This window comes from Macrosteles quadrilineatus, unplaced genomic scaffold (assembly GCF_028750875.1).
Source record: "Macrosteles quadrilineatus isolate MER2022 unplaced genomic scaffold, UCM_ALF_1.0 Scaffold_2__2_contigs__length_208266976, whole genome shotgun sequence".
NCBI lineage: Eukaryota > Metazoa > Arthropoda > Insecta > Hemiptera > Cicadellidae > Macrosteles > Macrosteles quadrilineatus.
Genome location: NW_026542595.1, coordinates 194,051,405 through 194,123,493, shown reverse-complemented (window position 1 = coordinate 194,123,493; position 72,089 = coordinate 194,051,405). Strand labels below are relative to the sequence as shown.

The 72,089-nt window shown below is 32.5% G+C and overlaps 1 protein-coding gene across 2 annotated transcripts; it reads left to right on the top strand.

Annotated features, from left to right (window-relative positions):
• The first annotated feature begins 19,899 nt into the window (after positions 1 to 19,899).
• LOC128986489 (protein O-mannosyl-transferase TMTC2-like) lies at positions 19,900 to 66,679 on the top strand. Of its 2 annotated transcripts, none has more exons than XM_054406892.1 (11): positions 19,900 to 19,961; positions 45,189 to 45,296; positions 54,093 to 54,768; positions 56,209 to 57,001; positions 57,742 to 57,856; positions 59,062 to 59,147; positions 60,000 to 60,208; positions 60,493 to 60,615; positions 62,068 to 62,152; positions 64,015 to 64,193; positions 65,183 to 66,679. In XM_054406892.1, exons 2-11 carry the CDS (start codon positions 45,193 to 45,195, stop codon positions 65,345 to 65,347), a joined length of 2,535 nt encoding a protein of 844 aa, XP_054262867.1. In that variant the 5' UTR covers positions 19,900 to 19,961; positions 45,189 to 45,192; the 3' UTR covers positions 65,348 to 66,679. The 2 variants fall into 2 exon arrangements, with proteins under 2 accessions (XP_054262867.1, XP_054262866.1); XM_054406891.1 differs by lacking the exon at positions 19,900 to 19,961 and adding an exon at positions 43,337 to 43,448.
• Positions 66,680 to 72,089: the final 5,410 nt, after the last annotated feature.

The window sequence follows — 72,089 nt, the reverse complement described above, 5'->3', positions numbered from 1 at the left end:
TATTAATGTAGACCTCAATTGGAGATTTTTTGCTTAAACTAAACCACAGAGGATACACCAAACAGGAAAAAATTAACAAACACAACAAGACTTTAAATGCAATTTCTAAAGCTCAACAAGAATACAAAATATTTAAAAAAATAATTACACCGTTTCTGAAATTATCAACAAATTAATACACATACACATAACATACAATCTGTATCTTGTTTAGATTGTTAGGGGACATGTTGTTGCTTGTGTAACAATAGCAACTATCGTTTGAGGCTATGTTGTCTACATACTATCAGTACGTAGGGGATGCACAGGGTTGGCATTGTATTCGTAGTACACACTCCTGCCGCTAGCTACATCAGTGTACATAACCGCTTTGTTTTCAATAGCTTCAAGCCTGTAGGAAAAACAACATTTTACAACAGTTTTAATGTTTAAGTACCTAAAAGTTGGTCTTAAGTATTTTACTCAAATTATTACACGCAAACTCATAATGCTGAATAGTTTGATTATGAACTTTATTCTAGTAAAACAAAATAATGAAAAGGTTTGATTTCAATGTTTACACAGAAGTACAAGTATAGTTTGAAGGAGAAGAATAGCTTTAAACCAATCAAATCTGCATACAAATTGATGCAGCCATAAATACTCTTGGTTTAACAATAAACATTCCATGTTTTGGGTATAGACATTACCACTAAAACAAAATTTTATTTCAGGTATTCTCACATAACTTACTGAAGTTATAGCGGATAATTTAACGGAGAGGTACCTAGTTTATGAATGTCTTGTAGATTCGTTTCTACACTATAAACTACGATGGCTGGATTTCTTTTTTTAGCAAAGATGAATGATGGAAGGGATTATAGCCTTATCACTAAGTAAGAACTAAGAACGACAGATTCTCTCGAAGGTTATTAAAACCAAGACTATAACTTGGTCTAGGTTTAAGCTATCAACAGTTTAGCGCTCTCTTTGAGCTCTTTCCAAGATGAATCCAGCAACCTCATGTAAATTTAGTGAGGTAATTAAGCATGAAATCAAAATCATTTAAATTCAAAAGTAACTCTATAGGGTGATCAACTCAAGGATCACCATTGGGATATCACAAACGGTAAGAATTTGAGAAAAGTTTAAATGGGGAACACTCTTTAGTTTTTTGTGGTAGTTTAAAATGTAAATTTAGTTTGTTTTACTCAGCCACAATTTTCCAATATACCCTCTTTGTTTAACATCCTATATTTAATAATATTTTAGAACATAGGATTTAAAAAAGTGTTTTAATCTTGATATTTGTTCTCTAAAGCTACTCGGTTAGGAGTTAAAGTCTTAGAAAAAATTACTTCCGGTGTACCTTTTGCATCATGTAGCTCCTAAATGAGTAAGTTTAGAGAGAAAATGCAAGGAGTAAGTAAGTCTTAAAATTGCATCTACATTCCAAAAAGATTATTATTAAAAAAATGACCACCATTTTTCCAAAATGGCAGCCAACTTGAAAAGTGAAAGACCAAAAGGCGAAATATTACTTGTTTGGGTATTCCATAAGAAATTTCAAAGTTTGCCGCCATATTGGAAAATGATGGATGGATTTAGAAAAACTAAATTATTCTAAACTGTCAAAAACAATTAAGGAATTTTCCCCATTTAAACTTATCTTTAATTCTTACTGTTGTACTGTTACTGTCACTGTTACTGTTACTGTTGTTACGGTTGTGGGGGGGATATTCTGCAGCTTTTAAATTTCAAATGTACAGTATTGCTACTGTATACAGGGTGATCAACTCAAGAAGGTCGCCATTGGGATATCGGAATATCCCAATGGCGACCTTCTTGAGTTGATCACCCTGTATACAGTAGTAATACATTTGAAATCTAAAAGCTACATCATATCAACGCAAAATGGTTAATTTCATGTAGAGCACAATAACGAAATAAGCATAACACAACTTACTGGTAAGTGGTGAGTAGCTGTCTCTCACTCGTTGGAATTTGATCTGTCGTCTCCACATCTTTATGGCCAGGCTTCTTTTTCCGCTTGGGAGGTTTTCCAGTGTGTGCCTCTGGTTTTGCAGTAGTTTCTGCGACATGTGGTCTGTGTGGTACGGGGCGAACACCCTCCTGGGACCCAAAGGTCTGGGGGAGGTTGTAGATAGACTGTGGAGGTCGTGGAGGAGGAGGTGGAGGTGGAAGTGGTCGTGGAGGTGGGGGAAATGGTGTGGAGGTGGCTTCAAACTCTGACAGATCAGTTGTGGTGGATGGCTTCTCAGTGTGGTCTACGGGAGGAGGGGGAGGTTTCAGCATATCTAGAAGTATTAGACACGCAGTCACCTCAGCCTGAAACGATATGAAGAATCGGAATGTTATCACTTAAAAGATTTTATAAGAAGTTAAAAGTTTAGTACCTATTTGTATTAGTAAAAAAATTATTCAAAATATTAGACTTAAGGTATTGGTTGAGCAGGTATTGTATGATAGAAGTATGCAACATGTGTATGAAAAATTGTTTAAGAGTTTTTTTTTCAGGATATATGCGTTTAATATAGCGAACAAGGGTGGGGAAACAGATTAAAATGCATGATGGTGTAGCTGGTAAATAATAACGAAAAACAACAAACCAAGTGTACCAAGTTCTATAAACTTATGTAGGTTCTACTACCGAATAAATAAATCCAATATTACGGATTATTAACCAAGGTAATGTGTATTTCAGTACATCGCCTACTAAAGACATATGCTTAGAAATAATATATACCTCTTATTAACCACCTTAATAAACTATTTTAAACAATTTGTAAAAATGATGTAGCTTTAACTTGTGATGTCAATGACCATTAAATATTGTCATAACATTTCAACAAATTGATGATATTATGACTTCTTTTCAACGAGCCTTTTTTAGAGGTTGGTAGTCACATTTTACATAGAGTTCGTCCGCCTACATGGATCCCACGTTAGTGCAATACAAAAGTAGAAAAAACAAGTGAGTCGGTACATTACATTTATCAATTTTACTTCTAAATGAAGCAGCACCGGGGTGATCCCACAATATCACCCACAGTTTTCACTGATTGTCATGCTTCTGACTGAGCCACTGACTTATAAACTTGATATCATTAGTTTTTACACACAAAATACTAAAGAATAAAATATGAATATAACAAGTTAAGCTTTACCTTGGTAGGTTTCCTGCTTCCTTGAGCCTGGGGTGTGATCACATGGAAGGCCATGTTGGACGGGAGGGCGTGCTCTAGGTCAACCAACGCCTGGGAGATTGCATCCTGACCATTGGCTCCTGGAGCGGTGACCACGGGAACCTTGAGGCTCTCTCCTACCCGGAACACTGGGATGTACCCTGCCAGGGTGGCACTGGCCTGGGAGCGACACACAGGGAGAAGAATGCACAAGAGCAGCCACTAGAAGATTAGCATCGCTAAAGTTTTGTTTTATTTGTGTTTGAGTCTTTAGAATTCGTACTTACCACTACAACCCGTGTATTGTTACTACCCAACGTCGACTGTTTGTTGGCTGGCATGATTAAAGAGAAAAATTACAAATGGCATATCTATCTACAATTAATTTCGTTCGGGATTGGTCCAACCACCGTAAGGCAATGCTACCTCCTAGATGTTGGAGAGTATTAGCTTAATACTCTCTAAATCAAACATTACTCCACTAGAAGCTCGAATAAACGAAGGAGTTGAATCTCGGTGTTTAATGTCCCTGCACCACTCAAAATTAGAGTCTGTAGTTTGATCAAACAAACAGTGTTGTTGAACTGGTTGGAAGTCTGGCCACTTATTTCAAAAAATTTGGGAGATACTGATGTTTAAAAATATAATTTTACGTTGTAGCAATGGAAAAAGAAGATAGATACCACGACGTCTACATGGTTTAGCCATGTGGTAAATTTGTGATGTGCCTTAAGATTATTGACCATAGGACAAAGGCCTCTAGGAAAGATTACGTCATAGATCGAGCTGTGGATATATTTACCAGGTAAGACGAAACGAGGGTACATATTTTTGAGGGCAAAATACTAGGGATTTGTTTAACAGCTAAAGAGGTAGGGTTACACATTTTTTAAGTTACAAAAGTATGTTGTTTAATACGTGATGCCCAATCTATATAACCACTCAAATCTTTTGCTATAAATACAGCAAAGTTTAAATAAATAATATCTATAAGTATGTTGTTTGTTACAGACAACAATAGCACTGTGTAAACATATAGGCCTATGAATTAACACTGTTTGAAAATGACGGTCTCCATTGACAATAGATAAAATGATAATATTGACAAAGAAATAATAAACATAATCTCATAATGCAAATCTATTAATAACTTAAGTCTAGAAAAAAATTTACTTATACACCTAAGTTATAGCTATATTGGTTGAATGCATGTTTTAATTATTCAGGCAAAAAAATATTTGCACCTCATTTGAAGTTAAACCCCATACATTTTTCCCGAATCAATTAAAATGCACTAACTATCACTTACCGTCTTCATCGTAGAAGTCTTGATATCAAAACATAAACAACTCTTATATGAAGCATTCCCTTCTCATTCTGTTGCAACGGTTCTAAGGATCAACTAAGAATAATGTTTGTTTTCCGGAAAACTTTGATATCTTAACGATACATCCGATACCTAATGAATCCGTAACTCAAACCTTGTAAGGAAAATCTAAACATATCATTTAATGATTTGAGAACATCTCAATGTTGCTGGTTTAAAAACAGTAAAACTACATAATGTTGGTAACCAAATAATTTTTGTAGTAGTGTTTACAAATAATCTATATACATAAAATCCAATGTATGTTTGTTTGTTTGTCCTTTATGGCCTCCGAAACCGATCGACAGATTGTAACGAAACTTTCAGGCATTTTAAGCATTATTCAAGGATGGTTTGTGTGAAGTTTGGTGCAGATCCGTCAAAAGGGCTCCGCCCTAGTGGCTCTGGAGTTTCCCATGTTAACCTTATGAGTACTCATATTTAAATGAAATTAAAGAATCTTAACAGCTGGTTTAACTAAACAATTTGATTCTGTGATGGTCAATAGCATTAAAAAGTTAATAGGTTTATCAACCCAGATATGTAATTATTTCAATCATGTAAATAACTTTACTGGGTCTATATGTGAAAAGGTAAATGTGAAAATTTTAATGACATTTAGTTAAAAAATGTAGAAATAGCAATTATATAGTTAATTTTTGTAGTAGTATTTACAAAAAAATTTATACAACTGAAACGTAGTACAGATTATTTGTATCGTAGCAATATTAGTTTGTTATTTTACATCATATTAATTAATAGTTTTTATGCAGAGTTATCGTTGCGGCTTTTAGTGAAATATATGGTTTAGTTAACAAAAAAAGTTGACATTTGCAACTGCATTTGAATTAGAGTAGACGCCATACCAATAGTATACCATAGAGTAGTGTAGTAGTAGTGCCATAGAGTATACGTCATTCAAGTAGAGACTCATAATTATAGTTCAACAGATATATTAGCCTACATTTTAGAATTTGCTTGTGAAATTCCGTATAAGGTTGATATATTTTTGTTAAAAACAATCGAGGTATTCGAAATGATAAAACAATGATCCAGTACGTCAATTATTGAAGTATATTTTGAATAAATCACGTACACAAAGACCCCCTCTATAATATGCAATGTGAATTGTTTTTTTTTCGATTACATAAAGCTTAAATCACGAACAAAAATATTAAAGCTCATGCGTTATCGGTACACTGGTTGTTTTAAAGTGTGGCTAAACAGTGCTATTGGTAGCATGTATAATGTGTAATCCTACAATAATACCACAGGTTTTCAGTCCCACGAGCGAATGAGTGGAATTAGAGGCAATGTGGACGGTTTGGTGTTTTGTAGAATACTGGGATTAAATGGACATCAGTTAAATCGACGTTGCAAGTATAATAGTATTTATCGAAGTATTGATTAATTTAGAGCGATATTTAATTCAATACATTTATCTGTCTTACAATGTGGAGCAATGCGGAATAAATAATATGAACATGATAATAGAAATAGGCAAGAAAAATGCATCCAATGGAATAATTTTAGTCTGTTTTTAAAATTATTCAATAATGGTTTGTTAAGTATAATGAATCCAATTCAACCAGTACTAAACAAGCAAACAGAACAAGTTGAAAATCAACTTAGCCTTATTCCCAATAAGAATAACATGGAAATTTCAATCTTATAATTTCAGAATTTTTTCCGTAACCATTCACAATAGGAAAATACTTCAGGATACTATTGATTGAGGTATTAGCTCCAAAAAATGGTTTGGAAAGAACTTCGGAAATTATATGTTTTGAGAACAAATAATGAGGGAATTAATTGTTACTCCACAAAACTTACAAAAAACCTCCGTTCCCTTAGTCTTGTCATGCTGGTTCACAAACTCGTTTGAATAAACGTAGGTTTAAAAGTTTCTTACGTAATCGGAAAATTTTTTACTTGAGTTATGCTAACGAGTCGTACTAACGGACATATCACATATATTAATTTGAATTGATGGTATTTTGGTCTCTAAAGACATCAAAATGAAAATTTAAGTTGGTTTTGTGGCCAGGTCTTTCCATGAGACCTACGGTAATAGCTTATTCCGTATATGCGAATTTCGGTAAAAGAAAAATGAAAAATAATTTTTGACGAAATCTTTAACAAAAATAAATAAAATTCCGTGAACATTTAGTTTTGGTGAACTATTCGTTTCATTTAAGTAGCCAAATAAACATCAAAGTAGTTAGCATCCCTGTACAAGGGATGGTACCCGTGACTACACTAAAGATTACCCCAGTGGCAGGTTGTTTCATTAGTGTCGGTGTTTGGGGCAACCCTGTCGTTGTACTGGGGCATGTAAACTAGTACACGTAGAAATGTGGTTAGGGGTGAACACCCATAAATCATTAGTTTTGAAATCAAACTGTCAAAAGTAAATTTAACTGGGTGGTCTTCACAGAGGCGTCCACAAAATTTAGCATAGTTATCAGAGGGTATTTTAATTTTATCATTGACCCTTATCAAGCTTTATTATTTTTTACCTACGATTTTAAATTGAGACAATATATGAGTTTATACCGTAGAACCATTATTAGAGTGATGAAAATATTAACTATTTTTTGCGGTTACAGTTTTTTACTTCCCTTTACTAAGAGCAATATGTAATTATTTAAATCAATCTTATAAGAACACAATGTCATTTTATATTTATTTTCAGAGTCCTGCATTTGCATTTATGGCTTAGAACATCCTGAGTGATATATAAACTTTTGCTATAACAAAGCGATACAGTTCTAAGATTACATAGAATTCGATAAAAACTGTTTTGGCTTCTACCATTTTGATTACTGACAACTGCATGTTAAACTCTGTGCGATGGTGTTTAAAATTAAACACGAATGATATAGCGTTCCCCTATGCTGTATAAGACAGCTTCAGAACTACAAAAAAAGTAATTTACAAATTTTTATTTTTATTTTTTTGCTTGTGTGTTTCTACGCCAGTGGCATTTTTTACGCTTTAAAAGGGAACGGTCCAAACCCTGGTCTTGTTACTAGAACCTAACGTCGACCATAATTAATTAATTCATTGAATATATAGTTAGATGATTGTATTCACCAAACCAATTGACGTGTACTACAATATCAAGTTTATTGATTGGACAGTTATCTACGATCAATTCAACCATATTATTAGTTAAATAATTTGCTGTGATAACCCCTACAAAAAGTTATGAATAACTATTAGTTTACCGAATACAAGACGTAAGTTAGCTTTGGAGCACCAAATAATCGGAGGCAACTAAAGCAATTATCGACATGTAATGTTCGAATGACCCAATAATTTGGCAAATTCCATTGTGGCTGGCGGCCCCGAAACCACAAATTCACCAAACCCCGGTCAAACACGTTGTCCCACCAGCACTCGTAATTGCCAAGTGTCAGTGAATTTGGTGTTGCACTCGCAACATAGCGGTGCTGGCATTGCTGTTCAGTATTGTAACAATCGAAATTAGAATTTGAATGACGTTGGCATATTTATTAAACGGGATACAATTTTTATGCACCTAGATTTTAAAGTCATTGAACATTTATGTTTGATTAATATGTATGTATAGTACAGGGTGATTCAAAATGAACGACCCAGTTTTAACGCTTTATAACTTTTATACTATTAAACTTACCGCTATAAAATGCACATCAAACGAAAAAGCAACTCAAAGAGTTTACGCCTTCCAAAGACACATCGTTTTACAAAATCGATCCAGCAGAACTGTAGATTTAATTGTACAAGGTTAAAAAGTAATCTCCAACTTTTCTTACCACTAGAAATTTGGAGGTTACTTGACATTTTTGCAAATAACTTTTAAATGGCGAGGAAATCGACTAAAGTGGAAGGTAATATTCCGAAAGAGAATAAAATTTCCTACAATCCACTATTATGCATTTTTTGAAAATACTCAATAAATGTAGCCTAAATTTGGCTTAAAATAAAAAAGTGTGAAATTTAATGTTTGCTATGTTTATTGTCTACATTGATGACGGGGATTTTCAATTTCTTTTTGTTTTTTTCATTTTGAGGCAATTTTTGGTACCTTTCTTGAGTAATTTCAAAAAAATGCATAATAGCAGATTGTAGGAAATTTTATTCTCTTTCGGAATATTACCTTCCACTTTAGTCGATTTCCCCACCATTTAAAAGTTATTTGCCAAAACGTCCAGTAACCTCCAAATTTTTAGTGATAAAAAAATTGGAGATTACTTTTTAACTTTGTACAATTAAATCTAAAGTTCTGCTGGATCGATTTTGTAAAATGATGTGTCTTTGGAAGGCATAAACTCTTTGAGTTGCTTTTTCGTTTGATGTGTATTTTATAGCGGTAAGTTTAATAGTATAAAAGCTATAAAGCGTTAAAACTGGGTCATTCATTTTGAATCACCCTGTATATTATGATGATAGGCTATTGAAACCCTTTCATTCCTAAGCATAGAAATAGCTATTTTATTTTTCTGGGGGTTTTCTGTCTATTAACATTGTAAATATGCAAAATCAAGTTTGGACCGTTTTTTAAATAAAATATATAGAATCATGAGTACACATGGAGACATTGGAATCTACAACTTGGAGGAACACTGAAACAACCGTATTGATAAGATACTAAAAGTTGTTTAAATTTACAATAAACGCAATAAAATATCAATATACAAAATGAATATTACATAATGGGATTATATTTATTATTTGTAGTATATATAGTTGGTAAAAGCCAAATTTCTAGGTAAAATTCGATAGAAATTTACATGTAAAACTCAGAATAAATTGCCAAATAAATTAAAGTTTTATGTGTATTTCTTTGAGAATATAGTTAAACACAAATAAATAATTTGTTTACTTGCATGAAATTTAAGTGCTTTGTGATGGTTTAAACCAATGAAAATCCTGCTTCAACTTTGGCCGTAGATTCCCAATGATTCCATAAACTCATGATTTATTTTGATCCTAGAGAGGTTATGTTTTGAAATATTCGCCTGAAACAATTTATACAGCATTCTAAAACTATAATCAACACACTAATATTTTATTTTATACTATGTTTATACTATTCCATGGGAACAATAATTAAGTTACCCACATAAAAATTTTCGGTTCGGATTTTTCAAAAGCTTTTACCTTCTACTAGCAAATATACGATTATATAGAACATCCAATAGAATTGTAAAACTAAACTGAATGTTTCGCAAAAAAATTTATTTTTTGGGGTAAAATCTTATCTTTCTATTGAATTCTATTGATTGTGTAAAAAACTTCAATTTTGTTGTCGTAGCAACTGCTTTGAAACAGAGAGCCAATTTGTACGAGTATTACTAAGAGGCAGATTTTGTATGTATGTTAATGCATTCACCTTGTCGGAAATCACTCTTAAGAGTCCTTGGAGGCTTGGGGCCATTTTAGATTAATTGCTAACAGCTGCTGTAGAGTTACTTATCATTGCAAAATATTTGTTCAGTTACCGAAGTCATTGGAATTTAAATAACAAGGAAACTATGAGAACAGAAATTTGTAATGTGGTTTTATAATATTGTTTTTCAAGGAAGCCATTGGAAGCTGATGTCCATCTTGGATTTGCCAGCCATTAGAAACCATGTTGATTTTTGAAGTCACTGAAGAGTTATTTACCATCTCAATTTTTTTTTTATACAAAGTGAATTTTAATTGAAACGTCTAGGGGTGGTTTAGAAATTTTTTCTTGTGATTTTGTCATTATTTTATGAGTTGGCAGGGCTAAGCTCCAAGGACTCTTTGTTACTGGTTGACAATGTAAAACAATTATTTAAGAAACTTATATTGGCAAAGTGATTCTATGTTTAGCGGCTATCCAACTATCCTTTTTCGAAAGATCATTTAAAAATTGTACATATTTTAATAGAGCACGCTATTAGTAATATCAAATACATCAATATATTTTTAAGTAACAAACTTTTTTGACCATCAAATTACATACATTTAAAATATTTCTCAATTGGCTATCGATGTTTGTTGTGTAACACCGATGTTTATCGGATATTGGAACAGAGTAAATTCCAATGCGGTTGTTGACCGCGTCGCCTAAATTTACCAACATTCACCCTGAGGAGAAAACCAGACCAGCTGTGCAGCTTAGTGGCAATGAATGTACACTGACATTTATATACAGGGTACCTATTTACCTTATTTGCAACTTAAGTTATTTAGGGAAAAATACCGAATATTGAATGAGAGATTACATAGTTTACATTATTTCTCAAACTAATTAATGCAATGAACAGAAATGAAAATATTCTAAGATTCCATCTTGACCAAAACAAATATGTATTCTACTTAAAACAAAACTTAAAAAATACAACAATTTAATTTATTATGAAAGTAATAAATGTTTAAGCTCACCATTGTTTAGGCTTGCAGAGGTCTCCACTTTTTCTACTCAAGGGCCACATTGAAAATTCTTTTAGGAAAGGCTGACCAGTCTATCAAGATTTCTGTGTAGAAAGGTAGCCCTCTCCAAATAACCCACAAAGAGGTAGTTTTCTAAATAGGAGCCCAGCGATGATGTTTGAACATTTCAGACAGATCTTTCGTTACTATATTATCTTTTGACTAAAATTCTAAACTAAAATTCTGGACTTTTTATGTGAATGATACTATGGTATGATGGTAATGACACTATGGATGGTAGTTTATTTATAAGTTGCTTTTATTTTTAAAGCAAAATAGATAAAGCTTGTATTTTTTGTTTAATTCATTATCTGAAATATCAGTCTTTTTAAAAATTGTACGAAAGAATAGGAAATGCATACTATACTACATAGAGTAGGAAATCACATACATAACGAACATTTAAAGGTCCGGAGAGAGGAAATGGAGTTTTTGGAATCCCAAAAGGACTGCAGTGGCGGAGCAGTCTTTCTGTCAAGAGTTGTAAAATTTAATTAATGCCTGAAGGGTGCTACACTTCCCTTTCTAGCTGTCCCTAACGTGTCATGTTGGCACGTTTTTACACAATATTTGTTTTTTCTTTAGACAAAAATACATTTATTTCAGCTTTACATGTGATAGCTTATCGTATACCAATTCCAAAATATACATAGTTTCTGTAATAATATTTCCTTCATCGGAATGCCATTTTCAAAATTAATAAGTTCAAAAATAAATAAAATTAGTTTTGTGGAAAATTGTTTGTCATTAATAAGTTTAAGCTTAAATGTATTAATATCATTGCCAAAACACAATATTGCTAAAAGTGTATTTCATTTTAAATGGATATTTCATTTTACACTTCTCATTTGCTCCCAGTTTATTGTGTAAATATTAAAAATAAATAAACTGCAATCGCATGGAAAATGGAAGTTTGCCACATTGCGCACATCTTCTTATATCGTTTTATATCCATGAAAACCAAATAATGACATTCAGGCGTTATTTTTAAATACTATCTAACTTTGAAATATTAGAATTATGCGAATTTATGCTTTTTGAGTAAATAGTATAGTGAGTGTAGTACAATTAATAGTTGGTTGTATAGAAATACCTACTATTTCGTGTTAAAATTTACAGATAAACGTGGCTGTGTTCTAAAAAAAGTATATATATTTGACATAAAAATGGTATTGTTGCAACAATTTTTTACAATTATGTAAGGTTGCTTTAACTTTGATTTTTCTTACGGAACAACCTGTATTTTATGATATATTCCGGTAGAAAATGTAATTTTAAGACAATTTATTTCTTGTGATTTTTTTCATTAACCTAACCGTTTCAAAGATAATAATGGTAAAAGTTTTGAAATTTCGGCATGAGAAAGAGTTTCGACAAAGGCCTAAGCAAGCATGCCAGCTGTTTTATTGGAAAACCATTCGAAATTTCACAACTTTAACCATTATTAACTTTGAAACAGTTAGGTTTATGAAAAAAAATCACAAGAATAAAATTGTCTTTAAATTGCATTTTCTACCGGAATACATCATAAAATACAGGGCGTTCTGTAAGAAAAATCAAAGTTGGCGGCCATATTGGAAAAATGGTAGCTAAAATATTTTTTCGACTTTGACTACAATTTTTGAAATAAAAAATCCAAGGCAGTTGCCATTTAACTTTTTTTATATCTCTTAAAACGGCTGGCACACTTATATCAATCACCCTGTATATCTGTTCTAAGCCAGTGCACATATTCATCTATCTACTAACTATGGATTTATGAATCACCCCTCACCTAAGGGTCTATTACTAGGAAAAGAGTTGTATTGTAAGAGTTGTAACTAAAAAGACCATGAATACTTTGAGATACCTTACCCCTCTTAAGACGCTCAAAATTACAAACAGAAAAAAATTAACAATAAATATAAAACACAAGCTTAATATGGGGAATTTCCAGTAAATGCCTTTGCAAGAAACTCTTTCCAATCGTCTCAGTTACATTATTGATCCTGTTGGTGCACTCTCTAAAGAAGACAATTGTTTTGGTAAACCGAAGTGTCAGGTGCTCCTCTCTGGGGAAATTACGTTTCACTTGTCCGCTGGCTTCCTTTTCTCTTGAAAACGACATTAGTGGTTGGGATAGTTCCTTGTAAAACACTTCTCAAAATTGTTGAATCTAAACATCTGTTAAATTTAGTATGAGTCTGCAACCAAAACTATTTACAAGAAAAGTAGTTGAACATTTTTGTATGTGAATGAAAAATTGGTGCGAGGAAAACAATACGTAAAATTTATTTTAATATATAATAGACATGCATTTAAAGTTTAACTAACGATTAAATTTATCTTACTTATATTTATCTCATAACAACACTAAAACTTGTGCAGTCACATGGATAACGAGTCACTGTTGACGCATAGCCTTAGAGGTAAAATAGTTTGTAGGCATATTTGAAGATATTGAAGTGTAGGTGTTTGAAAAAAATGTTTACTACACTTTGTGTTAAAAATCTTTAATGATTAAATGTGATATTTCCAAGTAAACGAATCTTCATAAAAAGGATTTCAAAATGTTTGCAAAAATAGTGAGAATTATTGTAGTTGATCTAAAATATAGGTTTAAATGTGACGGGATAAAATCAGCCTAGTCAGTATGATGAGTACAATTGACCTAAATTTCAGAATTTTAACAATGTGTGTTCATAAGACCTTACTATTTTTCATATTTTAAGAAATACAGATTAAAACATAAAAAAGTATTTTTCAATCACTGGCAATATTATATTTTTATAAAAATAAACGGATTTATATAAAAAAAGTGTTAAGGGTGGTGAATTCAATTTTATTCTGTATTTTCCCTAATCCTATCAATCATACTATTGATTAACGAATACATAAAATCCATTTAACTACATTACTCGATTACTTACATTATCACTTAAACAGCTTAACAAGTCTAATCATCCACTGCCTCCTTGCATCGACTCCCCGTCATTGTTTAATCTTGTACACGGGCGTGACACATTATCAGGGTGATGTCTGAGGGGGTTGTGACCCCAGGCTTATCACATCTGTCCTGCTTCATCGCCCCAACCCCTACTCTGCACGGGGGTTGATATGGTGTTCATGTTAGAGAGAGCGTACTGAAACATACGCTGTAACAACATAACCGTTCGCACACGGAAAGAATCCGCCTTATAGCCACAAAACGTTCTTTGCCATCTACGAGCTTGCAAATAAATAAACAATGATGGGATGGTGAAAATATTCCAAATTGGTTTGAGTCCTTATAATATTCTTGTAAGATTTTGACCATTTTGCACATAAAACAGTTTTACTGATATTTATTTATTTATAAACGGTTGCACCATTTTTTACAAGAATAATACAATGGTCTTACAGAAAGAAGAAGCAGAGGGAAAACATAGTGTCTTTACGATTATCACAGGCCAGCACAAAAGTTGTGAAAAACTGGAAAACAAGACTTCAATAACAAGACATAAAAGATAAATAACAACTATAAATAACAAACTATCTGAACAGTTAAACAAAACAAGGGATTCGAAAAACAAAACCAGTATAACAACAACAATAATGATAGCAGTCCATTAAGACCGAGTAAAACTTTAGTAAAAGAGGCAGAACAATCTTGATGAAAAAAAGATATGATGGCTTATTGTTTTTTTTTTCCTCCAACATGTTAATGTGTACCGATTATACTAATTTTTAAAAATGTACTATTTCGCTAGAAGGTGCAATCACGTAAAAACTTGTTTTTTGTATTTTTTTACCACGGAAAATGATCACCAAGTTAAAAAATACTGAATCTCCTGCCACGTCAATATTATCTTGAGCAAAATAATCATCACACCATTTCACTGACTATTAAAATTCAGGTTCTTATTATACTCTTTTGGTCAAATATTGAACTTTAATAGTAGATGTATTGATGTATTAGTGTATGCAGGAAACAAACTACATATGGAGTACTTACAGTCAGTACAGTTGTTTCAAATTTTCCAAATTAATCATTTTAATGGCCTACAAAAAATAAGAAATAAGCTGTACAAAAGTACTGCATTATTTATTAATGTAATTTCATGTTTTTACTTTAATTCCAAATTATAATTTTAAATTTATAATTGTTTTAGTATTTGAACAATACAAATACATTCTTAAATGCTAGTATGGATATTTAATAACTATTACGTGGGCATATTTCAAAATATATCTTCTACCCACGCAAAACGATTAAGGAAAGCAATCGATACATAAAGCGAGCCTTGAAATTTAATTTTATGAAATAAGGTAAGTAAAATAAGAGGAATGTTATTCTGTGTAGTTTGTGGGACGTGTATTATGAGAGCAAGCTTTGCCGGTGGCCGGACTTGGCCACAAATTAATTGAAGGATCGCCTGTCAAACTTGATGGAAGTAATTGAAATGGACGACGCGCTTCAGTGGTCATTTCACTAGAATATGAATGGGAAAATCTATACGCTATAGCAGACTAAACGTAAAATTGGTCACCCTAATTTGATAAAATAAAATCACCATAGCAAACTAAGTGAATTGTGGACTTATGCAGCTTCAGTTAAAACCCACTGGAAATAATATAACGTAAGATAATTCAATTTTTGTGTATTTATCTCCTTCATAGTTTTATCTTTCTTTGTTATTTTTACAGTACTACGCAGATACAGCATATTTTGGTACCCGATATCAAATAGATAAACGTTAGGTCCAGGTCGTGTGGGTTAATGTTTCTTAAATTTATATTGCAAGAAAATCACCCTTATGTAGTGTGTATTGTCACTTAAATATGATACTTTAAAGTTTAAATTATAGTTCTGAGGACTGATATGAATATTAACTTGGAACTGTTTAAATATCTATTATTTATTTATTTTAAATTAATTTTGGTTGTGGTTAGGTTTACTACACATAAAATTATTACAGACATTTACATTTTCAATATCAATGCATTTTCTCACAGTTTTTACCAATCATGGTGGCAAATGTCTGCAATAATTCTTTAAGAAATTTCATGTACTCTTAGCGCACGTGACTAATAAATGTGTTATTAAGTTCTACTGCAGCTTACATAATATAATATTATTATAGGCCTAATTTGTACTTATAATGTACATTTTAACTTCATCTGGGTAATTAATTGAATAAAATCTCCCCTAATAATCATAAGTTTGCCGATTAAATCTTCGGAATATCCCGGACCTCTTTAACTCATCAGTCCTCGGTCGTTGGGCTTTTAATAACTATGGTTTTTAATGATGAAACCACCGATATGAGCTGTCATTTCATTATTTTCAACTTTGATTCTCCACTTAAATACTGTAATATTTCGGCGTTTTATCATTATAAGCTAATTGCATTTTTTTCATCTGGCTTAATATTTTTTGTTGATCTAAGAATAAAAACATGCTTAACCAGGTAGAAATTTATTGTTGAATTTGAAATGTGAGAAAATCAATATTACATTCCAATTAATCAAGCTTTCAGATTTTTTTCTTCGATTGCAATTGAATGTTTCGATGGGGAATTTATTTTGAACCATAAAAAATACAATTTCTGAGGTACACTGAAGTGTCAGGTGGTTTTCTCGGGGGAAATTAGGTTTCACTTGTCCTCTGTCTCCTTTTCTCAAACGGTATTAGTGGTCTGGATGGCTGCCTACTTCACCCAATCTACATACTTAAGTGTAGGATTATTTAGAAAGTGTTTTATTAGTGTGAAGTTGGTTGGATATTTATTTTATTTAATACAATTCATATTAAAATAATACACCCGGTTACTTTTTATACAGTATAGTAGTTTTTATTTACCCAATGGCACTTTTTAGCACATGCAAAGGAACAAGTATTATCTTGTCTGTGGTATTACCAAACATTTTTTTGTTTTTGAAATATCAAACAATGTTAAACAATTGTTGAATATGAATAGTTGTAAACTATTATTAAAATTACAATGTTGAAACTCATTATACGATTATTTACCTAGAATCGATTTGTTTTATTATGTTTAACACGTCTTTTTTAAACCGTAACTGAAATTCTAGATTTTATGTAAGCAAAATACATAGTAAAAACATTTCTGCTCTTGGATGATCTATAAACAATGGCAGCAATATGTCTCACAAATAAAAATGCATTTCTAAACCAAATTCTACCAAACTTTTTTGGTGTTTTTTAATTCTATAATTAAGTTTTTTATGAAATTATGAATATAGTATTGATTCTAGTTATTTAAAGCAACGATTATATACTGCATTTAGTCATCACGTTCATGTTTTAGTTAATGTAAATGCCACGCTGTACCAGTCTGGGTTTATGCATTATACATTTATTTTACATAAAAAATAAAACAAAAACAAAGAAACAGGTACACATTAAAGGGATAACTATTTTTAAGATTACATTTTATATGGCTGACCTTTTTTAATGCAATCTGTGTGTACATTGTGTGTACCAAATTTAGGTTGTTCAATGCTCCACAGTACCTCATATTATGTGACAAAGTCACTTCTGGGACGATAGGGACCCTAACATACAGGGACTGCGAGGGCGATGAAGCAGTACAGATGTGATAAGCCGTAGGGTGTCCCCTTCTGTGATAATACTCTGGCAATTCTCGTTATTTTGGCTCATCAATTGAATTTCACTTAGACATGAGTTAGGCTCATTTTGCAATTTTTTTTTTTATAGCTTATCATGCTAAATTGTGAATGTCGAGGTTCATGTGGTGATTTTAGTTTTTTTTCTGTAAAGGTTCACTCATTACAGTTAAATTTTAATTATATTTTTGATCTTGCAACTTTTAGTCTTCATAATTATTGTGGGTAAGACATATGAATAAAAAAAATCGAGGCTGATGAGCCTGAACTTTTTTTAAGCTATCAAGGGATAGTTTAAATCGCGAATGACATTTTGTATAAGTTAAAATTCAGTAACACTTATTAGCATTATAGTCAATTTGAGCAGAAAGGAAAGCCTTAGGTTGTTCCCTTCTGTGATATTACTCTGACAATTCTCGTTATTTTGGCTTATCAATTGAATTTCACTTAGCCATGAGTTTGACTCCTTTTGAAATTTTGTTTAATATCATGCTAAATTGTGAATGTCGAGGTTCATGTGGTGATTTTAGTTTTTTTCTGTAAATATTTACCCATTAATAAATTTAAGTTACATTTTAATTATATTTTTTATCTTGCAACTTTTAGTCATCATAATTATGTCGGGTAAGACATATGAATAAAAAATAAAATGAGGCCGATGAGCTTGAACATTTTTCAAGCTATCAATGGATAGTTTAAATAGCGATATGAACAGATGTAAATTCAGTAACACTTAAAAGCATTTATAATAGTCAATTTGATCAGAAAGCCTTCATAACATATTTGAAACCATAAGCATGGATAAGTCAAGGTTCTATTTTTTTTTACTCAATATATTCCTTTATTTTATAAGAAGCCACTACAATGCGCTGTTTAAGGCATTATTTGGTTACTTTTACATCGGTTAATGTTTCCATATTTTACATATGCTAGCATAAGTCTTGAACTGGACGTAGGTCAAGACCTTTGAGGTTGATTCTGAAATCGATATTTGTATATGCTATGCAGTATGTGTTAAACATAAACGAACATATTATAGCTAACTAATTATATGGGAACCTTTTTCCCGCTTAATGCATAGTTATAACTAGAGAGTTTCCACTGTTTATGTAAAATATACGATACACGTATAATATATGCAATGTAAGCAAATCCGTAGATATCTAGTTCGAAAAATGAAACCAAGGTGTAACAAATGCTTTGCACGAATTTAAGCAATTAGTAGTCTATGGGTTACGTGTTTCCTTAGAGCGAATACTGATTTAACCATAAACAAGCAAATGTTATATTTGAGACAGTTGACAAAATTGTTATCTTTTTAATCCTTTAAACTACACGAAACATGTTCCCATCTATGTTCAATTCTGTGGGTCAAAATTTTTGTATTAAAACACTTAATATACATCTAAGCCATTATTATGTGTATTCTGTTCCCCAACGTAAATGGCAGCTCAAACTAAAACTGTTGTAGTTACTTTTCTCATAAACCACCCGTTTAGTGTGAATAATCTTATCAAACCTAAATATTGATAATTTTAACCAAACAGTATATAAATATATCTCTACAACATAACCAGAATCAATTGATTACATAATGAATAATATATGCTGGTTTTCCCAACCATTGGCATAACCTAGTTATACAATTTTACATTTAGACAAATTTAACTACATGTAAAATAATAAATACGTGCAATGGTGAAACTATCTGCATAATAAACTTACCTAATACATTGGCTGTGTATCATATTATATGTTTGTTATTTATCGTAATATCAATTAAGATCGATTAAACACAATTTTTGCAAACTCGTCAACACGCCAATACAAACAGCAGGGAATATAATGCGGATTGATTTATTTTCAAAACCCTCCCCTTAACCCACTTATGAGTTGTGAATTTCTTTTGTAATACTACATTTTAAGGAACAAAAAGCCAATATAAGTTGGATTTTTTATCCAACAAGCGCGTTTGAAAACTATTATTTCATTTTCAGGCTGTGGTTGTGTAATAAAATATCTCCAATATAAGTTATGTACATTTTAATCAATTGAACCCTACATATATATATAAAATTGATTTTTTTTTGTAGATCTGCATAGACATTGCTGGAAGGTTGGGCGAGGTCATGGGAGGAGTTTAGTGTCGCAGCAACAAGAAGAAGGTCGAGAAATAGTTGAGGCCACAGCTGGGGCGTGTCTTCCTAGGGGGGGGGGGGGTCGACGCAAGCCCGTAGCGCCCCGACGCCGGTATATCGCAACATCCCCGCGCCAGTACCGTCGCGACGTCTCAGGGGCTACGTCACGTCGCTCTGTAAACAGGATTACGTATTTGGATACCGTCACTTTAGGTAAGTTGAGAAATATTTTTTGAAATATTGGCAAAGAGTTCCTCGTGGGTATATGAGTCAAAGGTTCGTAGGATATTTTTTAGGTGGACACCCACTTTGTGACTAACTAGTTTGGATTAGTTTTATTGATTACTAGTGTACCGGTTGCTCGAATTCGAGCAATTGCTAAATATTACAGGCGTTTTTTTTTTAAACGAATAACTATTAAATCATCCAGGCTCTCGCTTTTTTTCCATTGTAATATTTACGACAACTCAAAGTCAAATAGTAAATTATTTCATTTCAATCAAGCCAGTAAATGTTTGTAGCAAAATGTTAAATTAGCAAACTTATTGACTGTTTACAATCAACATATGTTCTTATTCTCACTTTTAATTTCTGACAGTTGAAGTTTCGTAACAATTTTGGTTTCCCATGTTAATCTTATGGAGAAATACGAAACTTTAAAGGGTCCCACGGCCTCACTCTCTAATTATTTCCCTAAAAAGAAAGTTTCCTGCACAACTTCACGTTACGCTCTTTCCAATGACACCAAAAACATGTCAATCGTTTCAGTAGTTTCGGAGGAGTAATTGTCACAAAAAACCTGCTTGCGTATTAAATAAGTATAGATAGATAAGTTTAAAAAAAAAAACATGTGGGTTATTGCGGGCATTTTCATCACAGTGGTGAAAAATACACAACGTTTTGGGATCTGGAATCTAATCCTCAGGTGATAAACTAACACATTAGGCTAACAACTAACAATACACAAAATCCCAACCTAAGTTGGAATACAATACAGAGAGCAATGGTGAAGTATATGCACTGTATAGCAGTCAAGTCATAAAACAACAACAATTACCAAGAAGAAATTAAAGGACATATGTATTGCATTAAACTTATTATGATCTCGTATTCTACATACACTTATGCAAACCATTTTTTTAAATTGGGTATTATACTTTTAACATATGTTAAGAATATTAACCCATGGTTCTAATTTCAAATGACAAAAAATTCTAGTAAAGCTATTTTGCTAACTAATATTTTAGCCTCAAACTATTTATATTTACCATACTTTTAGTAAGAATTGTTCTTAAATGCCTGAAAACATCGAAATTTGTTTAAATATTGTTAAGAATGTTAATAACGAGAAACGTTCCGATAAGTTACGCATCTTTTCGCGAAGTTTAAGCATTTATGAATGTTATAAAATAACAATATAAGAAAGATGTATCGATATAATATGAGTCGTGTCAGCCAACAGTATACATAATAAAAACAAACTCTAAAAGTATTTGTAGTTTTATTCGTTTAGATAATTAAAACATATATTTATTTCCAAATTATTTAAATTTTATTATTTACAAAGTGTTGTGACACTCAAAAAGACGATTAAAACCATAACATATATCGTATTAATAAAGAAAATTATGGCAGTAAAAGTAAAACTCCAGAAATTTTTTTAAACGGCATGAATAGAAATAAATTCAACATAAGAAACAAAAAAATTATGTTTGTAAACCCTTGAAGAACTTTAAAAAACTTTTGAATAAATATTAAATATGTTTTTATTTAAAATAATATTACAAGGAGTCTATTGAGTCTTAGTTTAAGGTTTAATATAAATTAAAAATCTAAATTTTCAATTTAAAGAGTCTTAGTTATTTTTTAACGGTTAAATAACACTTAAACGACCGTCGCGTTAAAAGTAATCTTTCTATCTGTTTTACAACTATGCTTGCCGTTTATTGCAAAGATTTAACATTTACTGTATGCATAAGCTAGTAAAGTCCATTATTATTCTTTTTTGTATTTTTCAGTCATAATAATTCGTCACAGTAAACTTTCTTTATCTAAAAGATGCTTACCACTTTGACTTGTACAATTAAGTTCAAAAATTGTATACAATAAACAATCCAAATAATATTAATTAACATGTTAATATTACAAAACTGATGTAAAACTTATCAACACCACAAAAGAAATTCAGAAGTAATTAATACTAACCCGTTACTTTAAACTGCATAATCTGCTGTGTGTTTGAATAATGTGTGTTTTATATCTACATAGCGGAATTCAAAAATACCGTGAAAACTAAACATAAATTCCATTCGTAACACATACCACCAAATGAATAATCAGTTAGCGCTGAAGTGATATTGAAAAACTTCATTATGGTAATGTAAAGTGTGAAATCATAGCACGAACGTGTTGGAGAAGTGTGCGTGTGTTTGTGCGTGCGTGAGCAGGGCGTTGCTAACTATATAACAAGGTTAACTCTCGAGTCACTTCAACTTGAGGGAATCAACAGTTTGTAACGCGGGGTCGACACGAAATACTTCCCCTCAGTATACACCTCTGTAGGTTTACTTAAAAATTGCATAATATACTTATTGTTGGGGGAAAACTGTGATGATAAATTTATTACATCCATAAAAAATGAGTGAAGCGTCTATGAAAATTATTCTGGTAGAGTGCATTTTGTTATTGGTGAAATGTTTGAGATAGGTCTAAAATCTCAAAAAAGGTGGGTGATTAAGGTCTTAAAAAGCTGCTTGAATAGATTCAAAAGTTATTTTGTAAATTTTACGTATAAAGAACATTAAAGTACATTATAACCATTAAATAAGGGCTGGTTTTGTTATTTGAAGACCAATAATGTTATTTGAAACTATTAAGTTGTGTTGTGAAACTATAATACTGGCCAAAATATCCTGGTTCGGTTAAATATTTTTTATTCAGCCATATTGTTATTGTAAATTAATTGTTCACGTCATTTTTTTGCTTAAAATGCCGTTAGGTATTTTTTCACGCATTTTTGCTTCGAGGTTGTATGCAAAAATATTTAGAGCCATTTTTACTGTATTTAACTCATGTATTACTAAAAAAACTAGAATAAAATTAATAAATACCCTCCTCCCAGCAGCTAACCTGCAGACTAAGCGATTTCCTATTTTCCTAGTTGGATTTTGACTTTTTAATCATTATAATATTTACTGCTACAGGGAAGGTATTAAGTATGTTTTTTATTTGGAAGTTAATAGCTTAGTACTGAATAAACAAAACACTTGATCAAAATATATTCATAAACAATCAAACTACAACAGTGTATTTATTAGAGAATCATGGGATTTTAGATTCACAGTTTATGTCGGTATTTCAATCATTATACTTTGAACAACTTTCAATATGACATATATTTTTTAAGCTAGAAAAATGGTTCAGAAATAAGTTGTAAAATAATATACAGTATTAGGAGGTCAAAACTGGATAACCCAAAATCCCTATTAAACCCGTCCGCATAACCCAGTCATGCATATTGCTTATACGCCAACTCATTCTAATAAATGTAGTTTTACGCGGTTGCAATGTCATTGAAATCGGATCAGATTTACTTGAGTTATAATACTAATGGCCTTCCATATAAATTTGAATCAATATAGTGTTTGACTTCTGGGGACTAAAAACTAAAAAGTAAATCGGTCTTCAGTCATAGACTTACAATGAGACTTTCTGTAATAGTCCGATATGAGAACTCCACTAAAACCGGTTTAAACTTTATTTGGATTAAATATTTAAGATAAAAGAAATTGTATAATACTGTATGCATATACAGGGTAGCTTAAAAGTAACTTGCACCCCCCCTAACCTTTTCAACAATTTGAGATTTTTTAAATCAAACCAATTTAAAATATCTCAAATGGTTGAAAAGTTAAGGGGGGGTGCAAGTTACTTTTCAGCCACCCTGTATACATTATTTGTGTATACCTAAATATTACCTGAATATACGATGTGACCAGCAGCTATTTTTTATACAATTTCAACAGGCTTTTAATTTATTATCAATATCTTCAAAATTGAATTTGACAAAGAAAGATATTAGACATATATCTTTTACTCACTGAAATTTTAATAGTGAGTTTCAATCAATTTGTTTGTTTTGGCAAGTTAAATTAATTTTAAAAGAATATAATTATTTAAGACTGAAGTAGGACTTACATTAAAAAATCTTTGTAGAATATAATAGCTGTATATTTTATAAAAATAAAAGGCTATTTATTTATCATTTTTACCATAACAAGGTTATGAAACAACGTCTCAATGTGTCTTTTATAATCCTAAAATATAGATCTCCTAAAATACCAGAATTCCATTTGGATCAAGTCCAATTGCAATGCATATGGACTAAACCGTGTTAGAAAAAGGCTTAATTTACTGTAATTATTGAATAATCTTAACTCCTTTATGATGGCAGATCTATGAAGTTCACAAAATACTATTTAACTGTTATCTGTGAATTTTAAATTCCTAAATAATAAAATAATAATGAAAACAATATAAGAATATTTTTTGTTACAGTATTTGTACACTCATTTCGTTTTTCAATTTACTTAAGACAATTCAATAACAAAATTATTTACTAACCAAACAACTTTTGTTTTTATTCAAACAACAAACTATAAGGCTACTTCAACCGTATTTAACATCTAACGTAGGGGGTAAACAAAGGTTCATTAAATTGAAACTAAACAAACACACGAAGGCGTTTCATCTTGTTTTACAAACAACATTAAACGAGAAACAAAGCCAAACAAACTCCATCTTGCGATGTGAGTGGATATGGGGCTTCAAAGGAAATGGAGCAAAATGCATTAGGATTCTTCCTTTACAAAGGGCGCACCTATGAGGCCAAAGAGCCGCCTATAGGGTGGATCTTGATGTAACTCCATTGACCCTTTGACGTCTAAAGACCGTCTGGAGATTAAATCATCCGAGTAGATGGGCTAAAGGAACCTTGAGTAGAATGGGGCGATCAACATTTATGAAATTCCTGACAGAGTCACCTTGTAAATTGTAAACGTGCAAATGATTTGAATTAGGTTAGAGGTTCTAACCAAACCTTATTTCGATGATATCATACTTATTATCGTTGTTAAGATTTCGTATAAGTTTTTTAGGATAAAATTGTATTGAGGTTAATATTTTGTGTTTGGAAAACATTTTTTAACTTTCAAAACCTTTTAACAGCATGCATTTTTCTTTGACCCAATTTATTTAACATGTTCACTTTGCTAGCCACTAATTTAATATAGTTAAATTTGTAATATCAAAAGAAAACTACAACTACCGATATCCTAAAAACAAACTGTATTCAGAAACTGATATTTGTAAACTGCAACACTGTAAAAATTGTAACAAATTTGAGCAATGTCATGTGCTTATTTTGTCGGATTTTCTCATTTAGTACAAGAATCATTAAGGGTTTGAAAAACTTACCTTATGCAATGAGAAGAGTGTATTGTTAGGAATTAATAAATACTTAACACAAAAAACATATAAAACGAATAAACGTTTCTCTTTACTATACTAAATACAAGTTAAAAATAAACGTTATTTGTTCAATTTTAATTAGTAATCGTATTTAGCTAACGCCACAGATTGTGGAAATGGTTAAAGCCTACAACCTGAGAACTTAAAAAAAAACTGATGTTGTAGGCTGGACCACTATTGAAATTAGTTTATCTATTGTAACATTTGGCACAGGTGTAAAATGTACGCAAAATCTTATTTTAACAAGTATGTTCATTCCAGAATGACCTGTCTAGCAATCAGGAAAATAAGGAAATAATTAATTAAAACCCTAATAATTAGATACCCACGGAAATACTTCCCCAACTAAGTTGCTACCAAACCTACCATTGTTTTAATAGGACTATAATGTGAGTCGGTGGCTCAGTTGGTAGCGTCGCGGACTTCGGGCCCAAGGCAGCAATGTCGTGGGTTCGGATCCTGGTCACTGCCACTAAAATTTATCAGTACAGTTCACCTTTGTACTGTACCGGCTCACTCCTTGCTTTGGTGTTAACGATCCACGCACGGGCGGTTAGTCTATGTGGACGGGCAAATGCAAAGTTAAAAGAGGCCGCCAAACTCTTGAAAAAAAAAAAAACTTGTATTTCACCCATTTAAATGTGTTAACAGATAACATTAGAAAACCAAGCCTAGCATGCCTCTAAAAGTGACGATAGTGGGATTCAATGTAAAATAACAACCAGCCCCAGTATTTTGGTAGAAAAAATAAACATTTTAGCCCATTTATAGCCCATATTAATTAAGCATATATCAAGTAAAATTATATTTATATATCTACTTTTAAAATGTAGGTTTACATCATTAACGGTGAATCGGCCGCCACAGAGGACACAGGGAAATTATGGCGTGAGTTCGGCTTATCTAATATTGTTCAAATACATAATCCCAGACGTACCTTTTAACCGTTTATTATATTGAATCGTATTTAAAATACCGATAACAGCAGAAGAGGTGTTTCTTTTATTCACACCCTTCCCTCCCAAAATGCTGAGTTAAACATGTGCGTTGTCTCATCTCTAGATATGACTCAGAGAATCCCCATTGTTAGGAAAGACAGTTATCTCCCGAGAGGAATGTATATTAAGAAATTCCGATCTCAGTACCATTGTAATGTCAAAACCTCTCTCTCAGGATCCCCCATCTCTCTTGGACGCGGCCGTTCTCTCTTTAATAATTGAACATTTTGGCTCTGGATGTGATCTTGAAAAAGAACTGCTAAATTTGAAAACTTCCATTACAAATTAATATTCGTTTTAAGGGCTGCGTTTCATCTTTGTATTTTTTTTTTTTAGTGGAAACTTTAGAAGTTATAAATAGCACAAAATATAAATAGTATTTTTATATGGCGTAGTTTCAAAACTATTATGTGTTGCTAAGCTATAGAAAATGGATTGAAATCCATATTATTAACATGTTAACGTTATTATGTACTTAAACTGGAGTATAATATTTTTATCTCGTTTAGTAAAAGATTTTAATGCAATATTATACGGGATGTCTTCAACACCAAATTATTTCTATTCATCTGGAATACTCATCAATTTTTAAATCATAACACAAAGTGTTAAATGTATCTTTTAACAGTATTATTACAAAACTGCCTTTGTTCATTGTGTTTTAATTTATAATAGTAATAAATAGATATAAATTGTGTTTTTAGATATAAATAGTACTAGATTGTTTGTATGCATACATCATACCTACTCATCTTCCATACCACCCTTACTAAAGAATTAGCTTCATAAATTAGATTGCAGTTTTAAATTGTGCTTTTCAGAATAAAATTATAGGAACCATTACTCAACCAACTTACATATTTAAAGAGTTAATCATTTCTTTCTTAGATATAAAATAATAGATATTTATAAGTGATGTATTAAGTTTTGCGGATAGACCAACAGAAAAAAGGATAGTTGCCGATCAAACTGTTTTTAAAGATTCGTAGATTTTATGAATTTTAAACTATGGTCCTTTAAATAACCTAATAATTTACTGCTAGATAAAATTCGATAATATTTTACCAATGCAATAATTAAAACAAAGTATTGGTTCTGTGAAATTATTACCTCGATTGTAAGTAAAGAAGAAAATACATTTTAAAACTCGGTGAGTCGTTTTAAACTAACATTGTGATTAAATGCAGTATGTTATATTATTTACCATACGTTTGTGTTTCATTTTGGGGAAAAGAAATAAAAGAAGTATCTTTTATTTCGGTGCTGCATATTATAATGTTTGTTATGCTATTATCGAACTATCCCACTACGATTGATGTAAGTACATTATCCGAATTTCGAGAAATTAAAAAAATATTCAACGTCTAACTCGTTGAAATTAGTTGCAATTCAGTTATTCAGAAATAAATTCACTTAAGTTGGATATTTGAGATAATAATTAGCTTAGACGTTGCTTATTGTGTCATTCCCACTCCTTAATATGATATAAAGATATACTTGTATATTTAATTATATGAGGAAGTTTATATTGTATGCAAATACAATCATAAGATGACAATAAAGATTTTCCTTGATAGTATTCAGGAAAATGCGACGAAGCAAAACCACAATAAATATGTAAAATTCAATAACTAAATAACACAACAAAACCAACCAAACCTATAAATACCTTCAACTGTATGATCGTTTTAATCACTACTACACATTATCATTTCTCTGTACATTGGGATTGTTATTTTGTCCCAAAACTTCCCCCGTATGGTCGAATGGGGAAACAAGTATCGATCATGTAGTGGTAAATCTGTTTCTCTCTAAGATAAGCCCCAACTTCTCCCTATTAGAATCTCCCCTTCTTATAGGAAAGATAACGAAGAAATATCGACAACGTTATTGGATACGGCTGTTTCCGTCCCATGGCTTATTAGGTAGTTGATTAATATTGTTAAAGTGCAATTGATGACTAAAGCTAAAATTTGGACAGTTTCTATTAAGAGGGAAACCCCAATGTTACAAGATCATTTAAGCTTCTTCAGGTTATTAAACCATAATATGGTAAAACCATTTCAGGTTGAAATGTTATATTTGACCCGGTGTGGAACGCCAATATATGGTAAAAATTTTGAACAAATTTGAATCATTTTGTCAACAGCACCTAAAATGTAAGCAGCATAATTTATGTACAATATTTAGCGGAATATTTTTGAAAATAACAAAAGAATCTTTTAAATTTGATTCTAAAAATATAATACAATAGGTTATACATGTTTACAAACAAAACTTGATAAATTAATACAAAAAAGATCTTTTTGTTTTCTGTAGTACAAATGCGTAAGCAGTTTAATTATTAAATAACACTGGTAAAATAAACACTGTATGTTAAAAGTATAATTTAACTTGTTTTAACCACTCCTGGAGTTAATAGTGACATTGTACCTCTCTGCGTTTGTAGAATAAAATAGTGACCTGTGGTATTTAATATATTGTGTGTTATTATCTATGTATTTATAAATCACTGTACATTTATGGGGAACTAGAGTACTTGAATTAACGTTTTATAATTTAGGTCATACAGTAAAACATAACAAGCATTCAGTATGATAATATTTTTGTTGGGCATCACTCACCTTATTGAAGTCACGAGAACGTAGTCCTTGTCATGTCACAATCATACACAGTTCATTGCACATAAAAATATACAAAAATAAAAATAAAAATAAATCCAAATTTAAAATATCAGACAAAAGTTCTCAACACCGACGTTTCGCCGCACCAAAATCAACGTGCGGCGTTTTCAAGGTTATTCCTCTTCTCACGCAATCGTTGTGAGCGCCTAACCACGACTCGTGGTTAGGAGTCGTGGTTAGGCGCTCACAACGATTGCGTGAGAAGAGGAATAACCTTGAAAACGCCGCACGTTGATTTTGGTGCGGCGAAACGTCGGTGTTGAGAACTTTTGTCTGATATTTTAAATTTGGATTTATTTTTATTTTTATTTTTGTATATTTTTATGTGCAATGAACTGTGTATGATTGTGACATGACAAGGACTACGTTCTCGTGACTTCAATAAGGTGAGTGATGCCCAACAAAAATATTATCATACTGAAGTATTGACCTCACCTAATATACCATGTCGTTTAAGAACATAACAAGCATTGTTGAATATGATAGTTTATGTTTATGTATTAGTTATTTTAAATGCGAAGCACTGTATGTCACATTTAAAGTTAAGTTCTTTAGACTAAATTCACAATAAAAGTGAACTGGTACTGGTTTATAAAACATAACAAAATACTTATTAAAACAATTTAGCTAAGTGGTAAAGAATTATATTACTAATGTCATATGATATTTATTTAAAGTGTGCAATGTAATATACATTTTCATTCCTATACAGCTAGTTAAGTATCTGTATCTATTATATTTCTCGGGTATTTATTTTTAATTTAATTCTATCCTCAGCCAATACAGAATCTAATACAAAACACGATGACATTACAAGCTCAGGGAATTTTAATATTGCGTCAAGAGTTTTTGTGGAATTTCTTCAAGTGCATTTATATTGAAATTCCTCACGCCATGCCCGTATTTTATTACTTACGTAGAAATACGTCTTAGGACGAAAAATGGGGAAAATTGCAATCACACTACAACTTTTATATTTGAAAATATTGTAACAGTTTCCCTCTAGGCTGTAATTTAGTCTCTTCAATCAAATTTTCTCAGAAATCGAATGATTATATTTTAATAATTAATTTTGAAGAAAAATTAATAATTGTTCAGGAATTAACCTTTCAACCCTCAAGAACAGTGTCGTATCAAAGATATTTCTATCTATAAAAACCTTTAAAATACAATTTCACAAGAAAAAAAAACTCATTTTATTATTGTAGTCTTAACTATTATAACCAAACGTTAGGGTAAATCTATTTAATATTGATGGTAAAAAGGCGTGCAAACTAAACTTTTCAAGTGAAAAATAATTCGTAGTCACACATGCGGTTACGAGCTAAGTGATCTACGTGATACTGCAATGGTAATTTTCCACCCTTGTGATTCAGTTTGAAACGACAATCACGCCTAAACTACTGCTAGGGTGACCAAGCAATTAACATCCCCTTGGGCAGAAGGGTCTGTTTTAACGGGGCGGACCGTCGGGATGGTAGACAAACTTTGGTACATTAGTCCCCTGTATAGTTAGGCACTGAAACACACATTGAAGCTGATTTTATAATAACACATGTAATTAACACGTTATTTATAGGTAAAATATGTTAACATTTTACAATATATATTTTCCAGTTGCGATATACAATTTTGTAATGTGAAATACTGGGTTCAATCATTTATTACAGTAAAAGAGGACTATGGGAGTGAATGTTGTTAAATTCATTACTTATGTTATGATTTATTTTGGCAGATCAATATTCCTAACTATTATAAATACGGTTTTCTAATATATTGGTTTAAATACCTTCAGTCTCTAGTTCAAAAGAAGTTGGTTATTGCGTTTTCAGCACGACGTTGTGCTATCATCAGGCTTCCAGTCAGAAATGTGAACTGTATATAATTTTGGATAAACGATGTACAATGGACTAAACGTCCATATATTAGTTATATTAGTTCTTAACCAGTTCAGGGGCAATTCCACATCTTATGATGTCAAAACTATAACGGATTTCATTGGAAATTGTCGTTCTGTTTTTGTTCGTTATTAGCAGTGAAGTATTGCTATTAACAATTGCATTTAATTTAAAATGATTAGCTTTTACGTAAAAGTATTCTAAATGACAAATTATTTTTTAAATAATAAATTAATTGATATTTAATTCACTTAATCCTCTTTTTGGACTCTGGAAAAATATCAAACGCAATTCCGAAGCTACATTTGACCTATTTTTGTTTAAAATCTGTTATAAGCTTTTAAAATACCGAAGTTAATTGAATTGAATATGTTTTACTAGCGTATACAATATGCATCCCATACATTTACCACTTACACCCAAATCTTATTAAAATGTAAATAAAACTCTAAATGCTAGGTCTTTCTTTTCTTAGTATTTGATACCAAGATAACTTATATCAAATAAAATTTGTAATAGAAATAATATGTTGCTTTTTTATCATACTAATATTATAAATGTAAAAGTGTGTGTGTTCGTTTGAAGTTTAATCACGCATTAACTGCTGAACGGATTGGGCTGAAATTTGGCATGATGATAGCTCTCATTCCCGATTAACATATAGGCAAATTCTTATCTCAAAAATCCTAGTTACGTCATAAAAGGATGTTAGCGCCTTTTAAGCAGAAATAACTAATTTACAAAACAAATACAAAGTCTAATGCAGAATTGCGAGTTTCGAAACTCAAAAGGAATTTAAAGTATTCTCTTTATTTTCACAAGAGGCGAGAAGTGTAATTGGTACCCTTGTAATTTCGTTAGGAATGACAATCACAACTACACTGGGGTGACTGTAATTAACATCAGCCCCAGGGAAATGTTAGGGGTAGCGCGGCAGAATACTTAAGCGTGCATTGTGCTGTGTTCTATTTGTTGCAGCGTGTACTCAATAAGGAAGTTATTATTGTGGTCTTTATCGAACAAAAGGTCCAAGACGGCTTTAAAGTTTATTTTTTTGGGATTCCCGGGAGAAAAAACAAACAAACATGTTAGTTCGAGTCCATATGTATATTGATTAGGTCTTAAAACTCAAATGGTTTTAGTTTATTGTATGAAATTTTTGTCAAATTTGTGAAAGAAAAAACCATTTTATACATTCTTGAATTTTACGTTTTTGAAATGAAGAAATGGATAACCTTTGGGAGGTGTTGCTTAGAAAAAAATAAAAAGACTTTCTCCCAAAATATGCCAATATTCAAATAAGTAAAAAATATACGGTTTTGTGAGTACTGTTTCTAAGTGCTAAACACAGTATGACTCCGAAACTGTCTGAAAATAAATGATTCTTGATATCTATTTGCACAACTTTTTTAAATCTTACCATGCTTTTGAAATTGTATAAAAACTATTTTTCCTCACTTCGGAATGTCTAATTACTTATTTAACTCCCTAAAACTCTTGTTATAAACTATAAAATTCCCCGTAAATTTTCATTACCTACTAAACTAGCCAGTTTAACTAAAATCTGAATTAAACTCTCAGAGGTTAGTGTTAGTGTATTCTGTAGTTTTGCTTAAACGAGGATATTATTTATTTCTTTTTGACATTTGTGGTATTTGCGATCCATGAACTCGTAAACAAATGATTTAAATAGAACTAAAATTTGTACCTTGGGTTGTTAAGCACAATTCAGGAACCAACCAAACTTATCTAATGAATCACATTTGTATTTTCCTTAAGTTTTAACAGTATTTTGCAACATACGAGTATTGTTGAATTTACTTATTTGAGCTTAACATTTAAACTTCAAATATATTTTTTAGGACTCTATTTTTAAAGTGTTATGTATTTAACAAGGAAATAATACCAATGAAATTCCTATTGAATGAATGTGTTATTGATATTAATTATTTTAAATATTCTTTCATGCCAAATATGTATAAAAAACTACCAAAAATATCCATTTCTAAGATCTTAAATACCTTTATGGATTTTTGGCTGTCCAATAGACAGTAAATAAAATAAAAGAATAGACGAATTCACACAAGATTTCCCAAAGGATTTGTTTCCCTCCGCTAAGGAGAGGTCCTTCTGCCTCATTAGTTCCAAAGCCCCCGACTCCGGTATTTCCTAAATCCCCCAATCGAGACTACAACCTCCCTACATCGTCTTCGACACAGCTGACTTAAGCTGCTAACTCTTGTCTAATTAGTGATCAGTGTTCACCACCTGAGTACTGACTTTAGATAAGGCTTATGTATATTAACTGCGGTTTGGTGAGGAGGCATTTGAATCTTAGAGAATTAATTAAGTGGCTAACAGGAAAAGATTATCTGGAAAGGTTATAGCTCGGTGGTTATTTACATAATATTTGGTAAGTAGTGTAGGAATATTGTTAAAAAAGTAAGTTAAATAATTTATTTAAAAAAAATTTACTCTCCCAAAGTTCTTATGCTATTACAGATGATTTTGACTGAATTTATTACATTTTTACTGCAGGTAAAAATATAAATCTTTAGTTTTAACGTAATCTACATTTGTATTTGTATTTCTGTAATTGTAAAGATAATAATCTTGATTCCACATTTTCTCCAATCTATACATGCGAAATGTATTGGTCGTTGTACAGTATTACACAGCTCATGCTTAAAAAAATATTTTCGAAATTTGTTCCTTTTTCAGTCGGTGCTCCAGAATCAATGCTGCATGCCAAAATATATATTAATTAGTTTCAACTATTTAACTAGCTAGACCGTATAAGAATAATTGATTTTCTATTAGGTTTATAGATACGTAGACACCACTACTAAATTACTAGTGCAACATGTGTTATACTGAACAGATTTTAAATAAGTAAAAACATTATTACCATTACAAATATTTTTGAATTTTAATTTAAAATCATTATTTCGAGGCTTAGCTTTTCAGTTATCACATTAGATGTGTGCAATCTTAATGGAAAGCTGTTCGGGCAAAGATAAGAATATCTAAGCGTTTTATGTTCACTTATCTGAGAAACTGAGACCGCGAAACTTGGCCAAATAAAATGTCCCCTCTTTCTTCGTAATCCGTCTGTTTGGGGGAAATAGAGGGTACAAAGTATTGATCAGGGCGCCCCTCCTATTAGCAGCCCTTGCTTGAGCCGTGCGATAACCAGGATATACTGGCAAACTTGCTAAACTGGGGAGCTTCGCCCTGGTGGTGGTATACCGCTGGTAGGCTCAACGTCTTAACAAATGCCATATAATCAAGGAACAATAATTGCAATGATTAGTAATCTTAATCAACATGCATATAACCTTTCTTATTGTGCAACGAAAATATTCATAAGCAGTTTGACTTGCACACCAGATTGTGACATGTCCCAACCAGATACGTTTGTGTAGAAGTGTCAAATTGAATGACGGTTCTCTAAATTTTAGCAATAAAGACGTTATAAAAATATTTTTGACAGTTATTAATTTCTTGAGGTTTGCCCTCTTCTTGTGCCTTTTGGATTATCCTCCACGGCCCTTTTCACGAAAGCGTAATTCTTGTAGGGTGATAAAAGAGATAAGTGAGAATAGTATATTAATTATTTTCCTACATGGCTCTCTATAGTGTACCCCAAAGGACACGTCAACAATGATAAGGTCTTCTATTGGCTTATTGGAGTTGTAACATGTTTAGTAAATAAAAAAACAAAATAGATTGATTAACCAAAACCAAACAAAGCTGTAAATCGGCGTTGGCGTCCTTCCCAGACGTTTTTGTCAAAACAAGTTGCATTTGTACTTACTATACTACCTAGTGTTATATTCTACTGGCTTCCATGTAAATAATACATACTCAAGGACCAGTATTTATCTCATTACGAAAAACTCCCCAGTTGAGGGGTTTTCAAACTTCCCCTGTGCCTTACCTTCCCTTCGCTTAGTATACAAATTTCCAAATCTGAAAGTCTGGTCATTATGTTTATTAATATTGATGGATTGTAGATTTTATGAAAATGAGCTTACATATTTTCATTTTTGTTTGTCTAGTACACTGATTAAGGAATCGTGGCACATGTAGATTTTATGAATCACGCAGTACATTTGATCATTATCAGCAGCTGTCGTAATCTATTATTTTAATTTCTTATATAATTTATTGTACCTGTGGCATTTATTTAAGGAGTTTTAGCGGAGAGACAAACGCTTTTTGGGAAAGCGCTCAAAGTCCATACGTTTTATCCAGTCATATTCAAAGTCATGTAGAATGCACCTAAGATACTAAACTTAAATACTATGTACCTCAAATACACCAGTCTATCAAAAATATTACCACTTTTCACAGCAGTGTCTCAGCATTTTCACAAAAGCAATAAAATAATCCTAAATCAGATGAATTTACAAACATAAATCCTCTTGCAAAACTTAGATTCTTTCTTGGACTTAAATGTCATATAATAATACTTTTAAGTATCGTGAAGTATCTTTATTTTCAAGACATGAAGCCATAGCATCGTTTACCGATAATTTGAAGGAATTCAACGTACTTTCAGCAGTTGTTGATAGAGCACACCACGAATATTAGAACCAAAAGCGGAATGGATCATAAACATAAAAAATACGTAACTGGCCCGAATCCTATACCAATAACATTACCAAATGGTTTAGACAGTACCATTTAAGCAATGTTGGATAGTGTTTACTTTTTGGGCCAGTAAAATAATTCGTTTATGTTTATGATCCATTCCGTGCCTGTCCTAGTATTAATGCAGCACACTGTCGTTCATAATATGAGATCAATTGACCGTTTGAGAAAAAAAGTTTAAAATCTCTGAAAACTTAACCTCACTCAATCTTAAGACTGGGCAATTCGCTCCAGGAATCAGTACAAATGGACACCACAGACGTTGTATCTGATAATTTAAATCTCACCACCCCAGTCACATGATAGATCATGTGTCATTCCCCATTTCAATCTTCAATAATCGAATTTTCCTCCCCATTGATCCTCAAACATGGTTGACCTTATTCCCATCGTGTCTGTGGACGTTGAAGGCTCTTTCTACATATTCTCAATGTTGGGTCATCCATCAGGTAACTCTTATACCCTCGAATAATTTCCAGTATGTATGATAGAAACCGTCTTGTGATGAGGATGTAGTGTTCATCGGTTGGGCCGCTCGTAAAGACTTTTTCTAAAATCTCAAGGGACAAAAGAATCATGAATGCGTAGTGTCAAAAATACTTTCTTATGATTGCCATTTTAGTATTCAAAGACTTCCGTCATTACTGTTGTCAGGCAAGTATTCTATTGGTTACGAAGGCTATTGCAAAAAAAAAAAAAAAAAAATTGCACCTATTTGTCACCTATTGTTCACCTTTGATACTATCAGCTATAACACTTATAAAATCCGTCGAATGGTATCAAATATGTACCATCACTGTTTTATTGACTTTAGCTGAGGACTCTAGAGATGCTACTATGCATTATAGTCTTACAAATCACCAATAACATTTGACTACGTTACCTGCCTAGTATTTCTTCCTAAGCTGAACTTCCTATCTATATATAAAGCCAAAAGTACCCATGAACTTTTGAGAAAACTACAAGTCACACCCCCAAAAACCATATACTTAAAATGTTCGTCATGACGAGAAACCTTGCGCAAAATTATCCATTATTTCATAAATTGCCTTTTAAGGTCGTAATTCCTTTTTAAAGGGAACTTTCCATATACCTAATGTTAAAATACCTCAGCTGTACTTATTTGTTTGTAATTCTTTCAATTTAGGCTATTACCTTATTAAAATCAGTTTCTTTTACTGTATTTTGTTTATTTCAGGTTAACTTAACCAATCACTAGTTTTATTAATACTTATGAAGTCAAACGGGGTGAAGCCCGTGGGTAACAGCTAGTTTTAAATAAATACAAGTATTTGGATTATGGAGAACTTTTTACTTCAAAGAACTTCTTCCACTAAAATTCATCGAAAATACCTCTGAAAACAACCCACATTCAAATGCACAGAAAAATCATTTGTCCAAAGGGGAGCAGAGCAAATAGCAGCATCAGTAATTTGTTTCATAACCGACTCGAAATAATTGATAGCAGGAAGAGGGTGCAGGGCGTGAAGGGTAGAATGTAATAATGGAAGGTAAGTCAGGAGCCAAGGGGAGTTATAGTGAGGGGGTGACATGTGGGCTTACGTGACATGAGGGCTGTGCTGGAGGGATTTTGGGATTAATTGAGAGCTGTTATTTGTTAGAACCCACGAGTTGCAGGTGAGATTATCCTTTCACGAATGCGATAAGCACGTTCTGACATTTGTCAATTCACCTTGACTCATTCTAGCGAGTCAGAGTGAGAAATTGATTTGGAAATTGTTGAAGGTTTGAACGTGGACAATTTAAATGTAGGATATGCCATAATCTTACTTGCAAACCTGAAAGGGTGATTGTAAAAATAAATAGTAAAAAATACAATTTTTTTAGTTGTCAATGGTGTTATTTGTCAGTTGAAAAGTACCTTTATGGAGTCATGTAGGCAAGCCACATCAGTTATATGATGTTATGTTTAAAATAACCTGTCTCCAAACAGCAATCTCTGACTTATCAATTCAGGATGCTAAATGCGAGTACCATGTTCGGTAAATTCGGTTGATGTTGAAAACATTGCATAGTAATCCTCACATAGTTCAATCGTTATAACGAGCCGTCTAGTCCCTTAACACGAAAACGTTAATATAAATATTGAGGAATTGAGGAAAATAATTGTAAATGCTATTTTATATTGGACTCTTTATTTAAAATGAGGTTTCCAATGAGTTATATTAGTTTTTTTTTTTAAGGTAATATTAGTATTAATTTTTGAGTAAAAACGCATTTCCCCATTTTGGGTTCACTAAATTGTTTTTATAATTTCAAGTCATGAAAAGTATATTTCATCACTAGGTACCTAAAATGTCTCTTTTCGAACCGAGCTCAATTTTTACGATCGAGGCAAAGCGAAGGTTGGAAAATGAGCGAGTAATGAAAAGACACGTATCCCGTGTTATGAACTAGATTTTTCTTTATATGCACAGGTTTTATTTGAATACACTAAGTTGAAAAACTAAAACAGTTTTCGATTAAAGATAATCCTTCAAACCTACTTCTAAACTTGTTCAATTTAAGAAAAAAAAATATATTTGAGTAGTCGTATGTCCCTGTTATAATATTAACACCTACTACTAACAATATCCTAGGTATCAATCTAAAGTAACATAAATACTACACTCATATATTACAAATGCTTTAGTTATTTACGTAACATATCATCTGTCCAGTGGTAGGGGGAGGGTGATCTGTAGAGGTTGCTATGACAACAATGTTGTAATACGTTCATTACAGGTCGCACTATTAACACTATTGCACCTGCAGAGCTGTAATGGACTGTTGCATCTGCATAACTCAGTCTCTCACCCTGAGGCTATTTGACATTCGCTAGCCACATTAGCTGATGGCTCATAATGTAATGTAGGATATTACATGATAATTATACTGTGTTGTTATTTAATGCTCGTAAATTCGACTTAGTTTATGGAACGATTTATTTCATATATTCATCCAATAAAGCTACAGTGGAACCTTGATAAGAAGACCCTCGAAAACAAGTCACCCTTGATAACAAGTGTCATTTTCAAATCCCCTTAACCCCTAATCACATGTTATTACAAACCTCGATAAGAAGTCAACCTTGATAACAAGTCTTATTTTACAATCCCCATGAGGGTCTTGTTATCAAGGTTCTACCATAGATGAAGTAATCCTTCATCTATGGTTCTACTGTACTGTATTACACATGTTGAACGGTTGGTATTTTATTTTGTTGTTGTTATACTTGTTTTTTCAGGACCTCATTGTACAAAATATACAAAATTAATAACATAATATAAGGCTGCAACGAATATATGTTTATCAAAAACCACTTATAAATTTCTAATAACGTGCCGCTGATTGTTAATTTGAATCAGTTTTTGTATAATATGGTGTGTTATGCCACCATATGTTAATGTTATTTCGAATCGAATCAAATCAATTTTATTTCATATGATAAAACATTACTTAGAAAACACTCTAAAATTAGGTCACTGTTTAATACTCTAATTTGAAATAAAGGCTAATTTGAACCACATTAATTTCATATTTAGTTTTTAATTATTTGAAGGTCACCAACCTAAGTAGGAAATACATAGTACATAGTACAAGTAGGAATGTATACATTTTTGATATTCATGAATACTCATTGATATTAATTTGATACTCACACTACGTTCATCGAGGATGACTAATAATAAATCTTTACATATAGATCAGATAGCTCTCTAATTTACTATATCATTTATAAATTATGCAGGACTTGTTAATGTAAATTAACGAATAAAATTTGTTTTCGATTTTATATAGTTTTTACACGACAATCTAATTATTTGCTAAAACATTATAAACAGTTCTACACTTTAAAACGAAACGAAATATAGAAAAGTCGGTTACTCAGTTTGTGCAGGATGCAGAATCAAATCCAAAACCAAACAACCACAACGATAAAGCGACGAGCCCTTCAGCTGTTTCATCATTTGCAATTTGCTGTCTGGTTACGGCGCAATTCAGGGCTCTTTCAAAAATCCGATCATTGTTCCCACCCCACGACACCCCTAGGAATCAAATGGCAGCTTCACCCTCACGAGTCGTTTTAATTTATGGTTGAAGGCCCGCGTGGCATTCGTCGAATCGAACTGAGGGAACAGAAAGGTCGGCGATTTAATTAAAAGCTGTAGATCTGATAGGAAGAAAAGAAGGATCAGTATTGTCTATTGTAACTTTTATTGTTAGTCGTAGATAATTGATTTTTGTTGTGTAAAATTGTTATAGAACAATACATTAGCATACTATAAAATATACGTGGTAAAAAAATTACTAGGGTTGGATTATTTTAAAACTATTTAAATTGGACACGTGTGGGTCAGAATGCGACTACTAGTTTACTATTAATGTAAAAGTCACTACTCATTTCCATTATGATTTTTTACATGTAAATATCAATATATGATAGTTTAAAATAATATTTCATTGACTTAGAGTGCCCGAGTGTGTTGATTCCAATGAATTATTTTTAATGTTAACATACATTTTGAAGTGTGTGTTTTACCTTTTGCTCTTAAAACCTGGAAACAAACACTAGTTAACAAATAAATCGTTCCATGTGTTGGAAATAATTTCAATTTTATAAAACTTACCAATACAAAATGAAATAACACAAAGCTATCAAGTTTTGCTAGATATGTACTTGTAAATTATCCTCAGCTGAATTAGACTGATTCTAGAAGAGTGTGTGTTTAACCCACGCTTTTATAACCATACAACCACTTAAATATGACTATCTGAAATATTATTAGAAGGAGAGCGAGCTGATATAGTGGTAGAACGTGGAGCCCAAAGTGCCGGGCTCAAATCTCGCCTATAATGGATTTTATCTATGTGATAATGCCATGACCCTGTAGGACTAGCCCGAAGTAGTGGGTAGTAAGTTTCCGACTAAAGGTATGACATAAATATAATATATTTACGCATTTTAATATGTATTCAAATGCAATTCTCAAGAGGGGAAACAATTACATAAAATAAAATCCAATAAAGTGGAGGAAAAACTAAACAACAGATTGGAGATTAATTTTACAAAATGACGAAAAAGAGTCTGATAATTGATGGTTCGAGTGGGTCTTCCCATCAGCCAATCGAAGGCACTCTAAAATAATTAAAGTAATGATTAATGCCCGAGTAACAAAGCTGATTACATTCCATGTTAATTAATCCCCGTTCAATGAGGCTGGGGGAGCTCCGTGGGACAATTAGCAAGAGCTTGTCCTTCACAACGATACTCTTAATTTGTTTTGTTTATTTTACTCTTTGGGTTTTATCAACGATGGATTGAACGTCTTTTAAAATTAATTTTATTCCATGGGTAACGATTGATTGAAGCTCTGATAAAAACAATGTTTGTTATTTTGATAAGAGTTTTAACATTTGAAATAAAAACAATACTTCTAGAACAATATAGAGTATTGTTCTTAAGGACAAAAGAACAATAGCTTTTCTTGTTAAAAGCTTATAGGAGTATTTACCTAAAACAAATATTATTTTGGCAAGATCTTCAATCTCTCATTGCAATTCTGCCAAACCATAAAACCCCGAAAAAAATATAGCAAATATTATTCTTCTCGATGACAAGCTAATATCATCATTTTGTTGCAATGATTATGTTGATAGAAGCGTCAATTTGACCCACCATGGAACGAAAACTAAAGTACAGTACAACATAATGTTTGTTCTTAGGTAAATAAATTGTATTGCATCATCCCGTTTTACAAAACTATATTCGTAAACTATTTTGTTTTAAGCAGTTTTTGTATATATAGAAGCTCTTTTTGAAATTATTATTTTTCATTGGTAAATGAGTTTTTGTTGGTTTTTATAACGATTGAGGCTCTCTTCAAATAACAAATCATGCATGTTCATTGTTCATAGGTAAATAATTTGTTGTGCTTTTCCTCTAGAACGAGAACTTCACTATATTTATGTTGTACTTTAGTTTTGGTTCCCTGGTGGGTTGTATTGACGCTTCTATCAAAATATTCGTTGTAACACGATGATGTTATTATTAGCTTGTCATCTACAAGAATAATGTTTGCTATAATTTTTTCGGGCTTTTTGCGTTTTGGCAGTATCGCAATGAGGGATTGAAGATCTTGCCAAAATAATATTTGTTCAGGGAAATACTCACAAAAGTTTTTTGATTTATTGCGTTTATTTTAAATGTTAAAGCTCTTATCAAAATAATGATTGTTTATACAGATAAATTATAAACGTCGGTTTTTTAACGACGGATTGAAGCTGTTGTCCTAATAATCCATAGATAATATTCAAATATTCACGTAAACCTCGTATAGTTGTTCTTTGTTTTTATTTTGCTTTGTCTAAACTTAAATAAGAAATTGACTCTCTCATGAAAATTAAAGCTTTTCTTGGTTAAAGAGCGAGCAATATATTAAATACTCTTATTTTTATTTTATTTTTATTGAGTTTCATCATCAATGATAATTCAAATACCAAGTTAATACTAATACTATAATAATACCTTTTAATGTGTAAATAATGAACATCTGATTCAATTTCACATTAATATATACATATATACAAATGTATTAACACTGTACTCATTTGCGATTTATTCTTATTTGAACTCTGAGGATTTATGACTTAAATTAATTTAAAATACAATACAAATGTTTGCATTTTTTTTAAATTTTTTGGGTAGAGTTTAATAAACTCCCAGCAATTGGCGTTTAAAACGTAACTATGATTATCTTCTAAGCTGTTTACCACTAGGGATAATTTGAATTGTAAAATACATAAACGTACTGTCCTGGTTAGTTATTTTGTCTCTAAAGATTAAACAAAATATCCTCTTTAGAAAGCTAAATCTTAATGTCCACATCCATATAAACTATAAAGCCACATATCCATCAGGAAGGGTCGACAAAGGGAAATAATTGAGTGTCACTAACACATAGCTGTATTATGAAATATTGTATACATTATACCTTGTAATATAAAGATTGAAATTATTTATCCTAAAACCTTACTCGGAGAATAATTGTTAACTTAAAATTCATACAATATATTACGTAATTCAAACTATTTTAGATAACATTGATATTTACAATTTGCGGACCAGAAAAGCCTTATGATATTCCAACGAGGCATCAAAGTAATCATAGTTTGAGAACCATCCTGTAGAGCCACCTTTTTTAGTATGCGTTTCCTGTAAGCATTCATAAAACATACTTGAAAACCCCATGCATTAAGTAAACAAACGATTCATGGGAGGACCACTGTTTCTGTATTGTATAGTATTCCTCTAACAAAACCCAACTACTACAATTTGAATTTTTTGATCTTTTGGCTAGTAACAACTCGAGATAATTTTGGAAATTTGTATAGCTTTTTTTTAGTTATATTGAAGTTTTTACACAGAAAGCTCTTAGTCATACTTATTAGTTTTCCCACAAAGATTCATGCAATCAACCTTTGGATGCACCTTATGAGATACAGACATACCCATAGCATGAAAAACGGAAAAGCGCCACATCTACAGACACTTTTAATAACACGAAAAAGTCAATTCACACCAAAGTTCAAAGAGCAGAAAGGGTCGGATTAAGATAAACAGAAAGAGTTGCGGGCAAAAAGTCAAGCGTGCAACAGATGTTGACTCATCGTGGTCAACAAGTGGTGGTTTGTGTGCGTGCGTGTACTAGTGTGTGTGTGTGTGCGGGTGCGCGCGCCGATATTGATCCTGATGAACCGTTCCACGTTCAGTGACGAGGGCCCAGCGATCCAGGGTCCTTACGCGGGCTTCCCTCCAAATATTAATTTTTTACGTATTTTTCTAGTATTTTGATACCTAACTTATTTAGTGCAGTGACAATAATAACTTATATAAATTTCATGACTTCAACACACCCAAATGTCGTCCAGAACGTGAGTTTTAACTGTTATTGAGTCACGGTTTTATTGTTAGTGTTATTCTAGATAATCATAATAATTTTTGTAGAATGTGTTTTGTTTTTGGTTTTATAGAAAAATCTAGTTTACAGAACAAAGTATGGCGAAAAAATACGAGTAGTGCTCTAAATAGCAATTATGTTGTTAATCAAATGAGAGGTTGTAGCCTATAGTTTCTATACAATTGGTATAAATTTATAGTAATTTTAATAAAAAACTAAATTTTTGCTATTGAAAACAAATTTTCATGTTATGTGTAGGACCTAATACGAAACGACTACATTTTGATTTCAGAAGTACTGTACTATAATAATTTCAATAAGTAGGCATTACCTTTTTTTTAATTTAAATCCACATTTCACGTATCGTACCAAGCTAAATTTATTACTTTATCAGTGTATTTAAGTAGATAAAGTATACTATTCATTTTACATAAATGTATAGTAATTACTTGATTTAATTTTGTAGAACCAAAGCTTAGAAAATAAACAATTTGAATAGAAGTAATTATTATTGACATATTGTACTAGTATATTCTAGTTGAATCTTCTGATTTCGTTAAGTAAACAATGATCAAAGGTATAAAACTGTCTTTTAGTTCAAGGCTTTCACTATGCTTTATTTGTCCATCTCAAAGTATATATATTTTATTACATTAAATATATCATATAAATACAAAGATGAAACTGTCAAATAACAAGACTATACGACTAAAACCAATTAACGTTGTGGAGCGGGAGTGAAATATATTTAATAAAATTGCATCCAGCCAGCAAATAATTCTGCAGCGCAATTCAATTTGCACCAAATGGATTATTGGAAAAATGTAATTTAATCGACAAGTGTCACTTTTCGAGTCGGGCTGCATGCAATTAATTGGATTATTCTACGCTGCATGCGCAACTAAAACGTTTGCTGCAGCGCTATTTTACATCAACACGATTTGAAACTAATGCATTCAATGTGTATTATAAATAGATCAAGCTGGAAATATTTATTCAAGTGAATATTGTGTTGTGAGCATTTAATGCGACTGTGCCATTTGGTTATTTGTGTTTGTTGATTCATTTCGGTATTATGGGAAAACAGTTTTCACTGCTGCTCTTAGTGAAAGAATTTTGTAGCTTATGATTTTTGAACTAACGGCTTACTGTATATTATCCTTTACACATTTTACTCAATTGATTTTAAGTGCAGTACATTTTAAACAGGTATCGGTTTGTTTTCTATTGTCCATCCCTAAGTGGCAATTGTAAGGGTTGAAAATAATTAATTGAAAAATATTCACCAAACAATTGAACAGTTATTTGTTGGACAGATTAGATAAATTCTATATCCCACAAACAGTCTCGGAATTGGCTAGTATTTTAGTAGTAATTATTATTTATTATTGTTAAGAGTGTGTATGATTACTTTTCAACCAAAACGTCCAGGAAAAGGATCGTTTGATTGTCCAGTAACCTTAAATCCCCCTGTATTTTAATGATTATAAACGGTCAAACCTGATTGTTGAAACGAGCAAAAAAAGAGATTGTTTATATCTGAAAGACTTTGTCTATCAAAATCAACATCAGGTGGTAGAGTCCTATGAACTTCAACGCCATGTTTGCACGTATCATCGCTTTGGAATCACAAGTCATTACAAACTTAAAAAAATTGTATCTAACATAATCAATGCTTACAAGCTTGTAACTAACAATTATTTTGTTTTTTAAGAGGCATGATGGGCCTGGGCCGCTGGGACCTGGACGGCCTGGCTGTCTGCTTCCTCTCATTCGTCGTCTACATCAACACTCTCGGCCACGGGTTCGTCTACGATGACCAGTAAGAACAGTTTGTATATTCTTGTCGTAAACGAATTGATTTATTACGTTGTTAATCATTTGTGAAGCATTTACGTGGCATGTAAATTAACCTTTTAAATACTTTAAAGGTTTGCAGAGTTTACAGCTTTTAATGCCATTTATATAATATTTTATTTTGTCTCCACTATACGAACAAGTGGAAAATATACTCCTTAAAAGTATGTAAACGCATTAGGTATGCAGTATCAACTTTCAAGACTAAGTACAAAGACGATGGGGAGCGAGCTGGTGTAGTGGTTAGAGCGCGGGACTTCAGTCCCTGAGGTCCCGGGCTCGATCCCCGCCAAGTCACCAATGGATTTGATCTAAGTGATAATGCCCAACCCCTAGGTGTAGCCTGAAGTAATATAAAAAACAATCCCCGGCTCGTGCCTAGCGTCCTAGGAAAAAAAAGTACAAAGACGATAAAAATATCTTTCTAGGGACAGAACAAACAAATTAATATGTACAATCATTCGAATAGTTACAATGTTGGGTTTAGAAAGACAAGAGTTCTCAGTTTTAAGGTGTGACATGGATCACCAAAGAAAAGATAGACCGAAAAAGTAACACGAAATAACCATTTGCAGAACAATAAAATAAGGGTTCTTTCTACAAGCATGCAGAAGATACAACGTTTGCCGAGGCTGTTTGTTCTCGTCGCTTGGTACACTGACAAGCGGAAGTGATCAATTGTCTGAGAGAGGCGGCGGCAGGGCGTACCCGCATTACACGGGCTGGTGGCCATCTCTACTGCAACAACACGTGCCACTCATACATGTACTGGTGGCCATCTCTACTGCAACAACACGTGCCACTCATACATGTACTGGTGGCCATCTCTACTGCAACAACACGTGCCACTCATACATGTACTGGTGGTCATCTCTACTGCAACAACACGTGCCACTCATACATGTACTGGTGGCCATCGCTACTGCAACAACACGTGCCACTCATACACGTATAGGTGGCCATCTCTACTGCAACAACACGTGCCACTCATACACGTACTGGTGGCCATCTCTACTGCAACAACAAGTGCCACTCATACATGTACTGGTGGCCATCTCTACTGCAACAACACGTGCCACTCATATATGTATTGGTGGCCATCTCTACTGCAAAAACACGTGCCACTCATACATGTACTGCTGGCCATCTCTACTGCAACAACACGTGCCACTCATACATGTACTGGTGGCCATCTCTACTGCAAAAACACGTGCCACTCCTACATGTACTGGTGGCCATCTCTACTGCAACAACACGTGCCACTCATACACGTACTGGTGGCCATCTCTACTGCAAAAACACGTGCCACTCATACATGTACTGCTGGCCATCTCTACTGCAACAACACGTGCCACTCATACATGTACTGGTGGCCATCTCTACTGCAACAACACGTGCCACTCATACATGCACTGGTGGCCATCTCTACTGCAACAACACGTGCCACTCATACATGTACTGGTGGCCATCTCTACTGCAACAACACGTGCCACTCATACATGCACTGGTGGCCATCTCTACTGCAACAACACGTGCCACTCATACACGTACTGGTGGCCATCTCTACTGCAACAACACGTGCCACTCATACACGTACTGGTGGCCATCTCTACTGCAACAACACGTGCCACTCATACACGTACTGGTGGCCATCTCTACTGCAACAACACGTGCCACTCATACACGTACTGGTGGCCATCTCTACTGCAAAAACACGTGCCACTCATACATGTACTGCTGGCCATCTCTACTGCAACAACACGTGCCACTCATACACGTACTGGTGGCCATCTCTACTGCAACAACACGTGCCACTCATACATGCACTGGTGGCCATCTCTACTGCAACAACACGTGCCACTCATACATGTACTGGTGGCCATCTCTACTGCAACAACACGTGCCACTCATACATGCACTGGTGGCCATCTCTACTGCAACAACACGTGCCACTCATACACGTACTGGTGGCCATCTCTACTGCAACAACACGTGCCACTCATACACGTACTGGTGGCCATCGATATTGCTTAACGATTTTGTATTATATATCTTTTGTAAACATTTTGTTTGCTTTTATAGTTTTTGGACCGAGAAGTCATGTACAACGATAAAAACTTATTTTTGTATCTTTTTAAACAAATGCTATTAAAAATATGAATCAATTACTGTGAATTAAGTAAAGGTTTTTCAATGTTATATCTGAGGCAATTTATATATACTCGTAGGTATTTTAATTCTTATTACAACGCTGTTAATGTTCCATTAATTAATACTCGCGTAGTGTTAACATCAATCGTAGAAGTTTTTAAGGCACTCGCCAAGTCTCGTACTAGTACAGGTAAAATAATACCAAAAACGCCTCCAATAACAAAAAAATTGGTCCGTTGATGAAACTTGGTGAAAACTTTCCTTTTGTCATAAGAATTAAGAATCTAAAGAGTCCATAGATATATTTTAGGTGGAAGGGTGTTTTTGGGGGGGTGGGGGGGAAATATCAGTTTGAAAAACAGAAAATTATATTTTGACGAAATATAGGCATGTGACCCATGTTTTCGGGGTTATTTTTTATGCTAAAACGAATAAAAATAAGATCCAGACGATATAACCTTCATATAAAGAGTTTTTGTTTTGATTACCTCTGATATTCAATAATTTTCCCAATTAGTACAGGTAAGATGGTACAAAAACCACCATAGTACAACAAAGTTGGTCCGTTGATGGATCAGGGTGAAAACCTTTCTTTTTCCATAAGAATAATGGATCAAAATAATCCATCAAAATACCCCCGCCTCAGCAAACCCACAGACTAAGCGAATTTCCATTTAGAATTACCGGTATCTGATTGGATTTTCAATTAAATATAGGTAATTTTTAAATACCTTTAGCACTATTTTTTACAAATACCTAGGTTTGCTGCTACAGGGAGGGTAATATAGTTTGTTTTTAGTAAAATATTAATAGCTTAGTTTTAAGTAAATACTTTTTCCAAGTTTGGTGGAAATATATTCATAAACAAGCAAACTACAACAGTTTACTTATTATCTTTAAGAATAACATAGGAAATTTAAATTTACAATTTATTGAATTTTCTCCGTAACCCATAACCTTATAAACACACTTAAATATACTATATTATTTGTTTTTACACTATATTAAAAGGTGAAAAGATAAATTGAGGAATTTTATGTTTTGCTCCCCAAACCAATTGTTTTGAGAAAAATCAATTTTTACCCCATAAAAGCCCTCATAACACCCCGTTCCTAAGGTCCGATCATGCTGGTTCGCGAACTCATTCAAGTTTATTCCGCCCTACTCCTTCAACCGAATTTAATCAAAATCGGACAAAAAATTGTTCACGGACGTAATTTTTTTTTACCGACTTCTCTACAACAGTAGTATTTAAACATCCACAACTACGTATTGCTGGGCCATCCATTTAGTGGTTGTGACAGCACTAGTGTTATATTTGGGAAAGGTAAAAAAAAGATTCTTAAAATACTGGAATCTGAGGCTGCTATGGAGAAAGTCATATCAACTTTCAACTCAAAAGGTTCAACAGAAATTGAAGTGAATGAAGCTGGAGAAACTTTATTTTCCGATGTATGGGGTGAAAAAATTGTAAATATTCTCTACATTGAATTGCAAGCTCTATACAGACTATTTCAAAAGTCTTTGAAAAAGGCTAGTTCAAAACTGGAATCGCTGCCACCCTCGTCGGATGTAATGTTAAATCATATAGGGCCTAGATGTAATAAAGTTCAGCTATGGTTTGGTAATAAATAAGTGCCTAGAGGGGTTGGACACGACAGGATGGAAATTTGTTGCTACCAAATAATATGACAGATGTAACCCCAGAAAATATTCTAAAGTTGGTGTCATGTACATGCAAAGGCAATTGTTTAACAAAACAGTGCACCTTCAAGAAGAGTGTAATCACATGTACACACCTACAAGGTGTGTGAAAGCCTTACAAGTCTGAATGCGGAAATAGAAGAGAAGGAACCAACACTCATTTACCAAAAGACTTGAATGAAGGCAAACCATTTTTGTGAAGAAGATAATTAGTATGAACCTTATTATACTATTTTTTATTTATTTTTTTATTTTTCTTATAGTCAAATGATTAACCATAAGTTTTTTTCTTTAATCTTTGTATCATTACAATATATTCTTTATCGCCTAAACTGTTTGCTTATACTTATATTAATACTTAGTGGTGGGCATACTTACTGCAATATATTTTACCATCGCCATTTATTATGGTGAAAATCTAGAACTAGCACAGGAAAACCCAATATTTTTATGACAGATAACAATAGAGCATGTAATTTTAAGATACAGTATCTTTATTCTTAAGTACTTTCTTTTAAAGCTGTAGGTTTTGGAGAAAACGGGTAGGTATACATGTTTCCCAGGTGTAATTTTAATAGTAATAACCACAAAACAACACCCTTCGTTCAAATTTATATACATATATACAGTATATATATATACGTCCATGGACACGATAAACTGAGTAATTTGGTTCCGATTTTGATGAAATTTAGCTTGAAGGTGTAGGTTGGAATAAACTTGAATGAGTTGGCGAACCAGCATGATCGGACCGTGGAAACAGGGTGTTATGGAGGCGTTTATGAGGTCAAAATTTGTTTTTCTAATTTTTAACGCTCAAAGCATAACATTCCTCAATTTCTCTTTAAACCTTTTAATATAGTGGAAAACAAATGATGTAGTATATTTAAGTGGTTTTTTACAGTTACCGGTTATGGAGAAAATTCAATAAATTATAAATTTTAAAATCCTATGTTATTCTTAACGAGAATAAGTAAACTGTTGTAGTTTGCTTGTTTATGGATATATTTCCATCAAACTTGGCAAACGTATTTACTTTAAACTAAGCGATTCACATTTTGCAAAAAAAACACACTTTATTACCCTCCCTGTAGCAGCAAACCTAGGTACTCGTTAAAAATAATGTTATTTAAAAGTTAAATAGATTTAATTGAAAATCCAATGAGGTAAATGGAAATTCGCTTAGTCTGCTGGCTTGCTGTGGCGGGGGTATTTTTATGGACTATTTTAATTCTTTATTGTTATAGAAAAAGAAAGGTTTCCATCCTGATTCATCCACGGACCAATATTTTTACACTACTGTAGCCTATATAGTGTTTTTGTACCATCTTACCTGTACTAATTGGGAAAATTATTGAATATACGAGGTAATCAAGACAATAACTCTTTATATGGAGGTTATATCGTCTGGATCTTATTTTTATTCGATTCAGCATAAAAAATAACCCCAAAAACATGGGTCGCATGCCTATATTTCGTCAAAATATAATTTTCAGTTTTTCAAACTGATATTTCCCCCCCACCCCCCCCCCCCAAAACACCCTTCCACCTAAAATATATCTATGGACTCTTTAGATTCTTAATTCTTATGACAAAAGGAAAGTTTTCACCAAGTTTCATAAACGGACCAATTTTTTTGTTATTACATGCCTATTTTACCTGTACTATACCTTAAATGTTCTACTCGTGACGTTAACACTATCTTTACGCAATCGTTGAGTAAACTACTATTTCAGTTTTGGTTTTGCATAAATTTATGCATGCAGTCTCTTAAGGTACACTATGTTTTACTGCTATAACAGTTTTGATAGTGTAGTGAAGGTTTAACTCGTAACATGACTGGAGGGTGTAGTTTGCTTTTACGATCGTAAATGTTATATATACCTGCCAATCGTGAGTGTACAATGCTGTATGCTACTAGATGTTCTTACAGACCTCTGCAAATACATAGTACATTTTAAACGTTAAGATCTATTAAGATGTAATACTAATTTTGTAACCCACTATGTCTGGGGGTCTGGGGTCGATGTTTGGGGGGGGGGGTCTAGAGTCCCCTTTCACTGGTTTGAATTTTAATTTTTATTGGGAAATCTAGACGGAAGCTGCTGCACGAAAAATAATTATAATGCATTATTTAACCAATTAATAAATCGGTGCATTGTAATAGTTGAGAACATTCTGAACGCCTAAATATTTAATTGAATAATAATAGTTCATCATCATCTCCCTAAACGAAAGAAATTCCAATTTACATACCACGTAGCCCCTGTATAGCCTATTTTCTACGCCATCTTTATTCAATTTGAAATACATGTCTAACTCAGCAACAAATAGGATGACATCCAAAGTCATCCCCCCAATGTCACAGACATTTACATACCAAGTAGAGTGCGAGCTGTCAAGGTAACTTGTTTAGTCGTCTTTGCTATGACGATGTTATTTGATTTCCGTCTAAGTTTCCATATAATTGGACAAGAGTCAAAGGAATATCTCTATTACACATGTCAATTATAAATTTACAGACATATATTCAGCTATATTCTCCAATTTGGTATATGCTGTAAATTTAACCAGCTCAGCATTCATACTATCTTGTTAGAAATAGAAAAAAAATATAGCACTTATTTACTTTTACATCCAGGATTCTTTTGTATCAGGTGAAGTTCCGATAAAGTTATAGTAAATTTATTAACTAAAATTACCTCCAGATAGGATGAACACAGTCGAACTAAGTTTATAATTACTGTTGGTGTAGTCCAATTACCAATCACGAAAATATTTACAAGCTCATTTATTTAGACAAAAAAGTTATTCATTTATTCAATTCTGGTGTGTTATGGCAAGCACCTCTAAAAACGGAATTTTTTTACGGAAAAAGTATCTATTATTCTACTTAGATATACAATACATTGCCTTAAATATGAACTGCATTTTACATATAGATTGATGGTGATACTGTTTTAGTGACGTTTACGATCATTGATGTTTAACTTTATTATAGATTCGGATTGCTAATATGGAAATGTTAGCTAGCAAACAAAGTAGGACGTTACATTCCATTCTAATTTTTACACTACAAAGATAAAAAATATTACTTGTAAACACTGCAAACCTTCCCTTTTTTAAACTCCCTCTTCTGTTAACTATTTTATCATTTATTCTACCAGAACACGCAGTTTCTTCTAAATTAAGTAGGTGCATAACCATCGTACTAAATTTAATTTTTTCCAAAACAGCATTTTTGTCTGGCTTTGCTTAAATAAAACTACAATGGCTTTGGCAAACTACAATAAAATTGTAAACTGTTTGAATAACATTTAGGTTACACAAGAAACGAATATTATTTTGGCCAAGCTTATAATTTTAATCTAAATAGCTTCCAAGTTAGCAAAATTACTATTCGACACATAAAATAAAAATTTGATCTATTTTATTCACTTTACGTAAGTTTAAATCTGCCTTAGTACCTCAAGCCTTATCACTCAAGAAATTAGGACTTCTAAAGATTTTCTCCATAACCAGCTTCTTTCATATCTCTTATCTAATTTTACATTTTAGTTTCATAAGATCAATATAAAATATACAGTTTTTCCTCGTTTCCGCGTCACACGAGTTTCCCGTACGTGACGTCATCTCGTATAACGAGACTGGAGTTTATGACTGTGTCAAATCTCGTCTCGCTCCATAAATATTTATAGTCTTCTCGTTTTATCACCAGGTCGTTTAATACTCCAGATTAACTAACTGGTTCGAAAGGTGCTTTACTTGGCTTTAAACTGTTTGATGGCTTAATCAATACTCGGTCAGTAAAATTTATTTAAAAAATCTAAATTGTTTAATTTAATATTCTCTAATCAAAAAAGTATATGTTTAGAATTGAAGCATCGTTACCATTAACGTCAACCTTGCAGTAAACAATCACAAATTGACAGCCCAATCACGAATGGCATTTAGATCTGTAATCCCGTTTGGAATTAAGGTAATTGTAAATTAATTAACTAAGGGCTTATCTATAAACTGGTTTCATCACTAATTGTTTCTTATGGTCTAGTTCGTACTCCATTTTGGCCTTTCGTTTAACACTGGAAATTATATTTTTGTCCAATAATTTTGATTGTATTCTACATCGTGATACTGTAGACACAATTCATATTAAAAAATAAACCTGCCCTAGTGATACATTTATTTGAAACCTAAACTGAGTTAAGTTCAACTTAACCAAATAAAACTCATATCAAAATATTATTCACTACACACTTTCTTTAAACCAACACGTTGAAATACTTCCTCGCAATTAGACTTCTTGAAAGGTTTCAGTAAAAGTTGTTACAAAGGTAAATAATATTCAAACAGATTGCAAATGTGTTTCTAACTCCACTCAGCCGAGCCCGATCTCAACAAAACCAAGTGCGTGCATAATATACTAAGTGGGATGGAGTTAACTGAGTCAAAGGCAACTCTCCGTATTACGAGCATTAGCATACCAAGCAGCTATCTAAGAGGCGGGGTGATTCACTTATGTAACTCTGCTCTTGAAGACTTGCCTATGTTTGAACTTTGAAAGCTATGGGAATTGGACTCAAGTCCATCGTTTTCATGTGAGCTTCGTTAATGTTTGTAATATATGTTTAGTATTTTTGCAACAACATATTTTTATCTCTAGTTAAAAAAAAATTGTCTCCGAAGATCAAATGTCTAACGACGAAGTGTTACGTCAATAATGAATACATGTCATAATGTCATAATGAATATGTCTCGGTGTTTTACATACTTAAATCCAATGATTTAAACCCCCTCTAAAATAAATATGTTTTTATACCCTCTAAATGGTATTGTAATATAATCAATATTATTTTAAAACTTATAAACTTTAAACAGACTATATAACTCATAATTTTGTTCACAGCCGAGCGATCCTGACCAACCCAGATGTTCTACCTTCCTCTTCAATCTTCCAAGTCTTCCACAATGACTTCTGGGGCACTCCCTTGTCGTCTAGCAGCTCTCATGGCTCTTTCCGCCCCATCTCTGTGCTGTCCTTTCGCCTGAACGTGTGGGCCTCGGGACTCCGCCCCTTTGGGTTCCACGCCACCAACGTCCTCCTGCATACCATTGCCTCCGCTTTGGTGCTGAAGACAGCTCGGGTCTTCCTGCCAGGGAGGTCACCTACTCTCGCCGCTGCTCTCTTCGCCGTCCACCCCGTTCACGTGGAAGCTGTCGCCGGAATCGTGGGAAGAGCCGATATTCTAGCTGCTATATTTTTTCTTATGTCGTTTTTATTTTATGTAAACTATGTGAAAGTGAGAGACAGTACATTGAGATTGAATAGTGTAAAATTTAAATCGGTAAAAGGTTGTGCTGTGAAAACACAAAATGGATCTTTTTGTGTGACAAGAGGTAGCTTAAGTTTACAATCATTAAGGAAAATAACTTTTCCAAAAAGTGAAACGTTTTTCTACACACTATTCTTTGTTTTTGCTGTATTGGCTGTGATGTGTAAGGAACCAGCTGTTACTGTGATACCAGTAGCGGTCTGCTATGACGTTATTCTTCATCTTCGATCGACCAAGCTCAAATACCACGTGAGTAACTTTATTTCTGAATTTTAGTATGTTATAATAGGTTATGATAACAGTTATATGATTTTTTATTTTATCATAAATCTGAGAAAAATAGTTGGATGACGATAAGAAAAAATTATATTGATAAAAATGTTTAACAGGTTTTTTTCAGAACTGCCATCTATATATTAATAGGCAAGCATGTTTCTTTAAAACCTTTTTTCTCAGCTCGTGTGCATCGTAGGGAAAATCTACGCATACCGTTAGAAAGCTATTTTCCTGTAGGTGTGCAGAATCCCTTTAGAAATTTAAATAGGCTCAAAGATAAGCACAAAAAATGAGTTTAAAGATTTGAAAAAATTAACATGGATCTTATGCGTTGCCATGCTGGTGACGAAATAACAACGAAATATAAACAGGAAATCAAAACAAATGGAAGAAACTCCAATCACATGTTTTATTTACAGTGTGGGGTGAAAATAGAGAAGTGAGTACATTACATTATTTTGGTCGAGTTTCGACCACTGGACGACCTCTAGTTCATATAAACGCTTTATATATAAATACCCCCGCCGCAGCAAACCTGCAGTCTAAGCGAATTTCCATTTGGCCGAATTGATTTTCAATTGATCTATTTAAATAACATTAGGTTTAACGAGTACCTAGGTTTGCTGCTACAAGGAAACTAATAAAGTAGTGTGTTTTTAGTAAAATATTGATAGCTTACTATAAAATAAATAAATTTGCCAAGTTTGATCAAAATATATCCATAAACAAGCAAACTACAACATTTTACAATATTCTCCATAAGAATAACAATGGAATTTTAAATTTAAAATTTTTTTAGTTTTCTTCGTAACCAATAACCGTACAAAAACACTTTGATATACTGAATTGTTTGTTTTTTTAAGCTCTTTAAGAAGGTTTAGAGAAAAATTGGGAAATTTTGTGTTTTGAGGGTAAAAAGTGAGAAAAACCAATTTTTACCCCATAAAACCCCCCATAAAACCCTGTTCCCATGGTCCGATCATGCTGGATCGCGAACTCATTCAAGTTTATCCCGCCTTACACCTTCAAACCAAATTTCATCAAAATCGGATAAAAATTACTCAAGTTATCGTGTTCACGGACACATATATATATAAATCTATATATATACCTATATATATATATATATATATATATATATATGAATATATATATATATATATATACATATATAAAAATTTGAACGAATGGTGTTTTTGGCCTCTGGGGACATTAAAATGAAAAAGTAAATCGGTCCCGGGCCTAAGTCTTACCATGAGACCTACGGTAATAGCTACTTCCCTATAGGGAAATTCGCTAAAACTGCTGAAAGTTAAAATGGTAACTTATTAACATTTGTTTTCAATAATCTCTTTATGGGCATTTACCTACCAACAATGACAATGCTAGTAATACCATTGCTATTTGTTCCAGAAATGGTCAAGCCCACCTAGTGCCTCAGCTTCTATGATTGCCTTCTTTTCCATTATCCTCACACGACTCCTAATCATGGGTCTAAAAACTCCCAGCTTTTCAAAAGCAGACAACCCGATAGCAAAAGATGGTTCACTTATCACAAGAACTCTTTCGTTTCTTTATTTACCACTGTTCAACTTTCTACTTCTACTTTTCCCTAAATCCCTTAGCTTCGATTGGTCAATGGATGCAATTCCTAGAGTTCAAAGTTTATTTGAATATAGATTCGTTTTTACAATTGCGTTTTACGCTTTACTGTTTCAATCAATAAAAGTGTCTTTGAAAAGCTACTTTCCAGCTTCTAAACACTTCTCTAAACCAAAAACTTGTTGTAAAACATGTCAGCATATCTCAGAACCCCATATTTCTTCATGTAGGCTTTTCAATAACAACAACAACCCTATCCAGAAATGTGTGTGTTTGGAGTACCTTCTTCCACTAATGAACAGAAGATCTGCTGGAATGTTGTGCCTTGTTTTTATCGTCCTTCCTTTTATTCCAGCGGCCAACATTTTCTTCTACGTAGGGTTTGTGGTTGCTGAACGTGTTCTGTACATCCCTAGCATAGGGTTCTGTCTTCTCGTTGCCCTTGGGTCGCATGTACTGTATACCAATGGGAGGAAGTCTTTAGTTCTCGTCTGCTGTTTCCTCTTACTGACTGCCTTTGCTACAAAGACTCTACAGAGGAACCGAGATTGGAAAGATGACGAGAGCCTGTACAGGTCTGCAACGAGCGTCAATCCTGCTAAAGGTAATCTATAATTTATATTGAATCAATCTAATCACAAAGCTTTGTTTTGATAATAATTCAAAATGCTGCCCCAAGTAAATATTTTAGACCCAATCACTTTTCAATATGTCAGTAAGAAATAATGAATAATATATTATGCCTTACATTGTCAGACATAAAAAATGACTATACTTGCTGCTTTTACAAAACGCATTTACAAAATTAACAGTATGATTTTGAATTTAAAATACGCTGCGTGAAATAATGTATTATATAGAATGTTTGTTCAGTTAAATGCAAGGAAACAATACTCCTACACCGAACATTGTTGGTACACATCTTTTGTGTATGATTACCCAAGTTAGTAAACTCCAGCATATATGTGTTTTAAAACTGTATGAAACTAACATGTTACTAAACTGTCGTATGATTTTTTCTACATTGACCTCATCTGTGAAGAAAATTAATTTCTATGTCAAATACTCTCCTGACCACGGTATTATGACATCATCACAAGCCTTTGGAAATTGAATTAAAAAAGGGAATTCAGGAAATAAAACTAATATAATTGGTTTGATGGAACCAGTCCCTTCCACCTGGCCTTAAACCATTAGCTAGTCCCCAGTTAGACATGGAGGGTAAGAGACAGGTTACTAAAATCCTTAACCATTAGACCGGCCGTTCCTCTCTATCATACTTATTTATCTTTAGCACATATCTAAAATATAATGGTTTTCGATTATCTGCTTCTGTTTTCTCAGCATATGGAAACCTCGGTAGCGTGTTGAGTAGTGCAGGAAGGCTTCAAGAGGCTGAAGAAGCCCTAAGACTCGCCCTACACTACAGACCAAACATGGCTGATGTACACTATAACTTGTAAGTATCATAACGATAGAAACATTGCTCGGTTCTAGCTAAGCAGTTTGTAAATCATAAGAAATGTAAATATATCCATGTCAGGATCTACTGTATGTGAAAACTGTATTGTACTTCTTCCTCATAACGTATTTTCTAAGTCAGTGAGTTGGTGGCTCAGTGGATAGCACGTTGGGTGTCAAATCCGCCACAGAAGTCCTTGTACTGTATCATCTCACCTCCGCTTGGCTTGATACGTTCCACGAACGCACATGCCCAAAGGCCATTTGGAAGGACAAATGGAAATTTTAAAGAGGCAGACCACGTATTTATCTATATAGATCCATTACGTTTAAGGGATTTTACATAGTACTGAGGATTTTCAAACAAATTTGACTGTACGACAAAAATCAACTTACGAGTATATGACCTCCAAAACAATGACCTACATAAACAGGTGTTTTGCATGTAATATTAGCTAGGGTACTAAAAGTTAGTTCACATTTTACCATAGCCTGTTATATCACTCGTATTGTCAACAATTCAACGTACAACTTAATGAAAATACAGCTTTTTAAAGTGATAAAAAAGTATCTTTAAATTGCTATACTGATACAATAAGACGTAAGTATAAAAATAATGGATTAATAAAATTAACTATTGGAATTTCTTGCAAGTTACACAAATTATTTTGAAATAGATTAGTAGTTTTCTGAGCTTAGAAAAAGATATAAACCAATTTAAAATATAAGTCTTCAATGTTACTATTTCTAAACTTCATGACTAGATTGAAGGTATGAATGTTAATTAAAAGTTGTTTCACATATCAATAAAGGACGGAGACAAAACTTGACCTGTTTATACCAAAACGTCTCTAAAATTTGAATGTGGATTAGTAAACTAATGGTAAAATATAATGTTTGTCTCTGTTACTAACTTAGATCATCTGTTACGTTTTAACTTTATCTGATGTAAAAAGACAGTTTGTTAATTGGACAACCGAAAATATACAAATTTGGTTCAGTATAAAAGCCATAGATGTTTCGATTGGTTTGTTTGGTCGCGTTTGCTTTTAAACAGCACTTTACTTTGATTGGTTTCACATTTTAAGTTTCGTTTGGCTGTCCATTCATTCTATCTACTGTATGCCACCCAAAGTATTTAAGGGGCTATAAAATTATGCTTTGTTGTTATTTAAACTCTAAAATATTAAATGAAATTTTCAGAGGGAATTTGCTGAACCGCCAAAACAAATTTGAAGAAGCTGTAAAATCTTACGAGAACGCTATAAAATACAGACCGTCTTTGGCAGGTAAATGAAACTCAAGCTGCTTACCGCATCTCCTATTATCAAATGTGTGTGTGATATTTATATTACTAAAACTTACAACTTAAGTTATCGTAAGAGTGCTTATTACTGAAGTGTACGATCCTCCTTTGTATTTCTAAGAACATTTTCAATTCATGTTAAACATAAATCTTAGTTAGGTGTATGTGGTGCATATATGTGCAAAATAAAATTTTTATTGGAAAGAAATTGTAAACTGAAAAAGAAGTCTTTGTTTTATAGTAGTATTGCAAAAGTGCTTAAATAATTTACTTAGAACCTGTTTAAGCATTGAACTGTACTTACCTCGTAAACTTGTTTATGTGGTATGATTTAATGGTATTTTCAAACATTGATAGATAAGGGAAATGCTTGCATTGATAGATAAGGGTTGTATACAGTGCAAATTGTTAATAGCATATAAATTGATTATTTAGGTGTTGTTAAAATTTGAATACCCAGCTTAACATTTATATCCTTTTTATTTAACTCTAACGAACACAATTTAAAATATTTAAAGCAATAATTATTTCGAAAACCAAATGCAAAAGACTAAAACGAAGTTCAAAATCCCCACTAAAGTAAACAAGCCGTGAAATGTTTTTAATATTTACCAATGAAGTAATCTTCATAATGAGTCAATCTGACCTAAATCTCTCAATGACGATTCAAGATATGTAATCAAAAGAGTATACCCCATTCTGGCAGACTATATAAAGGTATTGTTTTAATTTCAGTAATAAGTTTTAGGTTGATAATTCCATGAGTTTAGAATAATAACGTCGAATAAAGCTGTCAATTTATATATTGTTAATGCAAACTACCTTTTGCTTTCAGTGGCCTATTTAAACTTGGGACAGACGTTGGAGTCCTTAACCCGTTTTGAGGAGGCTGAAGACCATTACGTTAAGTGCCTCAAACTTGACACCGAAGGCTTGAAAGATCCTCGAGCCCACGAAGAAGCTAAGATATCCTGTCTACATTGTCTCAAGCGGTTGTGTGGGGAAAAGAGTTGCGGAGATCAAACTTTGAAGATTATCACTCAGGTAACAACTTTTATTATTTCTGTGGACCTGGTACTCATTAAAATCTAATTTATATAAGGAATTTCGTAGCCTACCATGTTTGCAAGTTGAGTGATGGGATATTGTATAATATTGATTTTTTTTGTGTTACTCTTCGTTATTGTGTCAAAAAAAAAAATATTAACAAATCCCACAAAAAGCACATTGATTTCGCATATCACGAAGATTGTTTTACTCATCAAAAATGTAAGAAATAACTTTAAAAAAATACTGTATTATAGTTAAATATTATGTCGTATTTTCAGGAACAATCCACCAGCAGAAAAGATGTAGGGGATCTAAGTAAAAATGAAAATTTCAAGCTATCAAAGCAACATGTTGAAAACCTCAGTTTAAACGACAACCACTTTCACAGAGTGTTGAAAAATGTAAGTAAGATTATTGATATTAGGTTTTAAGATGTTTAAAGGTGATGTCTATCAATGGATATTATAGTTGGTATTTTAAGTGCATGAAGTTTTAATATAAATATTCGAACAACTTTAAGAGTAGATATTTTGTTACGGTATTAAAAAAATATTTTTGTACTAAATAGAATACCATAAAGCAGTAATAGTCGTATATTTTTGTACACTATATGCAATTATTTTATTAAATTTATATAAAAACGAAAATCCTTGGCAAAAGTGAATTTATACAAAATAAATTAACCAAAAAAGTGAAGGCTCTTACTTTTGAGCACAGTTTATTTACTTACAAAATACATAATTTATGTTAACTACATATTATACAAACAATAAAACCCTAAACAGAAACGCATGATGTGAGTTTAAATTAGAAACTAATATAATACAGATCTGCGTCAAACGATGGTAAACATTTAAAGGTAATAAAGTTTGTGTAAACTTGGGAAAGGGCGGTCAAACAGTTTGAACAAACTAGGGGCAGTGATTAGATGGCTGATGCAATAAACTTGGGCTCTGTTTGCTCTAGGGTTAATAGCGGTTAGATCAACACCGCTTATCTTTATACAGCAAGACTTGTTGATGTTATGAATTGTGTGAAACTCGATGAAGTCCTTAAACCTGCGGATTTACGTTTACATTAACCACAAAGCTGTTTCAGCGTAGTTATTACAAACTTTAGACATGAAGGGAGATGCTTTGTAGCTTGAAACAACTTTGTGTTGTAATGTTTTTACTGTTTAATCATTTTGTCACTATATACCTCTTATATGTACGTAATATGATTTAAAGTACGATGTCCAAGCAAGAAGTGAAAAAGCGGAGGGGTGATCTCGAGTTTGTAAAGCAACGCCTGTTCGTACAGCCATGCTGTGATGTAAGATGGGAACACTGAACAGGAGCTTATACGATTAGATCCACCGAGTTCTCTAAGGAATGATGGCAATGATATGGAACTTAAGAGGCCAAGTTAGTAAAGCACAGAAATGCTATTATGACTGCAGTGTTCAACCCTCTTCCAAGTCTTGTACGAATTTTAGATATGTGAAAATACCGTGCTTTGTTGGCTTGGAGAACTTAAGCAGATGTCTTTCACAGAATAAAATAAGGTCTTTGGAGAAAAAAAACGTGTTATGTACAGAGGAACCTCTTACTCTAAAACCGATGGTGACTAGGAGAATCGAAATTGAGTTCTTACTGAGATACCATTGAATATATAAAATTTCGGTAGGTTTAAGCAGACTCCAAGTAGACATGTTACGAACACTAAGAATCAAATGACTTGTATGTAGTTTTCTAACAAAACTATCTACCGTTATAAATAAACAAAAATCTTTTCTTGACAAATATAAACTTTATGCCCGGGATTTTTTAAACAATCATATTCTTAATCAAAGTTGTTTCGTTTATTTTTAGAGAACTGCAGTTTCTAGAGAGGAGGAACGCTACCTTCACAATCTTCAGAGCTCCCCGAACAACCCAGCTAACTACGTGAGCTACGGTAAGTGATCAAATTAACTCATTAATCATGTAGAATCATCCACAAAGATTATTTTCATATGACATTGAAAATCATTTACTCTCTATTAGTTCATATGCACCATCTACAACAAAGGAGTCAAATGTCACACTTATTTTCAAAATATTACTATCATACATATTTTAAACTTGTATTTCACAGGGCAGTTATATAAAATAGCCTCTACTAGATACAGATTCTTCATAACGTAGTTTTACAGGAATACTTTATCAAAGCAAAACATAAATTTTATGTACACCTACTATTGTTGTATTTAAGTATGATAGTATATGATAGTGAAATCGTACTGGAGCTTTCGTTTTATTAATGAAATGTAATAATTGTATTAAAAGAAAAAAAAACTGTTAATTGCCGTTTAGGAAACTTTGACAATTTTATATTTAGCTTGAGAGTGAAACATTCTTTGGCCACCTTCAAATTTAAAGCGGGATTATAATAATTAACAAAATAAAAATCCTTACCTGGACGTATGGTCTTGCACCCATACGAGAGCATTATTTATTAAATGCAGTGCTGAAAACTTATTACACTACAACTTAAAGAGGAAATTTAAGCAGTTTTAAATATTTAATTAATGTTGAGACTAAAATTCAACATAATAAACGCTAATTAACATGGGAGGGTAAGGAAACGCGCCGTTGCGACAAACTTTGAGTCGACCAACAGCGTTAAGCCACTCCTGTGGTGACTCCTCATTAGTCATTTTGTCCCATATAATGAGTGTTTGTGTTATTACAGGACCGCGCCCTACCCCTCCCCCCCCCCCCATGTGACAACCGCTGAGACCCATTCTTTTTGGTCCAATTTTGTAATTAATTTTCCTGCAGAAAGTCTCTTATCACATTCAACCCTTTGTTCATTCTTTTGCCACTTTAAAGAGGAATAATTTACGGAAATGTTCTTTTGAAGCATTTTAGTGAAATTATTGTTCACATTTTTCTCCTAGTAAGACACAAAAAATATGGCAATCAATTTGGTAATTGTTCAAAAGTAAACATATAGATACGGTAGTTAATCAAGTGGTATTGATCACGTTCAGGGAACTTACTACCTGATAACTTATATCCAATATTTATTAACCTGACATAATTAATCTTAATTAAGTGATTTTTATAATCGAAAGTTTGAAACATTTGTCTTTGAAATGTATTGATATCCGTGTGTTTTAAGTCACAACGTAGACTTTTAGATACAGGGTACACATTTCATGCATGTGTATAAGCTGTAGTCAATTAAAAAACATAAAAATCAATTGAAGAGCCATTCAAATTGAGACTACTGTGAAAATCCTTTTCTTAGTTTTGTATACCATTTCTTTTATAACCTAGATATAAAAATGCTATAAATACTTATGTGACCTTTGAGTTTGTGTTTTGGTCTGGGTCTAAAGTTGGAGTAGACTATACAACATAAATCAGTAGTTGTTCGCATCACATTCTTGCAAATGTTCAATAAATTTATTTAGAGGCTATGTTTACTTAAATTTAAAACTGGCAACAAATCCAACATGAAAATGGAATTTCTAGCGTAATCCACGGTCCAAAGTTGTAGTTTACGCAATATCTGGCTGATTCTACTGACTATAATTTAGCTATAATACTGACTAAACACTTTTACTGTTGTTCCTAGTTGGAGTATAAGACATCGAAGCCACATTGAACCCTTTGATTAGAAAAAAAAACATCTCACTTGAGATCTTCCTTTTAAATCTTATTTATTTCCTGCTTGCTGAACTCTAATCCACTACATCTAACACTACCGTATGTAAAACATTCCTTATAGGTCCATATTTAACTGTTTCCTCTATACTTCTTGTTTTCTAGGACAGCTTCTAGTCAAGCAGGGCCGGAAGGGTGAGGCAGCCTCACTGTATCTAAGGGCGGCTCAGCTGCAGCCCCAGCATCATTCTCTCGTCATTTCTGCAGCCGTGGCTCTTAGACACGCCGGGAGACTAGGAGAGGCAGAGGCTATGTACCGTCAGGCGAGGGAGCTGCGCCCTCAGGTGGGGAAGTATAAATTTAAACATATGTTACACTACTACTAAAGAGATACAGAGTTTAGTGACATTGCAGAAAGATAAGAAAATATATGTAATGTAGAGGCAGGAGTTGAAATATAGACAATAATTTTGTTGACGTAAATAACTTATTGATCAGCATTGTAAATGTTATTGAATTTACTGGAAGTACATGAAAATACGTCTATTAACAAACTGTTGTTTCACAAGATGGTAAATACATATAAAAGGTCATTCACCTATTGCGTCTGATGATTGGAATCGAATTTGATGACCGCTTGCCATAATCTATTTTTATGTACTTTCAGAAACATAAATTTTTGATATTATTTCTTTAGTAAAGCTAAAATGAAGAATTAATTCTGAATTTGCAACTAATTTCCCTAGATGCCTGCTTACTACATACGTGTTTTAAGATAATATTCAAGACGATTGTTACAAAACAAATTCCATAAAGTTTAAAATCCAAGATCGTTATGTCAAACAGTTGCTGTGACGTAGTAGAATTAAATAATAAAACTAATAGATCGACTTACTCCAACTTGTGTTCCTGCGATCATCCTAACATATTACGACGCATTAAGTGCATTATTAAATTTATTTTTACTCTTTTCTACGCCCCGTGACTTTTTTCGTAGGAGATTGGAGAAAGAGTGTTATTCAAATGTTTTTATAAAATGCATATCATAAAATATTTGTAGAATTGAACCCGTCCCTCCTACACCGAAGTCCGAAACGCTAAACACTATATTTGTACAAAACCTAAACTATAAGTAAATTTAATTTCTTAACACTCTTCTAAACACGAAACACATTAAAAGAAGAAACAACTTACAGCTTCCTTCTCATTTCTAACGTGATAGAGGAAGAAACAAGCAAAATAAAGAAAACTACATTAGCTCTAGGCAAACGGTCTCAAGTTGAAATAACAGTGAAGTAAAAATACATAACTTACTGTGTTCTATTTGCTGTAGGATGCCACGAGTCACAGCAACCTAGGAGCGATTCTTCACCTCCAAGGCAAGTTTCAGCAGGCAGCTTCAAGCTATAGAGAGGCTCTTAGACTCACGCCTGGAGATAGAGTCACACTCGCCAATCTGCAGAAACTACACAACCTTCTGTCCAGGAACAAACGGTGACCTGACTCAGGAGAAAGTGCTACAGAGAGTAACACGTAAAGCGGTCATATCAGTAAAGAAGATGAATCATGAAAAAAATTGCGAAGAAGGGATATATGAAAAACAATCATCTAGGAAAAGGGAGGAATTTTACAATCTCCAACCTGCAGAAACTAAAACCTTTCCTCCCTAGGAAAATGAGGTAATTTTTGCAGAATTCCATTCTGACGAGAAAATAACAAGAAGAGAATATGAGGATAAAGAAGAAGAGGACTTGCAGAGGAATACAGATACAGAGAAGAAATAATAAAAACGTATTAATCAGAAACAGAAAATCACCAATAGAAGAAACACTAGTGAAGAGGAGATAAGGTTAAATATTAGAGGAAGAATAATCAAAGATGAAGAATAGATCCAGGTTTAAGATACTCCAATGAATAAATGTATGAAAATAAGGCATTTTGCTGGAGGAAGAATGCGACAAAAGCAGAAAATTGGGCAAAGATTAAATATTTGAATAGGAGGTATACCTTAAAAAGGAAGTATTGGTCAACAGCAGGAGGATTGAAGAATGAGATTTGAACAAGAACAAGAACAAGAACACAGGAGAAGAGGAATACGTCACTAAGAAAAATTAGTTAAAACGAAGAACAACAGCTTTGACTAGTTTGTAACTAATACGTTCGCAATGAATAATTAATGAAACCTTGCCACAAACGTTTGTCAGATATTATTTAATCAGCTATTATATCATGATATAACTTTCATTCAGTATATAGTGTTCTTTAAACATTTGATTTGAATGAGAGGATTTGAAAATAAGCTTAGAGAAAGGAAGATACAAAATCGTCGATATTAAAAAAAGACAATCCCATAGAAAAATCATTTGATACAACTTATTGAACCAATGATTCTCAGATAAAATAAATTAACAAGACACACTCTTAAAAACACTAAATATGAGTAATTTAGTTAATTAATTAATTAACAACCCCTCATTAGCATTAGAGAAATGATACAACATCTGATCATTAATCCAAAAACATTGATGATGACATATAATGTAAACATTTTACTAATAAACACCTATATAACCAAGGGGTTAAATACTTATGCATGATTTTGAAACTACAGTATAATGTTAAATTGCAACTCCTATAAACGAACATATGACTTAATTACAATGTTTAAACTTGAACTTAAACATAGCCACGTGTAATACATGTAAAAATGTATTAGAGGTGGCTGTGACGTAAAACATCAGTATTAAACATGAAGCCTTATTATTCAATGCATGACAAAGTGTATTTTTATATTGGTATGGAATATGTAAAACTTTATGTAACCAAACTATCAAAGCATAATTATTATGATATTTATAATACTGTATTTTAACCACTATGTATTCTTAAATGAGTTTCTATTTCTTCGAATACTATAAAACAACGAAAACGCTTTAAATATTGTCAGTTTTTGTGAATAAAAATCTTATTTTTATTAAATATTGTAATTATATCTCCCTTGTGTGTATATTTTAGCAATACATATTTAAAAACTATGGTTAGTTAAACGAGATTGAGTTCAAACACAGCCACCTCTAATACATTACCATGGGTGTGTATACATACATGTATTAGAGGTGGCTGTGGTTTAAATCGAACATTGCTTTAATAATTTCAAGTAACTAGTAAATATTTTTATGATCCAAAAATGGATATTGTGAGCAACCAAGTAGGCGATATACTACTTTAAAAAGTAAAAATATACTGGGCCTACATACTGTACGTAGAGGATTTTTAAAATATGAAAACAACAATAATTTATCAATACATGGCATTCTTTTTGGTCTATTAGATAAATTATTTAAAAGTAGAATGGATATGGTTATTTAATTTCTAATAATGGTGTCCTAGATGGCTGGCTTTTTAAATAGAAAATAAATGTATCCCAGTAAAAAATCTGCCTTCTTAAGTGTTGTTTGAAAATCAAATCATACCGAATCAAAAGAAAATTTAGAAAATATGCTTATATTCAAAACAAATGCTAACTCATCCTTAACATAGTGATTATATATGTTATTTACGCACCATAATGGGTGTAATCTGCAACCTAAACTTCCTAACCCACTAACGGAGGTTTGGCGTATCGTGGAAAGATACATATTTCTAAATAATTTTTAAATTTTTTATTGTCAGACTGTGGGTAAATGGTTTACATTCATTCAAACCTTTTTTTTAGACAATATGCAATATGTGAACCTATTACGTTACAAATTTTATTAGGTATTATAAACCTAAAATTAAAATACTTCACAACCGTTTTTTCATCATGCACCAAATTCATATCGTGTTAGATTATTAATAATAAATAAAAAAGGTATGTGAATCTTAAATCATTTCAACTTGTTTTTTTTTACTAAACAATCATGCCAGCTAGTCAAACCTTTGAAAAATGCTTGTTCAATAAAAAACCCGTAAAAAGTCCGAGAAAGTTTGCAAGTTTTAGAAGTAGGGAAATTTTTTAAGGTGGAGGAGTGTGATTTTCGGAAAACGCTTAAGATTGTTTTGTAGAAAATTTTATTCCTGACCATGAAAATTCTTTCAAATCTTTGCTAGCTCTTACCATTTCGTACTACAGCCGTTTAAAAAAAATGTGTTTTTTTTTAAGGGGGCGAAAAATTCAAATTTTGAACTACAATAACTGTTGATAAGATTGTTGTAGAGATCTCAATTTTGCGCCATTCTTTTATTTTTTCATGCCCTCACATTTCATATGTCAAAAGGGGTACCTTGCAATGTAAAAATTTTACGTTAATGGTAGGGCGAGAAAGGGGGTGAATGGGAACTTCACATTAAATTCACAACAATTGTGGCCCATACGTCAATAGACGATTCCCAAAAACTGCATATTTGTATCTACTGCCTTAATGCAAGGCAGTATGTATGCTTTTGTAATGTAAAAGAGGCCGCCAACCTCTTAAAAAAAAAATTGGTATCTATTGCAGGTTTTACATAAATAAAGAAGCGAGTAAAAGAAAATTAAAAAAAGAACACCCTTTATAGTGAATATATATATTTATTTCACAAAAGAAAAAATGAAACAGCTATTGATTACTCTCAGAAACACTATTGTCAACATTCTTTTATAATATACCTCGTAGGAAAAAATTTTCTCAGTTTTTTTTTTTTAGAGAGCGAAAATAATTTATTTTATAAGGTACATACACACACTCTCTGTCAGCCTTACAATAGAGTTTCATTAAGAGTTCTCAACATTAACCCTTTGTACCGTTAGCTACCCTCATAGGACTTCACCACTTATGCGGGTTCTGCCTTGCTCTCCTTATCAGCTTGATTAGCACTGTAATTAACTACTTGAATAAGATAAATTGTTTTAGCCTTTGATAACACACTCTTTACCCTGCTGTTTTATGTGAACTACAACGTAACATGATAAACTTGGCCAAAGGTTGTACTAATTTTATTTTAAGCCTTAATTAGTTATTTCGAAGGCATCAGTTTAGCGTATGAAAACCATATTTAGCAGTAAGAAATGTACATTCCAATGTCTTAGGAGAGGAACGGCTGACAATAATGTTAGAAGTTTTATATTTTGCCACCAAGCCGTGTTTTAATATTAGTTTTGGAAACATATCAAATAACGTTTCATATGTTAAATATTGTATAATGTTGGTGTACCCTAACAAATAATCTATTTAACAGTAAATATTTAAAGACGGTTTGTAGGTTTTTACACCAGTGGCATTTTGAAGTAGATGATTAAAAACACGTTTGGGGAATGTTGCCCAAAACCATAATTTTTTCGTTAATGTGCCCAAATTGATCCCATATATTTCACACTAAAGTTTAAAACACTAACCTCTGTTTGAAAAAAAAAAACTAGGATTGCTTTCATAGCAGTGAAAGCCTGTTGAGTGGAGCAATTACGTTTTATGGTTTTTAAAGCAATAAATTAAAACAATGTTTATTGTAATAATATAAGTATTTAAGATATAATATAAGATACACCCATACAGCTATTTCATCATTGCGACTTATCAGTTTGTCTCAGAACAGAACTATCAACATCCATAACAAGTTTCGTAAGTAAAGATGTGGACATTTCATACATATACTTTGTATCGGTATTTTCTATGTTTGCTCGCTAATGTCATCTGGTGAACCCACAGTTCTGGTTGAACCCAGAATAGACATGTTCTCAATCTTGGTCAGATTTGGCAATTCAGGCAGAAATAATTCTTGATAGATCCATATTATTAGAAGTAATTTTGTTAATACCTACCTGATTTGAGGCAAATATACGAACAGTTTTCATCATACTACAAAATCTGTTTTCATAAATTTTGTACTTTTAACATATAAAAATCATTGTTTTCAAACAAGTATCCTACATTCAACTATCTCAAAACATTGCTAAAAGTAGCTTTTCGTGCGTTTAGGGCAGTTAATGCTTGTCTTCATTTTCTAGAAATATCAGGCAGTTTTGAAAAATGCATTCTGAAATCGTCCTTAAAAACAAACTACTCTCATTCACATAAGATCAATATTGCTTCTTTATTTTTTCTTACAAACACACGGTAATATAATCAACATTGGCACAATCAATCCTTTCCACATGAAACAAGCATTAAATAGGTTTTAAATGTCACTATAGGATGATAAGTTTACTAGCAATGTTTAAACTAAAGACCGCATCTTCATAATAGCCTAATAAGGTAATAATATTGATTTGAGAATACCTAGTTATTTTTATAATGCTGATTCATATAGTAGTTATAATTCACAATCACGTAAGATAAATATTATTTGCAATAACATAATTTATATGACATAAATAACTTATTTTAAATACTGTACCTTTTGTATCAGTGGTAGTTTCCAAACGATGTGTAATACTTTCTCTGTATGATTTGGTCATCACCAGATTTTCCTTTGTACGTTGTTTAGGTCGTACATTCGCTTGATTTTAAACATGTGCTATGATGCTTTGTTTAAATTTACTTCATTATTTTGTAACTATGATGGTGACCCATAGGGCCAATGTTAAAATTTCATAACTTTAAGTTACTACAAAATTATATAGGCATTTAAAAGAATTGAAATATTTTAGTTTCAAACCTTCAAAACATTTGTTGAAACAACCAAGTTTGGCTAAAATATGTTAAGCCGTTATTGAGTGATAGTGTTGGAAAGTTTGCATTGAAGACGATCGCAAAGAGCTTCGCTTCCCTCCGCTCAATAACCATCAACACATTCCCAGTAATAAACATTGTAACAGACATATACTAAGTCTTAATTATCAAGTTGGCCAATAGAGCAATATCACGATTTTAAAATGTGTTAACAAAGCTCCTGCTTTATAATCTATATAAGTTATAGGGAGATTATAATTCACTTGATAAATCTAGGAGATATGTTGGTATCGGTTGTGTGGCATAACAAGTAATACTTGTTGAAAAGTGTGTATGAGAGATTTAAATAATAAAAACAGACAGTGCAGTAATCGTGTGGATTCCATTAAACCTACTAATTGTAAAGTGAGATTTTACCTTTAATAACTTGAAAAAAAATATGGCTGAAACTATTCAACTCTCCTCACTACTACCTTAACGTAATTTATACGTGTAGAAAAATCATTCTCAGATGAAAATCAATGAAGCAAGAATCGTAGTGAGAGTGAAAATTTCAATTCATTGCAATATAAAATCAATGCTCGGTAAATACGTTTTCTAATACATTTATGAGACAAACCAGAAAAAAAACAGTTGTTCCAAATTGTGAATTGAGAAAGACGGTTCGCAAATGTTCTGGTGACTAAAACACTCAATTGCTTCATCAGTAACTGATTACAACGCTAGAGAGCGCACTGCGGTGGTTAGCAGTTGTTAGGCGTAATTGGTACAATTGTCCCAATCAAGGCTCATGCTATATCGTTTTTATTCACTGCTGTAGCTTCTGCTGTAATACTTCATCATAAAGTATGACCTTATGTTAAATAACGAATATTTATAATAGAATAATATATTCAGTTTTGGTGGTTGTGTTATTACACTATTTCATTAATAATTTCAGCCCCTTATGGAAACTTAAGCAGACTGCTGTTAAACAGCAGTTTTTTCTTTCTTTGTACAAATAGAGTATTTGAAAACGTATAAATAATAACAAATATGTCACAGCCTAAGGACAAATTTTGATTTCTTAAATGGTACGTGGGACTAGTTTAGAACGAAATTAAAGAAGACGGAATTCGCAGTTTATTGCAAACCAAAAGAATTTCTAGTAGATATTCAGATGTGCACACGTCTATTTCAATATGTTTTTATTTTGCGTCTATTGGCGAATTTCCCATATAGGGGATAAGCTATTACCGTAGGTCTCATGGTAAGACCTGTACCCGGGACCGTTTTACATTTTCGTTTTGAGGTCCCAGCGGCCAAAAACACCATCCGTTCAAATTCATATATATATATATATATATATATATATATATATATACCACTATTTATACGAACGATTTCGCAGACCATCATGATCGGACTATGGGAACAGGGCTTTATGGGGGGTTGTATGGTGTAAAAATGGGGTTTTCTAATTTTTCTCCCTGAAAACAAAAATTTGCAATTTCTTTCAAAATCATTTTCTAGAGCAAAAAAAAATAATTTAGTATATTGAAGCATTGTTGTATGCCTAACGGTTACAGACAAAATTCCAAAAAAAGTAAAAAAAATTAAGATTACCGTGTT

Excerpts from the sequence above, each read along its gene's own strand:
- LOC128986489 (XM_054406891.1), top strand. Across the intron at positions 45,297-54,092 it reads GGGTTCGTCTACGATGACCA|CCGAGCGATCCTGACCAACC; the intron begins GTAAGAACAGTT and ends TTTTGTTCACAG. Across the intron at positions 54,769-56,208 it reads CGACCAAGCTCAAATACCAC|AAATGGTCAAGCCCACCTAG; the intron begins GTGAGTAACTTT and ends TATTTGTTCCAG.